This window comes from Oncorhynchus mykiss, chromosome 27 (assembly GCF_057628025.1).
Source record: "Oncorhynchus mykiss isolate SJ-2025 chromosome 27, ASM5762802v1, whole genome shotgun sequence".
NCBI classification, from domain to species: Eukaryota; Metazoa; Chordata; class Actinopteri; order Salmoniformes; family Salmonidae; genus Oncorhynchus; species Oncorhynchus mykiss.
In genome coordinates this window covers 30288489-30352500 of record NC_143048.1, presented here as the reverse complement: position 1 = coordinate 30352500, position 64012 = coordinate 30288489, and the positions used below count along the sequence as shown (strand labels likewise).

The following is a 64012-nucleotide window of genomic DNA, read 5'->3' as shown; positions in this document are numbered from 1 at the left end:
TTAGACCCAACAAAATCATGAGAAAACAAAAATATAAATAAACAAATAAACAGAGCAAACTAGAGCGCTATTTGGCCCTACACAGAGAGTACACAGTGGCAGAATACCTGACCACTGTGGCTGACCCAAACTTAAGGAAAGCTTTGACTATGTACAGACTCAGTGAGCAAAGCCTTGCTATTGAGAAAGGCCGCCGTAGGCAAACCTGACTCCCAAGAGAAGATAGACAATGTGCACACTGCCCACAAAATTAGGTGGAAACTGAGCTGCACTTCCTAACCTCCTGCCAAATGTATGACCATATTAAAGACACACATTCCCCTCAGATTACAGAGATCCACAAAGAATTCGAAAACAAACCCAATTTTGATCAACTCCCATATCTACTGGGTGAAATACCACAGTGTTCCATAACAGCAGCAAGATTTGTGACCTGTTGCCACAAGAAAAGGGCAACCAGTGAAGAAAAAACACCATTGTAAATACAACCCATATTTATGCTTATTTATTTTCCCTTTTGTACTTAAACTATTTGCACATAATATGACATTTGTAATGTCTTTATTCTTTTGGAACTTTTGTGAGTGTAATGTTTGCTGTAATTTATTGTTTATTTCACTTTTGTTTATTACCTATTTCACTTGCTTTGGCAATGCAAACATATGTTTCAGAGAGAAAGAGAGCAATGAGGAGGAAGGAAGGTGGGAGAGAGGGGTAAGACAGAGGTTAGGATGCTAATGATTGGTTGGACACATCTGCCTTGTGGCTTGTTGTAAAGTGTACTTGTCAGCCGACTTTCTGCCCATGGCCCTACGGCTCCACGGCAGATTTGTGTTTGTGTCAGACCTGTTTGCTATTAAACCTGCCGGACCTTACTGGGTTTGTGTGTTCTTACACATTTCTTTCTTTCATTCTAATCACTGGCAGCTAAGACAAAATCATCAACCAGGCCACCTGCAAATATGTTAGCGTGTAACGATGTGTTTGTTTGAGGGTGTGTGTGTCCTCACAAACTTGTATTTTTTCACCAAAACGTCTCTGAAAACACAAGACCACCTGCCAGTGAGATTGTGTGTCTGTGTGGCCTCACACTGGCTAAGTGAGCAATCAACACACACACACACACACACACACACACACACACACACACACACACACACACACACACACACACACACACACACACACACACACACACACACACACACACACACACACATATATAAACACTCAGCTGGCTAGGGCCCTGAGGGACCTCACCTCCCTCCCTTCCTCCTCTCTTCCACCTGTCATCGCTCCATCTCTATAATCCTCAATATATTCCAATAATGCATGATCAAACTGAAGGGTGTGGGTTGACATTAAGAGTGAGGTATGGTTTAGAGTGGTTGAGTTATGGCTGTGGAGGGATTGTGTTATGGCTGTGGTCCTACTCACCCGTCCGCGTATCTCTCCTCTGGTGTTGACCTTGGTGCTGACCTGGATGAAGGCTGTCCCTCTGTCCAGGTGACGCAACAACTCTACACTGATGTCCTTCAACACACCCTGGGCCTGAGAGAGAGACACCGAGAGAGACAGAAAGACAGACAGAGAGCGAGACAGATATACAGAGAGAGAGAGAGCGAGAGAGAGAGAGAGAGAGAGAGAAAGAGAGAGAGAGTGAATGGAGTAAGAGTCTGTCATAGACATTCTCTATATCATACTATTTAAGTTGTTCATGTGTGTTTGTTTGTGATTATTCATGTGTCTTCCTCTGCCTACCTGAGAACCGTAGAACCCTGTCAGCAGTCTCTTGTGATTGGTGCTGCGTTCGTCAAGTTCTCCGATTTCAGCCAATCCGTGGAGGTGGGCATTGACTGTGAGGTCATCAGCTTTGCTGAGGCCTGCCACCACGATCTCATAATGGAGGTGACAGCGCTCGTCCACAGACACCCAGGCATGGCCCCCAGCACTGGTCAGGACTGGAGGAGCCACAAACTGGCCTGCCAGAGGGACAGGAATCTCTGGCGAAGGAGAGGTTTAAATATTAAAAACAAAAGACTAGAGTTAAAGAGAATAATGTCAAATTGGGATTGATGTTTTTCACCCAAACATGGACTGGAGTGGTCTTTCAGATACTTTATAAAGAAGATTCTGTGGACACTGTGACTCTACTCTAGAGGACTGGAGTTGTCTATCAGATACTTTATAAAGAAGATTCTGTGGACACTGTGACTCTACTCTAGAGGACTGGAGTTGTCTATCAGATACTTTATAAAGAAGATTCTGTGGACACTGTGACTCTACTCTAGAGGACTGGAGTTGTCTATCAGATACTTTATAAAGAAGATTCTGTGGACACTGTGACTCTACTCTAGAGGACTGGAGTTCGCCACCACTAACCTTTGCATTTACTCAACCTAAGCGTATTTGAGTTATGCTACAGTGAAACCCAAACCAGTCCCTCACCCTTACCATCGCTCTCAGAGGGCCCTCTATTGTCACGTGTTACTGAGGAAACTCAGAGGGCCCTCCGTTGTCCCGTGTTACTGAGGAAACTCAGAGGGCCCTCTATTGTCACGTGTTACTGAGGAAACTCAGAGGGCCCTCCGTTGTCACGTGTTACTGAGGAAACTCAGAGGGCCCTCTATTGTCACATGTTACTGAGGAAACTCAGAGGGCCCTCCGTTGTCCCGTGTTACTGAGGAAACTCAGAGGGCCCTCTATTGTCACGTGTTACTGAGGAAACTCAGAGGGCCCTCCGTTGTCACGTGTTACTGAGGAAACTCAGAGGGCCCTCAGTTGTCCCGTGTTACTGAGGAAACTCAGAGGGCCCTCTATTGTCACGTGTTACTGAGGAAACTCAGAGGGCCCTCCGTTGTCACGTGTTACTGAGGAAACTCAGAGGGCCCTCTATTGTCACGTGTTACTGAGGAAACTCAGAGGGCCCTCAGTTGTCCCGTGTTACTGAGGAAACTCAGAGGGCCCTCTATTGTCACGTGTTACTGAGGAAACTCAGAGGGCCCTCTATTGTCACGTGTTACTGAGGAAACTCAGAGGGCCCTCTATTGTCACGAGTTACTGAGGAAACTCAGAGGGCCCTCTATTGTCACGTGTTACTGAGGAAACTCAGAGGGCCCTCTATTGTCACGTGTTACTGAGGAAACTCAGAGGGCCCTCTATTGTCACGTGTTACTGAGGAAACTCAGAGGGCCCTCTATTGTCACGTGTTACTGAGGAAACTCAGAGGGCCCTCTATTGTCACGTGTTACTGAGGAAACTCAGAGGGCCCTCAGTTGTCCCGTGTTACTGAGGAAACTCAGAGGGCCCTCTATTGTCACGTGTTACTGAAACCATCCATTTTGGGACACATATGACTTGAATGATGCGATTCATGTAATACATTTAAATAATAAAACAGCATGACATTCAAATGATAAAAATGTTCCTTTAGTTTTACAAGATATAAACCCCAGTAACTGTTAAACATTGATTTTGAGGCTTGACACATGTAACGTATGAAATACCTCGGAGGGCTAATTAGTACCTACACCTTCCATCATTTTGACTCCGTCAACTGTGCATATGGTGGAGGCGCGTGTGAATCCACAACTGGAGGGGCGAGGGGAAGGGGGTGCTTTAGGATTCAGCCCTAGTGCTCTGGTCTGAGGTCAGTGTCTCACCGTGTCTGGGTGCCTCCAGGCCGCTGTAGAGCAGGCCTCTGATCTGTCCACGTAGCTCCCCCTCCTGGCTGTGTGCCGTAGCCACGTTGATGAACAGTTCGTTCTGCAGCAGCATGTGGATGTGACGCGCCTCCAGACGACTCCAGCTGCCAGCCGCCCGCCCGCTGGGCCTGTCGAACTCTGGAGTTAGGTCATACAGCACGGAGCGCTTACTGCGCCGCCGAGGCTTTAGCTCAATGGTCAAACCCATCACCTCACTGGATACCCCCACTAGCTGGACCTGTGGACGGAGCAGGATATGGGTTGGTTTGGTGGTTCAGTTCAGTGTGGTTTGGTTTGGTTCAGTTATGTAAATAGTGACAGTACAATTCCATTAGATTCAGTTATTTGAAGTTCAAATCAATTCAATTCAGTTCAGATCCATACCTGGTAGTCCAGGGTGCCGTTGTCATGGAGATGAAAGAATGCTGATCCCACACCGCCTGTCGTCCCTGGTGTCAATGCATCACCACTGGACATGACACTCTGGATGGCTGGAAAGAGAAAGAGAGGGAGTAGAGGAGGGAAAGAGAAAAATGAGAGAGGGAAAATGTTTTAGTAAATATTTTCTTAAATCCTTGCTATTACATAACAGATGAACAAGCAGTGCCACACTTGGACCTTTTCATGTTTCCAATAAGTAAATTGAAGGTGAAACGAGGAAGGATGATGAGAGAGTGAGTAGGGTCTCCCTGACTCTGACCTCAAAACATTGTTCCCTTTCCATTTCACACCCAGATGACTACAATCTGAATGTGATGATGAGGCAGCTCTTGCATGCGACATGAGGCAATGCTCTCTGTCGAGTTATAATTCACCATGTTAGTCTGGAGAGCCAGACAGGGGGAGCCGAGAGAGGGCCAGAACACATTGTCTCACGTCTCCGCTGTAGAAAGAAGTGTGCACAGACACACACACACACACCATGTCATCCCTCCACCAAGTGGGGACAATCACGGGGAATGAATACAGCACAGCCTGTCCACACAGAACTTTAGGGTGAGGGTATGTGTTTGTCATCTCAAAAGAGAGAATTGTAGCTTAAATGGTGTACCCCCACCTGCTAACCCATAACCTTGGGATGAGGTAACCCTTGTTGAACACGGAGGGGTTTAGAAGACTGACAGGGAAAGTCAAATAGAGAAGGAAAATAAAAGAAAGGCAGAATGGGAGTGATACAGCGGGAAGGAGTTCAAGACAGAGAAAGAACAGAACAAGATGGAGAGACAGGCAGAGAGAGAGCTAGACAGATAAGAGATGTTGAGAAGCATGTAGAGAAAGAGAGAGAGAGAGAAAGAGAGAGAGAGAGAGAGAGAGAGATGTAAGGAGAGAGTGAAACAAGTGTGTTGGGTTGAATTCTTCACACATAACGTCAAGCTGTTAATCATGGAGCTGGAACACCCGTATGGAGAGTGAAGTCCAGCAGAATGTGACCTTGGCAGCGCCCAGGGTGTGTGTGTGTTTGTGTGTTCGTGTGTGTACACCAAGTGTGTGTGCGTATGAAAAAGACAACGTGTGTGTGAGTGTGATCTAAGTATATAAGTATGTTTGTGTTAGAGTCGCTTGAATGGAACATGTGCGTGCTGAAATGTCTCAGACCAGCGCTCCTCATCTTGGTGGACCACCAAGTCAAAACGCAGAGCTATAAACATGGTTTTACTCCAGCGATAAGACTTGAAAGAATGAAGAGATGGAAGGAAGGAGGGAGTATTTCTAGAAGGGAGAGAATCGCTAAAACAACCATGGAGGAAAAGAAGGAGAACAAAACACATTCCTCCTACAGTAGGTCTCTGACTGGCCTCGGTTCAGGTGTGACAGGATGACAGAATGATGGATAGAACTCATAAAAAGAGGAATTAAGGTTGTTGGTGTGATGTTGAGTGACTCGAGTAACTTCCAAACAAATCGATTCAACCCATCACCTGTCTGAGTGGCTGACTGTTCACTGATTGTCTGATTGTTCTACATAAAGGGCGGTGGAGCTTACTGTCACATGACTTCCTGCCAGTGATAAAGCCAGAGATGTGTCGGGGGTCCTGGACCTCAGTTTCCACGGTGATCACCAGCTGGCCCCTTGACAACCAGAAGAGCTCCCGACTGTTCAGGTCTGTCAGCACCTCAGCAAAGTCTGTGTCCTAAAGGTAGAGAGTTGGAGAAATGGTGATACAACGTCAGAACAACCAAACCCAAATCTCTTACTAGACTTATCACAAACAAACACAGAAAGGTGATAATAGATAACAGATAATAGATAAACTCACAAACACACATACAGACACTGAGAAACACTAATTATGTCACTACAACACACTCTCTTTCTCTTTCAACAACCCCCCCCACCACACATACATACACACACACAGGCTCACATAAACTCAACACACACCGACAATATGGCTTGCATTGGGGTTAATATCTCACACATTGCATCCATTTTCATATCCTTTCAACCGCCAGAGTTTGAGATAGAGAGATAGAGTTTGAGATAGATAGACAGAGTTTGAGATAGATAGACAGAGTTTGAGATAGACAGAGTTTGAGATAGATAGACAGAGTTTGAGATAGATAGACAGAGTTTGAGATAGATAGACAGAGTTTGAGATGGATAGACAGAGATTGAGATGGATAGACAGAGTTTGAGATAGATAGACAGAGTTTGAGATAGATAGACAGAGTTTGAGATAGACAGAGTTTGAGATAGACAGAGTTTGAGATAGACAGAGTTTGAGATGGATAGACAGAGTTTGAGATAGACAGTTTGAGATAGATAGACAGAGTTTGAGATGGATAGACAGTTTGAGATAGATAGACAGAGTTTTAGATAGATAGACAGTTTGAGATAGACAGTGTCTGAGATGGATAGACAGAGTTTGAGATAGATAGACAGAGTTTGAAATAGACAGAGTTTGAAATAGATAGACCGTTTGAGATAGATAGACAGTTTGAGATAGATAGACAGAGTTTGAGATAGATAGACAGAGTTTGAGATAGATAGACAGAGTTTGAGATAGATAGACAGTTTGAGATGGGTAGACAGAGTTTGAGATGGATAGACAGAGTTTGAGATAGACAGTTTGAGATAGATAGACAGTTTGAGATAGACAGACAGTTTGAGATAGACAGTTTGAGATAGATAGACAGTTTGAGATAGATAGACAGAGTTTGAGATAGATAGACAGAGTTTGAGATAGATAGACAGACAGAGTTTGAGATAGACAGAGTTTGAGATAGATAGACAGAGTTTGAGATGGATAGACAGAGTTTGAGATAGACAGACAGAGTTTGAGATAGATAGACAGAGTTTGAGATAGATAGACAGACAGAGTTTGAGATAGACAGAGTTTGAGATGGGTAGACAGAGTTTGAGATGGATAGACAGTTTGAGATAGATAGACAGAGTTTGAGATAGATAGACAGAGTTTGAGATGGATAGACAGAGTTTGAGATAGACAGAGTTTGAGATAGATAGACAGAGTTTGAGATAGACAGTGTGAGATAGATAGACAGAGTTTGAGATAGACAGTGTGAGATAGATAGACAGAGTTTGAGATGGATAGGCAGAGTTTGAAATAGACAGAGTTTGAAATAGACAGAGTTTGAAATAGATAGACAGAGTTTGAGATGGATAGACAGAGTTTGAAATAGACAGAGTTTGAGATGGATAGACAGAGTTTGAGATGGATAGACAGAGTTTGAGATGGATAGGCAGAGTTTGAAATATATAGACAGAATTTGAGATAGATAGACAGAGTTTGAGATAGATAGACAGAGTTTGAGATAGATAGACAGAGTTTGAGATGGATAGACAGAGTTTGAGATGGATAGGCAGAGTTTGAGATAGATAGACAGAGTTTGAGATGGATAGACAGAGTTTGAGATAGACAGAGTTTGAGATGGATAGACAGAGTTTGAGATAGATAGACAGAGTTTGAGATGGATAGACAGAGTTTGAGATGGATAGGCAGAGTTTGAGATAGATAGACAGAGTTTGAGATAGATAGACAGAGTTTGAGATAGATAGACAGAGTTTGAGATGGATAGACAGAGTTTGAGATGGATAGGCAGAGTTTGAAATAGACAGAGTTTGAAATAGACAGAGTTTGAAATAGATAGACAGAGTTTGAGATGGATAGACAGAGTTTGAAATAGACAGAGTTTGAGATGGATAGACAGAGTTTGAGATGGATAGGCAGAGTTTGAAATATATAGACAGAGTTTGAGATAGATAGACAGAGTTTGAGATAGATAGACAGAGTTTGAGATAGATAGACAGAGTTTGAGATAGATAGACAGAGTTTGAGATGGATAGACAGAGTTTGAGATGGATAGGCAGAGTTTGAGATAGATAGACAGAGTTTGAGATGGATAGACAGAGTTTGAGATAGACAGAGTTTGAGATGGATAGACAGAGTTTGAGATAGATAGACAGAGTTTGAGATGGATAGACAGAGTTTGAGATGGATAGGCAGAGTTTGAGATAGATAGACAGAGTTTGAGATAGATAGACAGAGTTTGAGATAGATAGACAGAGTTTGAGATGGATAGACAGAGTTTGAGATGGATAGGCAGAGTTTGAGATAGATAGACAGAGTTTGAGATAGATAGACAGAGTTTGAGATGGATAGACAGAGTTTCAGATGGATAGGCAGAGTTTGAAATAGACAGAGTTTGAAATAGACAGAGTTTAAAATAGACAGAGTTTGAGATGGATAGACAATAGTTTGAGATAGATAGACAGAGTTTGAAATATATAGACAGAGTTTGAGATAGATAGACAGAGTTTGAGATAGATAGACAGAGTTTGAGATGGATAGACAGAGTTTGAGATGGATAGGCAGAGTTTGAGATAGATAGGCAGAGTTTGAGATAGATAGACAGAGTTTGAGATGGATAGACAGAGTTTGAGATGGATAGACAGAGTTTGAGATAGATAGACAGAGTTTGAGATAGATAGACAGAGTTTGAGATAGATAGACAGAGTTTGAGATAGATAGACAGAGTTTGAGATAGATAGACAGAGTTTGAGATAGATAGACAGAGTTTGAGATGGATAGACAGAGTTTGAGATGGATAGGCAGAGTTTGAAATAGACAGAGTTTGAAACAGACAGAGTTTCAAATAGACAGAGTTTGAGATGGATAGACAATAGTTTGAGATAGATAGACAGAGTTTGAAATATATAGACAGAGTTTGAGATAGATAGACAGAGTTTGAGATGGATAGACAGAGTTTGAGATGGATAGGCAGAGTTTGAGATGGATAGACAGAGTTTGAGATGGATAGACAGAGTTTGAGATAGACAGACATAGTTTGAAATATATAGACAGAGTTTGAGATAGATAGACAGAGTTTGAGATGGATAGACAATAGTTTGAGATAGATAGACAGAGTTTGAAATATATAGACAGAGTTTGAGATAGATAGACAGAGTTTGAGATGGATAGACAGAGTTTGAGATGGATAGACAGAGTTTGAGATGGATAGACAGAGTTTGAGATAGACAGACATAGTTTGAAATATATAGACAGAGTTTGAGATAGATAGACAGAGTTTGAGATGGATAGACAATAGTTTGAGATAGATAGACAGAGTTTGAAATATATAGACAGAGTTTGAGATAGATAGACAGAGTTTGAGATGGATAGACAGAGTTTGAGATAGACAGACAGAGTTTGAGATAGATAGACAGAGTTTCAGATAGATAGACAGAGTTTGAGATAGATAGACAGAGTTTGAGATGGATAGACAGAGTTTGAGATAGATAGACAGAGTTTGAGATGGATAGACAGTTTGAGATAGATAGACAGAGTTTGAGATGGATAGACAGAGTTTGAGATAGATAGACAGAGTTTTAGATAGATAGACAGTTTGAGATAGATAGACAGAGTTTGAGATGGATAGACAGACTTTGAGATGGATAGACAGAGTTTGAGATAGATAGACAGAGTTTGAGATAGACAGTTTGAGATAGATATACAGAGTTTGAGATGGATAGACAGAGATTGAGATGGATAGACAGAGTTTGAGATAGATAGACAGAGTTTGAGATGGATAGACAGAGTTTGAGATAGATAGACAGAGTTTGAGATAGATAGACAGAGTTTGAGATGGATAGACAGAGTTTGAGATAGATAGACAGAGTTTTAGATAGATAGACAGTTTGAGATAGATATACAGAGTTTGAGATAGATAGACAGTTTGAGATAGATATACAGAGATTGAGATGGATAGACAGAGTTTGAGATAGATAGACAGAGTTTGAGATAGATAGACAGAGTTTGAGATGGATAGACAGAGCTTGAGATAGATAGACAGAGTTTGAGATGGATAGACAGAGTTTGAAATTGATAGACAGAGTTTGAGATGGATATACAGTTTGAGATAGATAGACAGAGTTTTAGATAGATAGACAGTTTGAGATAGACAGTGTCTGAGATAGATAGACAGAGTTTGAAATAGACATAGTTTGAGATTAACAGAGTTTGAAATAGACAGAGTTTGAGATAGATAGACAGTTTGAGATAGATAGACAGAGTTTGAGATAGATAGACAGTTTGAGATAGACAGTGTCTGAGAAAGATAGACAGAGTTTGAAATAGACAGAGTTTGAAATAGATAGACCGTTTGAGATAGATAGACAGTTTGAGATAGATAGACAGAGTTTGAGATGGATAGACAGAGTTTGAGATAGATAGACAGAACTTGAGATGGATAGACAGAGTTTGAAATAGAGTTTGAGATAGATAGACATAGTTTGAAATTGATAGACAGGGTTTGAGATAGATAGACAGAACTTGAGATAGATAGACAGAGTTTGAAATAGAGTTTGAGATAGATAGACAGAGTTTGAGATAGATAGACAGACAGAGTTTGAGATAGATAGACAGAGTTTGAGATGGATAGACAGACAGAGTTTGAGATAGATCGACAGAGTTTGTGATGGATAGACAGTTTGAGATGGATAGACAGAGTTTGAGATGGATAGAAAGAGTTTGAGATAGATAGACAGAGTTTGAGATAGATAGACAGAGATTGAAATAGACAGAGTTTGAGATAGACAGAGTTTGAGATGGATAGACAATAGTTTGAGATAGATAGACAGAGTTTGAGATGGATAGACAGAGTTTGAAATTGATAGACAGGGTTTGAGATAGATAGACAGAACTTGAGATGGATAGACAGAGTTTGAAATAGAGTTTGAGATAGATAGACAGAGTTTGAAATTGATAGACAGGGTTTGAGATAGATAGACAGAACTTGAGATAGATAGACAGAGTTTGAAATAGAGTTTGAGATAGATAGACAGAGTTTGAGATAGACAGATAGACAGAGTTTGAGATAGATAGACAGAGTTTGAGATGGATAGACAGAGTTTGAGATAGATAGACAGAGTTTGAAATAGACAGAGTTTGAGATAGACAGATAGACAGAGTTTGAGATAGATAGACAGGGTTTGAGATAGATAGACAGAGTTTGAAATAGAGTTTGAGATAGATAGACAGAGTTAGAGATGGATAGACAGAGTTTGAGATAGACAGATAGACAGAGTTTGAGATAGATAGACAGAGTTTGAGATGGATAGACAGAGTTTGAGATAGATAGACAGAGTTTGAAATAGACAGAGTTTGAGATAGACAGATAGACAGAGTTTGAGATAGATAGACAGGGTTTGAGATAGATAGACAGAGTTTGAGATAGACAGAGTTTGAGATAGATAGACAGAGTTTGAAATAGACAGAGTTTGAGATAGACAGAGTTTGAGATAGATAGACAGAGTTTGAGATAGATAGACAGAGTTTGAGATGGATAGACAGAGTTTGAGATAGATAGACAGAGTTTGAGATAGACAGATAGACAGAGTTTGAGATAGACAGAGTTTGAGATAGATAGACAGAGTTTGAGATAGACAGATAGACAGAGTTTGAGATAGACAGAGTTTGAGATAGATAGACAGAGTTTGAGATGGATAGACAGAGTTTGAGATGGATAGACAGTTTGAGATAGATAGACAGAGTTTGAGATAGATAGACAGAGTTTGAGATGGATAGACAGAGTTTGAGATAGATAGACAGAGTTTGAGATAGATCGACAGAGTTTGAGATGGATAGACAGAGTTTGAGATAGATAGACAGAGTTTGAAATTGATAGACAGAGTTTGAGATAGATAGACAGAGTTTGAGATAGATAGTTTGAGATAGATAGACAGAGTTTGAGATGGATAGACAGAGTTTGAGATAGATAGACAGAGTTTGAGATAGATAGACAGAGTTTGCGATAGATAGTCAGAGTTTGAGATAGATAGACAGAGTTTGAGATAGATAGACAGAGTTTGAGATAGATAGACAGAGTTTGAGATGGATAGACAGTTTGAGATAGATAGACAGAGTTTGAGATAGACAGTTTGAGATAGATAGACAGAGTTTGAGATGGATAGACAGAGTTTGAGATAGATAGACAGAGTTTGAGACGGATAGACAGTTTGAGATAGATAGACAGAGTTTGAGATTGACAGTTTGAGATAGACAGAGTTTGAGATGGATAGACAGAGTTTGAGATAGATAGACAGAGTTTGAGATGGATAGACAGTTTGAGATAGATAGACAGAGTTTGAGATAGATAGACAGAGTTTGAGATAGATAGACAGAGTTTGAGATGGATAGACAGTTTGAGATAGATAGACAGAGTTTGAGATGGATAGACAGAGTTTGAGATAGATAGACAGAGTTTGAGACGGATAGACAGAGTTTGAGATGGATAGACAGAGTTTGAGATTGACAGTTTGAGATAGATAGACAGAGTTTGAGATGGATAGACAGAGTTTGAAATTGATAGACAGAGTTTGAAATAGATAGACAGAGTTTGTGATGGATAGACAGAGTTTGAGATAGATAGACAGAGTTTGAGATAGACAGTTTGAGATAGATAGACAGAGTTTGAGATGGATAGACAGAGTTTGAGATAGATAGACAGAGTTTTAGATAGATAGACAGTTTGAGATAGATAGACAGAGTTTGAGATGGATAGACAGACTTTGAGATGGATAGACAGAGTTTGAGATAGATAGACAGAGTTTGAGATAGACAGTTTGAGATAGATATACAGAGTTTGAGATGGATAGACAGAGATTGAGATGGATAGACAGAGTTTGAGATAGATAGACAGAGTTTGAGATGGATAGACAGAGTTTGAGATAGATAGACAGAGTTTGAGATAGATAGACAGAGTTTGAGATGGATAGACAGAGTTTGAGATAGATAGACAGAGTTTTAGATAGATAGACAGTTTGAGATAGATATACAGAGTTTGAGATAGATAGACAGTTTGAGATAGATATACAGAGATTGAGATGGATAGACAGAGTTTGAGATAGATAGACAGAGTTTGAGATAGATAGACAGAGTTTGAGATGGATAGACAGAGCTTGAGATAGATAGACAGAGTTTGAGATGGATAGACAGAGTTTGAAATTGATAGACAGAGTTTGAGATGGATATACAGTTTGAGATAGATAGACAGAGTTTTAGATAGATAGACAGTTTGAGATAGACAGTGTCTGAGATAGATAGACAGAGTTTGAAATAGACATAGTTTGAGATTAACAGAGTTTGAAATAGACAGAGTTTGAGATAGATAGACAGTTTGAGATAGATAGACAGAGTTTGAGATAGATAGACAGTTTGAGATAGACAGTGTCTGAGATAGATAGACAGAGTTTGAAATAGACAGAGTTTGAAATAGATAGACCGTTTGAGATAGATAGACAGTTTGAGATAGATAGACAGAGTTTGAGATGGATAGACAGAGTTTGAGATAGATAGACAGAACTTGAGATGGATAGACAGAGTTTGAAATAGAGTTTGAGATAGATAGACATAGTTTGAAATTGATAGACAGGGTTTGAGATAGATAGACAGAACTTGAGATAGATAGACAGAGTTTGAAATAGAGTTTGAGATAGATAGACAGAGTTTGAGATAGATAGACAGACAGAGTTTGAGATAGATAGACAGAGTTTGAGATGGATAGACAGACAGAGTTTGAGATAGATCGACAGAGTTTGTGATGGATAGACAGTTTGAGATGGATAGACAGAGTTTGAGATGGATAGAAAGAGTTTGAGATAGATAGACAGAGTTTGAGATAGATAGACAGAGATTGAAATAGACAGAGTTTGAGATAGACAGAGTTTGAGATGGATAGACAATAGTTTGAGATAGATAGACAGAGTTTGAGATGGATAGACAGAGTTTGAAATTGATAGACAGGGTTTGAGATAGATAGACAGAACTTGAGATGGATAGACAGAGTTTGAAATAGAGTTTGAGATAGATAGACAGAGTTTGAAATTGATAGACAGGGTTTGAGATAGATAGACAGAACTTGAGATAGATAGACAGAGTTTGAAATAGAGTTTGAGATAGATAGACAGAGTTTGAGATAGACAGATAGACAGAGTTTGAGATAGATAGACAGAGTTTGAGATGGATAGACAGAGTTTGAGATAGATAGACAGAGTTTGAAATAGACAGAGTTTGAGATAGACAGATAGACAGAGTTTGAGATAGATAGACAGGGTTTGAGATAGATAGACAGAGTTTGAAATAGAGTTTGAGATAGATAGACAGAGTTAGAGATGGATAGACAGAGTTTGAGATAGACAGATAGACAGAGTTTGAGATAGACAGATAGACAGAGTTTGAGATGGATAGACAGAGTTTGAGATAGATAGACAGAGTTTGAAATAGACAGAGTTTGAGATAGACAGATAGACAGAGTTTGAGATAGATAGACAGGGTTTGAGATAGATAGACAGAGTTTGAGATAGACAGAGTTTGAGATAGATAGACAGAGTTTGAAATAGACAGAGTTTGAGATAGACAGAGTTTGAGATAGATAGACAGAGTTTGAGATAGATAGACAGAGTTTGAGATGGATAGACAGAGTTTGAGATAGATAGACAGAGTTTGAGATAGACAGATAGACAGAGTTTGAGATAGACAGAGTTTGAGATAGATAGACAGAGTTTGAGATAGACAGATAGACAGAGTTTGAGATAGACAGAGTTTGAGATAGATAGACAGAGTTTGAGATGGATAGACAGAGTTTGAGATGGATAGACAGTTTGAGATAGATAGACAGAGTTTGAGATAGATAGACAGAGTTTGAGATGGATAGACAGAGTTTGAGATAGATAGACAGAGTTTGAGATAGATCGACAGAGTTTGAGATGGATAGACAGAGTTTGAGATAGATAGACAGAGTTTGAAATTGATAGACAGAGTTTGAGATAGATAGACAGAGTTTGAGATAGATAGTTTGAGATAGATAGACAGAGTTTGAGATGGATAGACAGAGTTTGAGATAGATAGACAGAGTTTGAGATAGATAGACAGAGTTTGCGATAGATAGTCAGAGTTTGAGATAGATAGACAGAGTTTGAGATAGATAGACAGAGTTTGAGATAGATAGACAGAGTTTGAGATAGATAGACAGAGTTTGAGATGGATAGACAGTTTGAGATAGATAGACAGAGTTTGAGATAGACAGTTTGAGATAGATAGACAGAGTTTGAGATGGATAGACAGAGTTTGAGATAGATAGACAGAGTTTGAGATTGACAGTTTGAGATAGACAGAGTTTGAGATGGATAGACAGAGTTTGAGATAGATAGACAGAGTTTGAGATGGATAGACAGTTTGAGATAGATAGACAGAGTTTGAGATAGATAGACAGAGTTTGAGATAGATAGACAGAGTTTGAGATGGATAGACAGTTTGAGATAGATAGACAGAGTTTGAGATGGATAGACAGAGTTTGAGATAGATAGACAGAGTTTGAGACGGATAGACAGAGTTTGAGATGGATAGACAGAGTTTGAGATTGACAGTTTGAGATAGATAGACAGAGTTTGAGATGGATAGACAGAGTTTGAAATTGATAGACAGAGTTTGAAATAGATAGACAGAGTTTGTGATGGATAGACAGAGTTTGAGATAGATAGACAGAGTTTGAGATAGATAGTTTGAGATAGATAGACAGAGTTTGAGATGGATAGACAGAGTTTGAGATGGATAGACAGAGTTTGAGATAGATAGACAGAGTTTGAGATAGATAGTTTGAGATAGATAGACAGAGTTTGAGATGGATAGACAGAGTTTGAGATGGATAGACAGAGTTTGAGATAGATAGACAGAGTTTGAGATAGATAGACAGAGTTTGAAATAGACAGAGTTTGAAATAGACAGAGTTTGAGATAGACAGAGTTTGAGATGGATAGACACAGTTTGAGATGGATAGACAGAGATTGAAATAGACAGAGTTTGAAATAGACAGAGTTTGAGATAGACAGAGTTTGAGATGGATAGACACAGTTTGAGATGGATAGACAGAGATTGAAATAGACAGAGTTTGAAATAGACAGAGTTTGAGATGGATAGACACAGTTTGAGATAGATAGACAGAGATTGAAATAGACAGAGTTTGAAATAGACAGAGTTTGAGATAGACAGAGTTTGAGATGGATAGACACAGTTTGAGATGGATATACAGAGTTTGAGATGGATAGGCAGAGTTTGAAATAGACAGAGTTTGAAATAGACAGAGTTTGAGATAGACAGAGTTTGAGATGGATAGACAATAGTTTGAGATAGATAGACAGAGTTTGAGATGGATAGACAGAGTTTGAAATTGATAGACAGGGTTTGAGATAGATAGACAGAACTTGAGATGGATAGACAGAGTTTGAAATAGAGTTTGAGATAGATAGACAGAGTTTGAAATTGATAGACAGGGTTTGAGATAGATAGACAGAACTTGAGATAGATAGACAGAGTTTGAAATAGAGTTTGAGATAGATAGACAGAGTTTGAGATAGACAGATAGACAGAGTTTGAGATAGATAGACAGAGTTTGAGATGGATAGACAGAGTTTGAGATAGATAGACAGAGTTTGAAATAGACAGAGTTTGAGATAGACAGATAGACAGAGTTTGAGATAGATAGACAGGGTTTGAGATAGATAGACAGAGTTTGAGATAGACAGAGTTTGAGATAGATAGACAGAGTTTGAGATAGATAGACAGAGTTTGAAATACACAGAGTTTGAGATAGACAGATAGACAGAGTTTGAGATAGATATACAGGGTTTGAGATAGATAGACAGAACTTGAGATGGATAGACAGAGTTTGAAATAGAGTTTGAGATAGATAGACAGAGTTAGAGATGGATAGACAGAGTTTGAGATAGACAGATAGACAGAGTTTGAGATAGATAGACAGAGTTTGAGATGGATAGACAGAGTTTGAGATAGATAGACAGAGTTTGAAATAGACAGAGTTTGAGATAGACAGATAGACAGAGTTTGAGATAGATAGACAGGGTTTGAGATAGATAGACAGAGTTTGAGATAGACAGTTTGAGATAGATAGACAGAGTTTGAGATGGATAGACAGAGTTTGAGATAGATAGACAGAGTTTGAGACGGATAGACAGTTTGAGATAGATAGACAGAGTTTGAGATTGACAGTTTGAGATAGACAGAGTTTGAGATGGATAGACAGAGTTTGAGATAGATAGACAGAGTTTGAGATGGATAGACAGTTTGAGATAGATAGACAGAGTTTGAGATAGATAGACAGAGTTTGAGATAGATAGACAGAGTTTGAGATGGATAGACAGTTTGAGATAGATAGACAGAGTTTGAGATGGATAGACAGAGTTTGAGATAGATAGACAGAGTTTGAGACGGATAGACAGAGTTTGAGATGGATAGACAGAGTTTGAGATTGACAGTTTGAGATAGATAGACAGAGTTTGAGATGGATAGACAGAGTTTGAAATTGATAGACAGAGTTTGAAATAGATAGACAGAGTTTGTGATGGATAGACAGAGTTTGAGATAGATAGACAGAGTTTGAGATAGATAGTTTGAGATAGATAGACAGAGTTTGAGATGGATAGACAGAGTTTGAGATGGATAGACAGAGTTTGAGATAGATAGACAGAGTTTGAGATAGATAGTTTGAGATAGATAGACAGAGTTTGAGATGGATAGACAGAGTTTGAGATGGATAGACAGAGTTTGAGATAGATAGACAGAGTTTGAGATAGATAGACAGAGTTTGAAATAGACAGAGTTTGAAATAGACAGAGTTTGAGATAGACAGAGTTTGAGATGGATAGACACAGTTTGAGATGGATAGACAGAGATTGAAATAGACAGAGTTTGAAATAGACAGAGTTTGAGATAGACAGAGTTTGAGATGGATAGACACAGTTTGAGATGGATAGACAGAGATTGAAATAGACAGAGTTTGAAATAGACAGAGTTTGAGATGGATAGACCCAGTTTGAGATAGATAGACAGAGATTGAAATAGACAGAGTTTGAAATAGACAGAGTTTGAGATAGACAGAGTTTGAGATGGATAGACACAGTTTGAGATGGATATACAGAGTTTGAGATGGATAGGCAGAGTTTGAAATAGACAGAGTTTGAAATAGACAGAGTTTGAGATAGACAGAGTTTGAGATGGATAGACAATAGTTTGAGATAGATAGACAGAGTTTGAGATGGATAGACAGAGTTTGAAATTGATAGACAGGGTTTGAGATAGATAGACAGAACTTGAGATGGATAGACAGAGTTTGAAATAGAGTTTGAGATAGATAGACAGAGTTTGAAATTGATAGACAGGGTTTGAGATAGATAGACAGAACTTGAGATAGATAGACAGAGTTTGAAATAGAGTTTGAGATAGATAGACAGAGTTTGAGATAGACAGATAGACAGAGTTTGAGATAGATAGACAGAGTTTGAGATGGATAGACAGAGTTTGAGATAGATAGACAGAGTTTGAAATAGACAGAGTTTGAGATAGACAGATAGACAGAGTTTGAGATAGATAGACAGGGTTTGAGATAGATAGACAGAGTTTGAGATAGACAGAGTTTGAGATAGATAGACAGAGTTTGAGATAGATAGACAGAGTTTGAAATACACAGAGTTTGAGATAGACAGATAGACAGAGTTTGAGATAGATATACAGGGTTTGAGATAGATAGACAGAACTTGAGATGGATAGACAGAGTTTGAAATAGAGTTTGAGATTATAGACAGAGTTAGAGATGGATAGACAGAGTTTGAGATAGACAGATAGACAGAGTTTGAGATAGATAGACAGAGTTTGAGATGGATAGACAGAGTTTGAGATAGATAGACAGAGTTTGAAATAGACAGAGTTTGAGATAGACAGAAAGACAGAGTTTGAGATAGATAGACAGGGTTTGAGATAGATAGACAGAGTTTGAGATAGACAGAGTTTGAGATAGATAGACAGAGTTTGAGATAGATAGACAGAGTTTGAGATAGACAGATAGACAGAGTTTGAGATAGATAGACAGAGTTTGAGATGGATAGACAGAGTTTGAGATAGATAGACAGAGTTTGAAATAGACAGAGTTTGAGATAGACAGATAGACAGAGTTTGAGATAGACAGAGTTTGAGATAGATAGACAGAGTTTGAGATAGATAGACAGAGTTTGAGATGGATAGACAGAGTTTGAGATAGATAGACAGAGTTTGAGATGGATAGACAGAGTTTGAGATGGATAGACAGTTTGAGATAGATAGACAGAGTTTGAGATAGATAGACAGAGTTTGAGATGGATAGACAGAGTTTGAGATAGATAGACAGAGTTTGAGATAGATAGACAGAGTTTGAGATGGATAGACAGAGTTTGAGATAGATAGACAGAGTTTGAGATAGATAGACAGAGTTTGAGACGGATAGACAGTTTGAGATAGATAGACAGAGTTTGAGATAGATAGTTTGAGATAGATAGACAGAGTTTGAGATGGATAGACAGTTTGAGATAGATAGACAGAGTTTGAGATAGATAGACAGAGTTTGAGACGGATAGACAGTTTGAGATAGATAGACAGAGTTTGAGATAGATAGTTTGAGATAGATAGACAGAGTTTGAGATAGACAGAGTTTGAGATAGATAGTTTGAGATAGATAGACAGAGTTTGAGATAGATAGACAGAGTTTGAGATAGATAGACAGAGTTTGAGATAGATAGTTTGAGATAGATAGACAGAGTTTGAGATAGATAGTTTGAGATAGATAGACAGAGTTTGAGATAGACAGAGTTTGAGATAGATAGACAGAGTTTGAGACGGATAGACAGTTTGAGATAGATAGACAGAGTTTGAGATAGATAGTTTGAGATAGATAGACAGAGTTTGAGATAGACAGAGTTTGAGATGGATAGACAGAGTTTGAGACGGATAGACAGTTTGAGATAGATAGACAGAGTTTGAGATAGATAGTTTGAGATAGATAGACAGAGTTTGAGATAGACAGAGTTTGAGATGGATAGACAGAGTTTGAGATAGATAGACAGAGTTTGAGATAGATAGACAGAGTTTGAGATAGATAGACAGAGTTTGAGATGGATAGACAGAGTTTGAGATAGATAGACAGAGTTTGAGATGGATAGACAGAGTTTGAGATGGATAGACAGAGTTTGAGATAGATAGACAGAGTTTGAGATAGATAGACAGAGTTTGAGATGGATAGACAGAGTTTGAGATAGATAGACAGAGTTTGAGACGGATAGACAGTTTGAGATAGATAGACAGAGTTTGAGATTGACAGTTTGAGATAGATAGACAGAGTTTTAGATGGATAGACAGAGTTTGAGATAGATAGACAGTTTGAGATAGATAGACAGAGTTTGAGATAGATAGACAGAGTTTGAGATAGATAGACAGAGTTTGAGATGGATAGACAGTTTGAGATAGATAGACAGAGTTTGAGATAGATAGACAGAGTTTGAGATAGATAGACAGAGTTTGAGATGGATAGACAGTTTGAGATAGATAGACAGAGTTTGAGATAGACAGTTTGAGATAGATAGACAGAGTTTGAGATAGATAGACAGAGTGAGATAGATAGACAGAGTTTGAGATAGATAGACAGAGTTTGAGACGGCTAGACAGAGTTTGAGATGGATAGACAGTTTGAGATAGACAGAGTTTGAGATAGATAGACAGAGTTTGAGATAGACAGACAGAGTTTGAGATAGATATACAGAGTTAGAGATGGATAGACAGAGATTGAGATGGATAGACAGAGATTGAGATAGACAGATAGAGTTTGAGATAGATAGACAGAGTTAGAGATGGATAGACAGAGATTGAGATGGATAGACAGAGATTGAAATTGATAGACAGAGTTTGAGATGGATAGACAGAGTTTGAAATAGAGTTTGAGATAGATAGACAGAGTTTGAAATAGAGTTTGAGATGGATAGACAGAGTTTGAGATGGATAGACAGAGTTTGAAATAGAGTTTGAGATAGATAGACAGAGCTAGAGATGGATAGACAGAGTTTGAAATAGAGTTTGAGATAGATATACAGAGTTTGAGATAGATAGACAGAGTTTGAGATGGATAGACAGAGATTGAAATTGATAGACAGAGTTTGAGATGGATAGACAGAGTTTGAAATAGAGTTTGAGATAGATAGACAGAGTTAGAGATGGATAGACAGAGTTTGAGATAGATAGACAGAGTTTGAAATAGACAGAGTTTGAGATAGACAGATAGACAGAGTTTGAGATAGATAGACAGAGTTTGAGATGGATAGACAGAGATGAAGGGAGAGAGGGATGGAGGGATGAAGGGAGAGAGGGAAGGAGGGATCAAGGGAGAGAGGGAAGGAGGGATGAAGGGAGAGAGGGAAGGAGGGATGAAGGGAGAGAGGGATGAAGGGAGAGAGGGAGAGAGGGATGAAGGGAGAGAGGGATGAGGGATGAAGGGAGAGAGGGATGGAGGGATGAAGGGAGAGAGGGATGGAGGGATGAAGGGAGAGAGGGAAGGAGGGATGAAGGGAGAGAGGGATGGCGGGATGAAGGGAGAGAGGGATGAAGGGAGAGAGGGAAGGAGGGATGAAGGGAGAGAGGGATGGAGGGATGAAGGGAGAGAGGGAAGGAGGGATGAAGGGAGAGAGGGAGAGAGGGATGGAGGGATGAAGGGAGAGAGGGAAGGAGGGATGGAGGGATAAAGGGAGAGAGGGAAGGAGGGATGAAGGGAGAGAGGGAAGGAAAGAAAGGATAGAGGAAGGAGTAATTGAGAAATGTGTAGAGTAAAAAGCATGATTGGAAATGAAAGGAAAGTTAAAAGGACAGTAATATATTAAGAGCAGGAAAGGCAGTACATATTTTGTGTGTGTGTGTGTGTGTGTGTGTGTGTGTGTGTGTGTGTGTGTGTGTGTGTGTGTGTGTGTGTGTGTGTGTGTGTGTGTGTGTGTGTGTGTGTGTGTGTGTGTGTGTGTGTAAAACAGAAAGAAGGGAACATCAACTCTCAGATTCACATAATTCCCACCAGATTAAAAACAGACTCCTCTTTCATCCCTCCTCCTCCCTCCATCCCTTCCTCTTTTCCTCCTCCCTCCCTCCCCCTTTCTGATCCCACAGACAACTAACCACTGACATGTGTGAGGAGTGTGCATGTCTTTTCACCCTCTCTCACATTTTCCTTTCTGTCTCTCATCCCTCCATCTCTTCCTCACTACATGTCTCTTACGACCCCTCTCCACTCTCTCTCTTTCTTTTTCTCTGTCCATCCCATGTCTCTATGGAGGTTTAACAGTGATCTTCAGTACTGACAACAGCAGTAGGATGTGGGGAAGGAACCACATCCATCTCAGCGGGACAGTGTGTCACATTGTCATCTGTTTCCCCCCTTTCCTCCCGCCTCTTGGCTTGTCCCTACTGTGTGTTTCCCCCCCTTTCCTCCCCCCTCTTGGCTTGTTCCTAATGTGTGTTTCCCCCCCTTTCCTCCCCCCTCTTGGCTTGTTCCTAATGTGTGTTTCCCCCCCTTTCCTCCCCCCTCTTGGCTTATCCCTACTGTGTGTTTCCCCCCTTTCCTCCCGCCTCTTGGCTTGTCCCTACTGTGTGTTTCCCCCCCTTTCCTCCCGCCTCTTGGCTTGTCCCTACTGTGTGTTTCCCCCCCTTTCCTCCCGCCTCTTGGCTTGTCCCTACTGTGTGTTTCCCCCCCTTTCCTCCCGCCTCTTGGCTTGTCCCTAATGTGTGTTTCCCCCCTTTCCTCCCCCCTCTTGGCTTGTTCCTAATGTGTGTTTCCTTCCGCCTCTTGGCTTGTCCCTAATGTGTGTTTCCCCCCCTTTCCTCCCGCCTCTTGGCTTGTCCCTAATGTCTGTTTCCCCCCCTTTCCTCCCGCCTCTTGGCTTGTCCCTACTGTGCGTTTCCAACCGTTCTTCCAGCCTCTTGGCTTGTCCCTAATGTGTGTTTCCAACCGTTCCTCCCGCCTCTTGGCTTGTCCCTAATGTGTGTTTCCCCCCCCTTTCCTCCCGCCTCTTGGCTTGTCCCCACTGTGTGTTTCCAACCGTTCCTCCCGCCTCTTGTCTTGTCCCTACTGTGTGTTTCCAACCGTTCCTCCCTCCTCTTGGCTTGTCCCTAATGTGTTTTTCCACCCTTTCCTCTTGCCTCTTGACTTGTCCCTAATGTGTGTTTCCCCCCTAATGGTTCAGGTTAGCATCTGGTTTGGTGAGGACAAGCTGATCCTAGATCTGTCTGTCTGTCTGTCTGTCTGTCTCTCTCTGTGTGTGTGTGTGTGTGTGTGTGTGTGTGTGTGTGTGTGTGTGTGTGTGTGTGTGTGTGTGTGCGCGTGTAGTTTATATAACATACATAGACGGTGACGTTGGCATGGATCTCTCTCAGGACGTGTTGGCGGTACTGCAGTCGTACCTGGATGGGCACCAGGGGGGAGTCTACAGGGCCGAGAGAGAGAGAACACAGAACAAACTTAGAACCACGTCACACTGCCTCACAGCACTCCCTAGTCCCCAGTCCCAAAACAACCTCTAGTCTCTTCTCTTAGCCCCTAAGTTACTCCCTAGTCCCCAGTCCCAAAACAACCTCTAGTCTCTTCTCTTAGCCCCTAAATTACTCCCTAGTCCCCAGTCCCAAAACAGCCTCTAATCTCATCTCTTAGCCCCTAAATTACGCCCTAGTCCCCAGTCCCAAAACAGCCTCTAGTCTCTTCTCTTAGCCCCTAAATTACTCCCTAGTCCCCAGTTCCAAAACAGCCTCTAGTCTCTTCTCTTAGCCCCTAAATGATTTCCTAGTCCTGAGTCCCAAAACAGCCTCTAGGTGCTTATCTTAGCCCCTAAATGACTCCCTACTCCCCAGTCCCAAAACAGCCTCTAGTCTCGTCTCGTAGCCCCTAAATTACTCCCTAGACCCCAGTCCCAAAACAACCTATAGTCTCGTCTCTTAGCCCCTAAATTACTCCTTGGTCACAAGTCCCAAAACAGCCTCTAGTCTCTTATTTTAGCCCCTAAATGACTCCCTACTCCCCAGTCCCAAAACAACCTCTAGTCTCATTGCCCCTAAATTACTCCCTAGACCCCAGTCCCAAAACAATCTCTAGTCTCTTCTCTAGGCCCTAAATTACTCCTTGGTCACAAGTCCCAAAACAACCTCTAGTCTCTTCTCTTAGCCCCTAAGTTACTCCCAGCAAAGGAACAGGATAGAGGCAATATAGCAGAAGCATTAAACTGAAAGGAGGATAAAAATATATATAATTAACAAGGCAAGTCAGTTAAGAACAAATTCTTATTTACAATGACAGCCTACTGGGGAACAGTGGGTTAACTGCCTTGTTCAGGAGCAGAACGACAGATTTTTACCTTGTCAGCTCAGGGATTCAATCCAGCAACCTTTTGGTTACTGGCCTAATGCTCTATCCACTAGGCTACCTGCCGCCCTAAAAAGTTAAAGTGATGAGTTGCTCCCCTACACCTCCCTCTCTTCCTCCCTATCTATGTTGTATCTCCTCTGTCCTCTGTCCCCCCCCCTCTCTCTCTCTCTCTTTCTCTCTCTGTTGTATCAGTCCTCCCTCCCCTCTCCCTCCCTCTCTTACTTCTCTGTCTGTGTTGTATCAGTCCTCCCTCCCCCCTCGCTCAACTCTCTGTGTTGTATAAGTCCTCCCTCCTTCCATCTCCCTCTCTCACCTCTCTCTCTATGTTGTATCAGTCCTCCCTCCCTCTCTCTCCTTCTCTCTCCTTCTCTCTCCCTCTCTCACTATGTTATATCAGTCCTCCCTCCCTCTCTCCTTCGCTCTCTCCCTCTCTCACCTCTCTCTCTATGTTGTATCAGTCCCTGCAGTATGAGAACAAAGTGAAGGTTATTCTCTGTGTCACTCAGAGTCAGCATGGCGATGCCTCCCATCCCAGAATGCTCCTCTTCTGAGGTCAGAGTGGAGCTGAACGTCTCTGCGGGGTCACACATATATCACACTCGCATTATAAACACACATAATGTATATACACATGTATATACACACACCCCCACCTTCTTTTCACTGCAGTCGGTTACTGAACATTTGTCTTTGTTGAAATGTACACAAATGTATTGTACTTTGTATCCCTCCTTTACTCAAGTGGGTTAGTTTATTTTGGCAGTTACTTGTACACATATTCACATAAATCCTACCTCATGGACATATTGAGACTACTTCTACCCACATTTAAACAGATACACAGACACACTTTCATGCACCCCCCCCCCACCCCACCACACACACAAACACACATTCACTCACCTGCGAACAGTGCTCTGTGTTTGATGATCTTTCCTTCGATCACCTCCCGTCTACCGGTGGCTGTTGTCATAGTAACCCGAAGTTGTTCTGCCTGTAGCTGTCGCACGTGGGATTGGGGAAGATTCTTCCACACTCCACAGATCTGAAACACATATACACACACAGGTGACCACAGTCACATGTTCTTAGCCAAGGCTGGGGTTTGAGTGTGTGTGGTGTTCTTATCCAAGGCTGGGGTTTGAGTGTGTGTGGGGTTCTTATCCAAGGCTGGGGTTTGAGTGTGTGTGTGGTGCTCTGCCATAGTTACAGTTTACAACTGACTCAAAACAGCCTGCATGTGCTTTTTTATTTCCCTCCAACACACACACACACACACACACACACACACACACACACACAGTTCCATCTGTGGAAAAGATCAGCCCGTTGAGACTCTGGACTCTATCTCAGCCCCAGGCCACAAACAACGAACCCTCCGGAAAAAAACATTTGCCTTAGAGGGGGAAGAAATGTGTCGACGGACACACACCTCATAACTCACAGTCCAGGATAATCTCCTCTTATAATTATAAATGTGCTCTGTCTCCTTCACACGGGTGATGTCACACACTAACCCCCACCCCCTCCTCCCCCAAGATGATCTGTGCCAGCAACCCCTCCCCCTCCCCCGGCCGTCTCAGGGCGGTTTCACTTGACACTTGATAGGGGCATTTGTCCAAAAAATAATAGGTACATTTTTCTAGGACTATATTTAGGGGTCCTGAATTAAGTTGTTACAAAATGTGATGATGTCACGTGTGTAATTTGGCTTTAGGCGGGAAATGTTGCACAGTTGATGTAGGCCTCTGTCACACACACACAGACACGCACACACACTGCTCCCCTCTTAAGTAAACTGTATCCTCCTTTCTCGTTATCTTCTCTGTGTTTGCTCTGTGTAAAGTTAGGTGACTGTGGGAGTTCCTGTGTTTAGTCTGGAAAGTTAGGTGACTGTGGTAGTTCCTGTGTTTTCTCTATGTAAAGTTAGGTGACTGTGGCAGTTCCTGTGTTTACTCTGTGTAAAGTTAGGTGACTGTGGCAGTTCCTGTGTTTACTCTGTGTAAAGTTAGGTGACTGTGGTAGTTCCTTGTCCCTCTCAGTCCAACAGTTACACCATTTCATTTGACCCAATAAAATCGACTGGCTATTGCACTGAGCTAAATGTTTGTAAGTTGGCCATGCATGTGTGTGTGAGTGTGTAAGTGAGAGCAATCATGAGTGTTTTTTTCTGTGTGAAAGTTGTTTGTGAGAACGGCCCCATGCATTATTTACAGTAATTAAGACCTGATTACCCAAGCAATGTTCTGAGAACGAAAAGACAACGCTTTGACAATGCTGTGAGTGTGTGCGTGTGTGTTTATTATTGCAGGGTGAATTATGTCAGGCCAGTGAGAGTTTGACCGGAGAGTCACAGAGAGAGAGTGTTTATCGTGGAGCTACTTAATCTTTCTCTCTACACACACATACACACACTTGCACGCTGAGACCCACACTCACACACATTCACAGACAAACACTTTCTCTTTCTCTCCGTCTTTCTCACATTCACTCACCCACACTCACTCACACACACACACACACACACACACACACACACACACACACACACACACACACACACACACACACACACACACACACACACACACACACACACACACACACACACACACACACACACACACACACACATAGACATAGACACACAACAAAAACATAAATAGCGGAAATGTCTACCTAGGAACAGAGAGAGTTCCAGTCTCTTACCATGTCTGAGTCTCCTTTAGGGGTCTTGTACTCAAACGCAGTGTTTCCATCAGAATCAAGGAAGACAACCCTGCTTGGTCTCCCGATCCTAGGAGAGGAGAGAGGGAGAGTGAGGACAGGAGAGAGGGAGAGAGGGAAAGATATAATTTTAGAGACTAGTTATTACTAATGATTATTACACGCTTATCGTTTGTTTTTTTGTGTGTTACCTCTGGTAGGTGATGGAGAAGGTCAGGCTGGTTCTAGTGAGAGAGAAGCGTGCCCGGGCCACACCACTGGAGCTGGGTAACCAGGAGTCTGTCACTCCCGTCAACACTGCTACAAAGTCTGGACACACACACACACACACAGTAAAGTAAAGATGTAAATCAGAAAGACTGAATGGAGGAACAATTTTCTTGTTACGAGGGCAGTGAGAGTATATGTGTTCTTTTATATTTGTTATTTTTTTATTCTAACTTTATTTAACTAGGCAAGTCAGTTAAGAACAAATTCTTATTTTCAATGACTGCCTATGAACAGTATATCCATGTACTGTATATCTATGTACTGTATATCCATGTGCTGTATATCAATGTACTGTATATCCATGTACTGCATGTATAATATATGTGTGTGTATTTCCATTGCAGGTAGCCTAAAGCAATAGACCAGTAACCGAAAGGTTGCTGGTTTGAATCCCTGAGCCGACAAGGTGACCAAATCTGTCGATGTGCCGTTGAGCAAGGCACTTCTCTCTGCTAAATGGCTAAATGTCAATGATGGAAGTCCATTCATGAATGTACAATATTGGTGTTTGTATGCATTGGGTTGTGCGGGTGAGTGTGCATGCTCACCAGTACGGCTCTCCCCAGGGGAAATGTCCTCAGAGCTGAGGTATGAGCGGTCATTGTAGGTCTTGTGCAGGTCATCCTCTTTCTCCTTCTCCTGGAAGTACTCGAAGCCATCAAACATTGCCTCCACTTGCTTCCTGTCCACATCGCCTGGACAAGCACAACACCCAGGGACACAATGTGTGAGGCGGAGGGATATTTAAACAACACCTACAGGTTGGCATTACTTTAACATGAAGTAAAGAGAATAACAGAAAATGTTGAATGAGTGAAACAGCTAGAAAGAGTGAGAGTTACAGAGTGAAAGAGTGAGAGTTACAGAGTGAAAGAGTGAGAGATTCAGAGTGATAGAGTGAGAGTTACAGAGTGAAAGAGAGGAGAGTGAAAGGGTGAAAGAGAGGAGAGTTACAGAGTGAAAGAGTGAGAGTTACAGAGTGAGAGAGTGAGAGTTACAGAGTGAAAGAGAGGAGAGTGAAAGGGTGAAAGAGAGGAGAGTTACAGAGTGAAAGAGTGAGAGTTACAGAGTGAGAGTTACAGAGGGAAAGAGTGAGAGTGAAAGAGTGAGAGTTACAGAGTGAAAGAGAGGAGAGTGAAAGAGTGAAAGAGAGGAGAGTTACAGAGTGAAAGAGTGAGAGTTACAGAGTGAGAGTTACAGAGGGAAAGAGTGAAAGTGAAAGAGTGAAAGAGTGATAGTTACAGAGTGAAAGAGTGATAGTTACAGAGTGAAAGAGAGGAGAGTTACAGAGTGAAAGAGTGAGAGCTACAGAGTGAAAGAGTGAGAGTTACAGAGTGAAAGAGTGAGAGTGAAAGAGTGAAAGAGTGAGAGTTACAGAGTGAAAGAGTGAGAGTTACAGAGTGAAAGAGTGAGAGCTACAGAGTGAAAGACTGAGAGTTACAGTGAAAGAGTGAGAGTTACAGAGTGAAAGAGTGAGAGCTACAGAGTGAAAGAGTGAGAGTTACAGTGAGACTTACAGAGTGAAAGAGTGAGAGTTACAGAGTGAAAGAGTGAGAGTTACAGAGTAAAAGAGTGAGAGTTACAGAGTGAAAGAGTGAGAGTTACAGAGTGAAAGAGAGGAGAGGAATAATTCTAAAATGCTGATCCAAAATTTAGACAAGTGTTCTTTCAGTCATTCCTAATTCTCTCCGTCTCTCATTTATCCCTCCATCTTCTTCTCTCCAGGTGTCTACTCCAATCCCTCGTTGGAGCACTGCTGGCTCGTCTGGGTGCCACGGTAACAAGGTTTGTTTCTTAGTCCGAGGAGCGGAGGAGGGTTGGCAGTGACACTCGCGTGCAATCCCAACAAAGACTTGCTCTTCCACACCACTATATGTCCTGATGTCAAGAGCACATTTCAGCGCCTCACACACTAACACACAATCTGACAGACAACTCACACACACTGAAGTACAGACACGCTGAAAAGCATACTGAGAAACACACACACACACTACGAGACAGAGACAGGCTATTAGTCACACACACATCATCATCAAAGTGTCCAGACGTATTTCTTCAAGACCATCCACTTTACTCCTTGACTATTTCCTTTACTTCTCTTTGTCCCTCTCATATCCTCTCTTTCTTTCTCTCTTTCTGGCTCTTTCATCTCTCTTTCATGGCCTTATTTCCCCAGTCCTCTCTCTCCCTCCATAGGGCATGCTCTAAGGATTTTGTGTAGTGTCAGTCTCACCTCCCTGCATTCCACTATACTGTATCCTCAGGTGCACCAGAGAATACACACACACACACACACACAAACGTGCAGCTAGACATACCATTTTTCACCACTTAGACAAACACACTCAAATATTTTTTACATTTAGACAAACACACTCATACTTTTCCTAAAGACACAACCACAACACACTCCCACGTTTTTCCCCAAATCACCACCATGACACACACATTCATGAAAATGTTGAGAGTAGGCAAGACAACCTAGCCCAGACCTGCTACTGATCACCAATCAGCCTCTCTAGAGAACAACATAATACAACTAACTGACCTAGAAGGGGTGTCCACATACTTTTATATATATAGTGTATGTAAAGATGGAGAAAGAGAAGGAGAGAGAGAGAGAGAGAGAGAGAGAGAGAGAGAGAGAGAGTTAGTAGGCTAGTAGGGGTTACCTTTGGGGCAGGTCTTGCAGCATTGTCCAGGTAGCAGCACTGGGGCATCACAGCTAGGCTCAGGACAGTCCCGCTTGACGTTCTTACAGCTCACCTTTCCCAACACCTTACCCTTACGACCCCTTTGCTGAAAAGAATAGATAGAAAACAACAACTCTTCATCCACACTGACCTCAACTCTGTATCAAACAGGCCTGATGATATTTGTTAAATGGGGTCATTTTGGGGGCACTAAGATAAGGAGATGATTTTGGCAATTGATTTGTTTATAATTAATGAGTTAATTATTTTATGTCCTATTTCTGTCCATTGATAGTACTAGGCCCAGTTGTGGAAAAGTACCCAACTATCATACTTGAGTTAAAGTAAAGGTACCTTAATAGAAAATGACTCAACTAAAAGTAAAATTCACCCAGTACAATTCTACTAAAGTAAAAGTCTAAAAGTATTTGGTTTAAAATATACTTAATTATCAAAAGTAAATGTAACTGCTAAAAGTAAAAGTATAAATCATTTCAAATTCCTTAAAATAAGCAAACCAGACAGCACCATTTTCTTGTTTTTTAAATTCACATATAGCCAGGGATACACTCCAACATTTAGACATCATTTACAAATGAAGCGTGTGTGTTTAATGAGTCCACCAGATCAAAGGCCCCCAGTAGGGAAGACCAGGGATGTTCTGTTGGTAATTGCAAGATTTTGACCTTTTTCCTGTCCAGCTGAGCATTCAAAAAGTAATGAGTACTTTTTGGGTATCCATTTTTTTAACCTTTATTTAACTAGGCAAGTCAGTTAAGAACATATTCTTATTTTCAATGACGGCCTAGGAACAGTGGGTTAACTACCTGTTCAGGGGCCGAACGACAGATTTGTACCTTGTCAGCTCGGGGATTTGATCTTGCAACCTTCCGGTTGGTTACTAGTCCAACTCACTAACAACTAGGCTACCCTGCCGCCCCATGAAAATGTATGGAGTAAAAAGTACAATATTTTCTTAAGGAATGAAGTAAAAGTAAAACTTCTTAAGTAGTACTTTAAAGTATTTATTCTTAAGTACTTTACACCACTGCGTAGGCCTACATAATGGATCCACTATCCAAGATTGACATGTACTGTACTAGGCTTGTTGTTATGGAGGGTGTTACTTACTGTCTCACAGTAACATTTGACACAGTGCATGACCCCAAACGGCTCCCCGAGGTCAGGGTGCCAAGTGTCCTCCAGCGAATAAAATCTTCCTCCGAATGAACATCCTGCAATCAGACCAGAAGAACCCATTTAGACAACAATACACTGGCAGGTGCTACAGTCCACATCTAAATGTAAAACTGGTGAGTAATGTGGTAGCCAGGCCTATGCACCAGCCAATGGGATGTGTACTGGGCAGTTCGCTGCAACGTGAAAGACTGCATATTCCCACAATGTTGTCAGACAGAACGACAAAAATAGTATTCTGTGCAGCCAGACTGTGGATGTTTGACAGATAATTCATTTCGCTGGTTGAGTGGATTGACTGGATACCTATTGTGTTCCAGAGCTCACAGGCGCATCCTGTTTCATTTAAACGGTGCAGGGGGCCCTTAAATTAATATAAAAATACCACTCACACAACAAACACCAAGCCATTTGGATAGAGAAATACAAGGAATGCGCTTTTGGTAGCCTACCAAGGGCTATGTAATGGAAACGATGTGACGTGTTTGGGTTCGAGTATTTCAAATGATTGGAAAAGTGGTATTAATAAAAGTATTGCATTATAAAAAATGCTTGGATAAAAATAGCCCCAGGGACAAGTGTTTGGCCACAACCCTCCCCTGCCGAGCTCCATATGGGTGTATTCCTCCTCCGTTTCAAGAGTCGCTGTAGACCGCAGTCACCTTAGCCCCTCAGAGGCCCACCACCGCAGCCTGGAGGTGAAGCTCCCGGGTTCCAAGTTCACTACTGTTGATTTGATATTGTGCGGTTGCCGTAGCTGCTAACAACCTGGTTCGCATTATTCTTTCATTAAGTGACTACACTTTAAACAATCCAGTCGGGTTAGAGTTAGACAGATCACCAAGCTTTCCCGCACAACTCACTGCAATATAAATGACTGCTTGGCACAGCCAGAGTAGGACACTAAAGAACTGCAGTAATGGAATGGAATGTCGATTGATTACAGTTTCCATGATTGGATAAACGTTATTAGTGGCAGTTGTTAATACACTGCACTAACGCCTTGACTTCTCACTCCCATGGTCTCAGTAGGCCTAACAAGCAGTTTAAAGCCCTGCACGTGAACCAGATGGCATTCTCAGTGGTTATGACTAATATGTTTTCTGCAAGTTTGTTCATGAAGTAACCATAACAGTGGGCATGTTGAGGAAGATGCAAGAAAGAAACGATTGGGACGATAATAAGGAGAAGATGCAAGAAAGAAACGATTGGGACGATAATAAGGATAAGAGGTTTGATGCTGTGCAGTCAGACACTTTGATATACAAAATGATACTTTAATGACGGTCTTAAAAAGCTATAGACATATCAGGCTATACATTCAAACTTATATTTGGCAGATTAGCAAACGAGCACTAGGCAGCAGGCGTCATTATAGGCAATTCTTTGAATTCAGAAATTCAGCCTGAAAATAAATGACTTTGACTGAAGTAGAAGAGGCATCTTGGCTCACCTGACATGCCCTTGGATGTTAAAGGCTCCCTCTCCGACTGGATGGGCAGAATGGGAGACTTCAGCCGTGAGGCCAGTCCAGAGTGCAGCAACGCGCAACTCATCACGCACATCAAAGAACTCAGCGCTCCGCGAGTCTGTATACTGGAGAGGGGCAGCATCTCTTTTCCTTTTTTGTTCTTCAAGCTTTCACGTATAGGTAAGTTGTCACTCCAGTAATACACCTTCCCTAAATGAGCATGAATATGTTAGCATTCACGTCACCAGATAGCCTATTCGTTGATGGTATTGAAGTTATTCCTATTCAGAAATAAAGTCTCCCAAGTTATGCGAGAGAGAAAAGTGAGAGAGAGAAAGTGACGAAAGAGTTTGGAGGTTTTCTGAGGCAATGACTGTACCCAGCCCAGAAGCGTATGTCCCGTCCGTGCGGGTCCCTTCCCACTTTATACTTTCCCTGACACTTGGAGCAGGCACCGGCAGGGAGGGGTGAGAAATAAAGGAGTGGTTGGGGTTAGATTAACGTCCTATACCTATAGCCTATACCGCGATCCTAATGCCATGGAAAGTGTGTCAGAACACCTAGTGAAAGAAAGTGGAATCTTCAAGGCTTTAGCCTACAGTAGGCGAGGGAGGAATGTGTTTCTGTGTGTCTGTGTGCAGCATTTTCTCTATTTATACAACTGCGTCTGGAGTTCAGACATAAGTGACTTAACAGAAACAAATGAACATAGTTTGAATAGTTAATGCGACGTGTTTCAATGTATGTTGGTCCTCTATCACAGAATGGCCTTTTTTATTTAGCTATTTATTTATTTTGGGCCATATTAACTTCAGCTTCAAATACCTACCATTCCTACCTGAACAGTCATGCGTTTGTATGGCCTATTTGTAAGCCAACGGTTCGATTGGACTCCTATGTCGTTATAAAGCTACAACTCAATATAATCCTGTTTTGGATAGTGTAGGATTCACAATGAATAAGACTGTCTGAAGTCATCGACAATATTGACTCATTATTTACTATTTTGTTTATAAAAACGTTATCTTGTTGTTATCAAAGATAAAATGATATACATTTTATTTAGGTTGGTTGTAAATTGAGCAATATGCTTCACACTCCATGTTCCATTGGCGCGAGAATGTGTTGGAGAATGCTTTCAAGAGGCTTCAGTCTTGGTCCATAGGGAGGCATCACTAGCGCTCTGCTGGTCAAATGTATATTACTGTAGTGAAGTGCGCAAGGAGATTTATTTGAGGAAGTTCACAGCAAGGGTCTCGCCAATCAGTCAGTCTGTGGAACAGTAATCATCCCTCAGTGAGTGCAAATAAAGGACAACCACCACCATTAGACAGAATAGGATGATAATACAGTAATGATAATAACAATAATGGCACATAATAGCTCATTTAAATCGTTGCTTATTCATTTGCTTATTGTAGCCTAAAGTGTCACCGACTGAACACTGTGTGCGTTTCTTTCCCAAAGTCCCAAACTACCCCGACGAATAATAAAACAACCAAAATAAAGTAGCCGTAATTTAAGGGGGCTTGGGGGCCAGGCTGTGAATCAGGCGAGCTGTTTAGAGAAGAGCCATATATCTATCACTGATTGTAGCTTTGTCTGTCGCGCTCCGGAAACTGCGCAAGGCTCTCGCCTCCAACCCCTCCCCATCCATCCACATGCTAAACATGACGATATGCTCAATGGCGATAACCTAACCCATTCAACAAGAAACCAGCACGTCTCCCATTCTGCCCGAGTGACCCTAGCTCTAACAAGGGCTATAAACAAGGACTATGAAAAGGAAGGAACAACAAAACCATGTCTCGAAGCATATAGGCTTATATCCTAAATGAAGTTTTCTAAAGTCTTAGGTAGTGCTGTGACATTATGGTATTTTGGTTAACGGTTTTTGCCATTTTTGTTGATTTTTTTTTTGTTAGGCCTAATGCATCATAATGCATCTTTGAAAATGTGACATCATACCTAATGCATACAACACAGATTCTGTGACACCCCTGTCTCAAAAACAAATGGTTTTGACTGCTTGCAACTTTTGGAAATAAAGCTTTTCCTCCCAACCGTGCCATCATGTAAAAATCTAAAACTGCTATTGGGTATTCTATATCTACTTGCATATGAAGTTGAATCCCCTTCTCCTCAAATGAATATATTAAGACAATAATGTTGATATATATTTTTTTGTTCACGGTTATTGTCCATAATTGTCGGTTACATGATTATATGATAATTGTGCCAGCACTAGTCTTAGGCTGCTTTAATAAAATTGCATCCTATTTTCTGCATCAGTTTGTATTTAAAGACTAGTTCCCCATAGTCAGTGTAGGTGGAGATAGAAGTGAATGTGGGAACCCCTAAATATCTGTCAATGTATTGGAATAGAAAATAATGTATATTGTCCCCTTGTGTATAGGCTATAGAGAGACATTGTAGCCGGAATTGAAGAGTAAATAAACATTTTTGAAAAAGTACACATCTGTTCTTCAAATGACATGCCAGTTTCTGTTGAAAGTACATAAAAAGTTCACACACATATTTACACATTATACATATATATATATATATATATATATATATATATATATATATATATATATATATATATATATATATATATATATATATATACATTATACACACACACACACACATTTGTATTATTATATTTTTATTTTTTTATTATTCGGGACCCTGACATTGCATGTTCTGATATCTCTTAATTTCCTTATTTTTATTTATTTTGGGATTTGTGTGTATCATTTTGTATTGTTAGATATTACTGCACTTTTGGAGCTAGAAACATAAGCATTTCGCTGCACCTGCGATAACATCTGCAAAAGTGTATTGTATGTGTGAGGACAAGGTGAATGTCACATTATGTGGCTGTGAGAGACTTCCACTGAGGTGAATTAATTCACACCCGGGTTCCCCTCTACTCCGTGCACGGCGCGCACCCGTGAATGGATTCGATGATGGTCTATTTGCACTTCATCACTGAGTGATAACCGCCGCTTTTATTTAATGTTGACCGACCGATTCATTACATTGGGTATCAAATTGTCTATTGGGAGCTAACACAACATATTTATTTATATTATACGAGTCTCACAGAGTAATGAGGGGAGCTTTTGTGTATTGCCCTACACGCATGGCTTGCTATAGGTGCACTTTTCTGAACTCCAAAAAGGATAAATGTGGATGTAGACATTCTTTAATGTTGCTATATTATTAGGTCTACTGTAAACCTCCTATTATTTGATATCTAAAACAGAAGGATTCAGGGTTGAGGGTTGAAAAGTGTAGTTAGCCCATCTCGGTAGATTGTGTAGAGTTTGCCCTTGTTTGTAGATTTCAAAAATAGTATCTCTTGCACTCATTTAGAGAATGAAAGTAGCCTAGCCTGGAGTTTACAGTCGTTCCCCTAAACCATGACGTGTGCTTTCGTGTAAAGAAGAAGGGAAAGAGAGAGAAAATGTTAAGAGGGAGAAGGAAAGAGAGAGTGCACGCGTCTGAAATAATTTCTAGTATGTCAAAAAACATTGACTGCGCTCTAATAAAATCGATTAACCGTGACCAGAGTTTAATGAACGAGTGAAGTTACAATTCTGATCAGACAAAACCTAATATAAACCAGACACCATGTCTCTTTTTTTTATAGCTAAAGTGTTGTCCAATTTGTTTTCCCTAAAGATATGACACACTCGAGGCCTAAAATATGACCAGATCGAAGAATCATACGCCTATGTGAGAACATGTTGGTGCTTTGATTACGCAATCATGTCTCTTCTCTGTGTATTTGCTGTTGGTGTCGAATACAGACATCCGAAAGTGCATAAACGCAGCAGCGCATGTTGTTTCATTTGCGTACTACCCCAGAAACCTCGTCCCTCCCTCCTCTTTCTGTCTGACTGGCACACATTCGGGACCGCATCCTGTTTGCTGGCTGGATTATACTGGAGGTGTGAATATACAGCGAGGAGGGGGAGCAGGGGACTCATGATAGCCTAGCAGATGTGTACCAACCGGTTACAGGGCGCCCCCCGACACCACCTGTTCCCCATCACCGTTTTATGTACACCGATCACATGGCAGAGGTTGACAACGAGGTCACTACAATTTCTGTCCTACTTTAATGCACGCACATTTAACCCCCTGTGGCACCTGAGAGATTGAGCTTTTTCGTGATGTATCTCATTTCAACCTACATTTCTGACTCAAGTGTAAATCTCTTGAAACAAACAAGAACAAATGCGCTGAATGTAGTATGGAAATCCTGTCTCCCTCGCGCTCTCATTGGACCACTGCTCGCGTTATCAAGTCCAGACATAGAGACGGATTTTTTTCCCTCAAGAATAGATCAGAGAAATATATAGTTGCTCACTGATTAGTCAGTTTGCTTTTATGGAGCGTCGTCAGAAAAAAATTATGACTCATTTTATTTTACCCTTGACAAAACCTTTAATATGACTCTTGGAGGTGGTGGATATTATTTAGCCTAATGATGGAAAAAAATAACATGCTAGTGATTAAATAACCATGCCAGTGTTTATAAATTAAACGTTGTATAAATTATAACATATAAAGTAAGTCAGAACTAATCGGTCAGAACTAATCATCTACATTGATTCATTATGAGGTCAATTAAAACCAGGATGTGTCTCGAGAAAGAACCTTTTACTGCCTCCAATTTGGTTCTTAATAATGGCAACTGACAGAACAACAAAAAGATAAGGGATGATGTCTTTATAGCTACTGTTATGCTGATGTAGATAATGATGGTAATAAGACCAACCAGGCCTACAGGACCTGGTGTTGTCAGGCTAATTCTTGTGTTACTCCTAGCAATGGAAAGTAGAGAACACCCACTCAAAATGTAAATGCCGGTCTGGTTAGAATTCATCTTTATTCATGTAATGAACGCTCGGAATCAATTTGCAGACACAGACGAAACGGCGAAATGAAAGCGGACAGGGGATGTGCGAATTGAATTGTTGCTCTTGTTGTATTCTTCTCACAATCCATTTCCGAGGGTTCCTTAGATAGAGATTGTGTGAGTCTAATTATCGCCCTCCATGCAATTAACGACCAGAAGCCATCTCCAAACACAGTAGGCCTGGAAACGTGGTAAGGTGAGGAGGGGGCAACAACAAAGCTTGTCTTTGACTCCTCGGATCCACCTGGGATTTCTCTCACTGCATGCTTGTAGAATTGCCTGACTCCAAATCACCACTGTAGCAGCCTTCTGTAGCAGCCTTCTGTAGCAGTCACCACTGTAGCAGCCTTCTGTAGCAGCCTTCTGTAGCAGCCACCACTGTAGCAGCCTTCTGTAGCAGCCACCACTGTAGCAGCCTTCTGTAGCAGCCTTCTGTAGCAGCCACCACTATAGCAGCCTTCTGTAGCAGCCACCACTGTAGCAGCCTTCTGTAGCAGCCTTCTGTAGCAGCCACCACTGTAGCAGCCTTCTGTAGCAGCCTTCTGTAGCAGCCTTCTGTAGCAGCCACCACTGTAGCAGCCTTCTGTAGCAGCCTTCTGTAGCAGCCACCACTGTAGCAGCATTCTGTAGCAGCCTTCTGTAGCAGCCACCACTGTAGCAGCCTTCTGTAGCAGCCTTCTGTAGCAGCCTTCTGTAGCAGCCACCACTGTAGCAGCCTTCTGTAGCAGCCAACACTGTAGCAGCCTTCTGTAGCAGCCTTCTGTAGCAGCCACCACTGTAGCAGCCTTCTGTAGCAGCCTTCTGTAGCAGCCACCACTATAGCAGCCTTCTGTAGCAGCCACCACTGTAGCAGCCTTCTGTAGCAGCCTTCTGTAGCAGCCACCACTGTAGCAGCCTTCTGTAGCAGCCTTCTGTAGCAGCCTTCTGTAGCAGCCACCACTGTAGCAGCCTTCTGTAGCAGCCACCACTGTAGCAGCCTTCTGTAGCAGCCTTCTATAGCAGCCACCACTGTAGCAGCCTTCTGTAGCAGCCTTCAATAGCAGTCACCACTGTAGCAGCCTTCTGTAGCAGCCTTCTGTAGCAGTCGCCACTGTAGCAGCATTCTGTAGCAGCCTTCTGTAGCAGTCGCCACTGTAGCAGCCTTTTGTAGCAGTCTTCTGTAGCAGCCTTCTGTAGCAGCCTTCTGTAGCAGTCACCACTGTAGCAGCCACCACTGTAGCAGCCTTCTGTAGCAGCCTTCTGTAGTAGTCGCCACTGTTGCAGTCGCCACTGTAGCAGCCTTCTGTAGCAGCCTTCTGTAGCAGCCTTCTGTAGCAGTCACCACTGTAGCAGCCTTCTGTAGCAGGCTTCTGTAGCAGCCACCACTGTAGCAGCCTTCTGTAGCAGCCTTCTGTAGCAGCCTTCTGTAGCAGTCGCCACAGTAGCAGCCACCACTGTAGCAGTCGCCACTGTAGCAGCCTTCTGTAGCAGCCTTCTGTAGCAGCCTTCTGTAGCAGCCTTCTGTAGCAGTCTTCTGTAGCAGCCACCACTGTAGCAGCCTTCTGTAGCAGCCTTCTGTAGCAGTTGCCACTGTAGCAGCCTTCTGTAGCAGCCACCACTGTAGCAGCCACCACTGTAGCAGCCTTCTGTAGCAGCCTTCTGTAGCAGCCTTCTGTAGCAGTTGCCACTGTAGCAGTCACCACTGTAGCAGCCTTCTGTAGCAGCCACAACTGTAGCAGCCACCACTGTAGCAGCCTTCTGTAGCAGCCTTCTGTAGCAGCCACCACTGCAGAAGCCTTCTGTAGCAGCCTTCTGTAGCAGTCACCACTGTAGCAGCCTTCTGTAGCAGCCTTCTGTAGCAGGCTTCTGTAGCACGCTTCTGTAGCAGCCTTCTGTAGCAGCCACCACTGTAGCAGCCACCACTGTAGCAGTCGCCACTGTAGCAGCCTTCTGTAGCAGCCACCACTGTAGCAGCCTTCTGTAGCAGCCTTCTGTAGCAGCCTTCTGTAGCAGCCACCACTGTAGCAGCCTTCTGTAGCAGCCTTCTATAGCAGCCACCACTGTAGCAGCCTTCTGTAGCAGCCTTCAATAGCAGTCACCACTGTAGCAGCCTTCTGTAGCAGCCTTCTGTAGCAGTCGCCACTGTAGCAGCATTCTGTAGCAGCCTTCTGTAGCAGTTGCCACTGTAGCAGCCTTTTGTAGCAGTCTTCTGTAGCAGCCTTCTGTAGCAGCCTTCTGTAGTAGTCGCCCCTGTAGCTGCCTTCTGTAGCAGCCTTCTGTAGCAGTCTTCTGTAGCAGCCTTCTGTAGCAGCCTTCTGTAGCAGCCTTCTGTAGCAGCCTTCTGTAGCAGTCACCACTGTAGCAGCCACCACTGTAGCAGCCTTCTGTAGCAGCTTTCTGTAGTAGTCGCCACTGTTGCAGTCGCCACTGTAGCAGCCTTCTGTAGCAGCCTTCTGTAGCAGCCTTCTGTAGCAGGCTTCTGTAGCAGTCACCACTGTAGCAGCCTTCTGTAGCAGGCTTCTGTAGCAGCCACCACTGTAGCAGCCTTCTGTAGCAGCCTTCTGTAGCAGCCTTCTGTAGCAGTCGCCACAGTAGCAGCCACCACTGTAGCAGTCGCCACTGTAGCAGCCTTCTGTAGCAGCCTTCTGTAGCAGCCTTCTGTAGCAGCCTTCTGTAGCAGCCTTCTGTAGCAGCCACCACTGTAGAAGCCTTTTGTAGCAGCCTTCTGTAGCAGTCGCCACTGTAGCAGCCTTCTGTAGCAGCCTTCTGTAGCAGCCTTCTGTAGCAGTCACCACTGTAGCAGCCTTCTGTAGCAGGCTTCTGTAGCAGCCTTCTATAGCAGTCGCCACTGTAGCAGCCTTCTGTAGCAGCCTTCTGTAGCAGTCACCACTGTAGCAGCCTTCTGTAGCAGCCTTCTGTAGCAGTCACCACTGTAGCAGCCTTCTGTAGCAGCCTTCTGTAGCAGTCTTCTGTAGCAGCCTTCTGTAGCAGCCTTCTGTAGTAGTCGCCACTGTAGCAGCCTTGTGTAGCAGCCTTCTGTAGCAGTCTTCTGTAGCAGCCTTCTGTAGCAGCCTTCTGTAGCAGCCACCACTATAGCAGCCTTCTGTAGCAGCCTTCTGTAGCAGCCTTCTGTAGGAGTCACCACTGTAGCAGTCGCCACTGTAGCAGCCTTCTGTAGCAGCCTTCTGTAGCAGCCTTCTGTAGCAGTCACCACTGTAGCAGCCTTCTGTAGCAGCCTTCTGTAGCAGCCTTCTGTAGCAGTCACCACTGTAGCAGCCTTCTGTAGCAGCCTTCTGTAGCAGCCTTCTGTAGCAGCCTTCTGTAGCAGTCACCACTGTAGCAGCCTTCTGTAGCAGGCTTCTGTAGCAGTCTTCTGTAGCAGCCACCACTGTAGCAGCCTTCTGTAGCAGCCTGTAGCAGCCTTCTGTAGCAGCCTTCTGTAGCAGTCGCGACGGTAGCAGCCACCTCTGTAGCAGTCGCCACTTTAGCAGCCTTCTTTAGCAGCCTCCACTGTAGCATTCTTCTGTAGCAGCCTTCTGTAGCAGTCGCCACTGTACCAGCCTTCTGTAGCAGCCTTCTTTAGCAGTCACCAATGTAGCAGCCTTCTGTAGCAGCCTTCTGTAGCAGTCACCACTGTAGCAGCCTTCTGTAGCAGCCTTCTGTAGCAGTCGCCACTGTAGCAGCCTTCTGTAGCAGCCTTCTGTAGCAGTCTTCTGTAGCAGCCTTCTGTAGCAGCCTTCTGTAGTAGTCGCCACTGTAGCAGCCTTGTGTAGCAGCCTTCTGTAGCAGTCTTCTGTAGCAGCCTTCTGTAGCAGCCTTCTGTAGCAGCCACCACTATAGCAGCCTTCTGTAGCAGCCTTCTGTAGCAGCCTTCTGTAGGAGTCACCACTGTAGCAGTCGCCACTGTAGCAGCCTTCTGTAGCAGCCTTCTGTAGCAGCCTTCTGTAGCAGTCACCACTGTAGCAGCCTTCTGTAGCAGCCTTCTGTAGCAGCCTTCTGTAGCAGTCACCACTCTAGCAGCCACCACTGTAGCAGTCGCCACTGTAGCAGCCTTCTGTAGCAGCCTTCTGTAGCAGTCACCACTGTAGCAGCCTTCTGTAGCAGCCTTCTGTAGCAGTCGCCACTGTAGCAGCCTTCTGTAGCAGCCTTCTGTAGCAGTCTTCTGTAGCAGCCTTCTCTAGCAGCCTTCTGTAGCAGCCACCACTATAGCAGCCTTCTGTAGCAGCCTTCTCTAGCAGCCTTCTGTAGGAGTCACCACTGTAGCAGTCGCCACTGTAGCAGCCTTCTGTAGCAGCCTTCTGTAGCAGCCTTCTGTAGCAGTCACCACTGTAGCAGCCTTCTGTAGCAGCCTTCTGTAGCAGCCTTCTGTAGCAGTCACCACTGTAGCAGCCTTCTGTAGCAGCCTTCTGTAGCAGCCTTCTGTAGCAGCCTTCTGTAGCAGTCACCACTGTAGCAGCCTTCTGTAGCAGGCTTCTGTAGCAGTCTTCTGTAGCAGCCACCACTGTAGCAGCCTGCTGTAGCAGCCTGTAGCAGCCTTCTGTAGCAGCCTTCTGTAGCAGCCTTCTGTAGCAGTCGTGACTGTAGCAGCCACCTCTGTAGCAGTCGCCACTGTAGCAGCCTTCTGTAGCAGCCTCCACTGTAGCATTCTTCTGTAGCAGCCTTCTGTAGCAGCCTTCTGTAGCAGCCTTCTGTAGCAGTCACCACTGTAGCAGCCTTCTGTAGCAGGCTTCTGTAGCAGTCTTCTGTAGCAGCCACCACTGTAGCAGCCTTCTGTAGCAGCCTGTAGCAGCCTTCTGTAGCAGCCTTCTGTAGCAGTCGCGACTGTAGCAGCCACCTCTGTAGCAGTCGCCACTGTAGCAGCCTTCTGTAGCAGCCTCCACTGTAGCATTCTTCTGTAGCAGCCTTCTGTAGCAGTCGCCACTGTACCAGCCTTCTGTAGCAGCCTTCTTTAGCAGTCACCAATGTAGCAGCCTTCTGTAGCAGCCTTCTGTAGCAGTCTTCTGTAGCAGTCTTCTGTAGCAGCCTTCTGTAGCAGCCTTCTGTAGCAGCCTTCTGTAGCAGTCGCCACTGTAGCAGCCTTCTGTAGCAGCCTTCTGTAGCAGTCTCCACTGTAGCAGCCTTCTGTAGCAGCCTTCTGTAGCAGTCGCCACTCTAGCAGCCTTCTGTAGCAGCCTTCTGTAGCAGCCACCACTGTAGCAGTCGCCACTGTAGCAGCCTTCTGTAGCAGCCTTCTGTAGCAGCCTTCTGTAGCAGCCGCCACTGTAGCAGCCTTCTGTAGTAGTCGCCACTGTAGCAGCCTTCTGTAGCAGCCACCACTGTAGCAGGCTTCATTATTTAATTAATGTTACCAGACCGGTGTGCCTGTTATACCACTATAACTCGGCCTACACTTTGGCGCCAAAAGGGTAGAATAAAAGTCTATGTGGTTGTTCTTTTCTACAGCTGTTCCCGTGTTGCTTACAGATCTGTTCCCCCCTCGATAAGCAAACACCAGGCTTGAATCACCCCCACCCCCCCAATCCAGCAGAAACACCATTACTGAGCGCCTTTGAATTCTGCATCATCCGCATCTAATTTTGTTTATAAGAGTGAAATTACTTTCGCACTTTATTTTAAGCGGCTTTAGAAAGTTGATAGTTCTCAAGAGTCGAGGACCCAGTGATAACTGGGTATACACATTTTGTTGGTTGCACATTTTTATTCCTGCGGTAAAAACTTTTTTTTTTTTTTACAATGTGGTTTACAGCTGATTTACAATCTGGGTGGTCTGACCAAATGATACCAGTGTCTGTTCCACAACATGCAAACAGCAGAAAAAAAGAAAAGAGAGATCATGGAGAGACAGGATGGGACAGAAGGAAATCCCTCTTTAATACTACTTCCTGGTTCAGATGACCAGACAAATAATGTTGCAGTAGGATTTAATATCACAATCAATTGGACAAACAATCTAACATTTCTGACTTATTCCTGCTCCAACCATCTCTCCACCTGCTACATTTCTATAAAGGCCTACTCCTTCCCTTTATCTTTGTCATTCCCTCTTTCCCTGCCTGTCTTTTGAAGTCGTAGGGTCCTGTGGTCATCAGAGGTCTTCTGGGCCCAGCCCATTCATGCACGCCACACATACACACACACACACACACACACACACACACACACACACACACACACACACACACACACACACACACACACACACACACACACACACACACACACACACAAACGTCCTGCGGGATAAACGTACGTTATCACCTGTCTTTGTGACCCTGAGTCAACACTGGTAGTGTTACCGCCACTGACTCCCACGCCTCACAATCTCACACACACACATCACCACCATCCGTATCAACCCTACTGTCCTACAATCAACCCCCACACCAGAGTATGGGACCCCCAGTGAGACATCCTCCTAACACTCCCACAGACAGCGCTGGCCCAGCCCCAAACCTCCAGGGGTTGTGTAGCTGAGAGGAAGTCCAGCATCCTGGGGAGAAGTCACAGAGAGTTCTTCAGAGATGGGAAATTAGACATGGAAATGGTCATCCAAAGATCAAACTCATCCCAAAGAGTTGGTGTGTTATTCACTTTTCTCCCATCATACAGCAGAAGAATGGTCCTTCCATCTCACAAGTTTATACCAAATTTGTCACATTGTCATGACCAACCTTGTGACAACCTATTTTCAATGTGACGATGTGCTAGCGTGATGTGGTAGCAGTTTGCTCCTATCACCAGCAGGGTAGAGGCCCTTCATTGTACAAGGTACTATACTCTGTCCTCCATATGTCACTCTGCCCCCGCCTCCTTTCCCTCTTTCCCAGAATGGAGAGCTGCTCCTGGGCTGAGGCTGAAGCTGAGGCCTGGGCCTGGTTCGGCCAGAGTGGAGCAGGATGACCCAAAACTGGACACCAGCCCTGAGTCAGAATCTGACACCGCCAGCTCCTCAAACTTCTGGATGACCATCCGTACAGACCGGAAGGGCATGTCTCTGCGCCAGCGACCCCCACCAGCTCCAGTGGGCCCTCTATAGTCAGATGCTCGGCTGAGAAAGACGTGGGGTGGAGGGGGTAGGCCACAGTGGAGCCTCAGCCTGCCCTGGCCCAGCCCCAGAGCGGGACGTACCCCAGCATGGCTGAAGCGAGTGGGTAGGGTGGCCAGGTGCTCCTGGGTCAGAGGGTTGTGGAAGCTCAACGTCCCTCCACCCATGTTGAGGAACAGCCCTAGGGTCTTGATCTGGGGTGGCACGGCACGTAAGGGCTCCCGACGGCTATCATACACAGTGGAGAAGGACAAGCCCCGCCTTTCCAGCCACCAGCCGCAAGCATCGTCCAATGAGCTCACTCCTGTATGGAAAATAGGAAAGATGGTTGCTTTCTGAGTCACAAAAAAGACATAATGGGAAATGATGTCTTCAAATATTGTGCCAATAAACTTTTCAATGTCACCATGAAATAGGATAGTCTGTATGCCTGACTGTTTATGCACTCAACAACAATTTGTTGCCTCATTTGGCCTGAATTAAAACCTGATATTGGAGTAGAAACAGACTGGCACCCACACACCCACAGTGTTTCCGCCATATGTATTTATCAGCGGCGGTGCGTGGCCGCCACAATTTTTTAAATTTTTCATATCGTTATACCCTTCAAAAGTTTGGGGTTCTTAGAAATGTCCTTGTTTTTGAAAGAAAAACACCTTTTTTGACAATTTTTTCTCTCTTTTATTTCAAAAACAAGGACATTTCTAAGTGACCCCAAACTTTTGAACGGTAGTGTATGTATGTTTTATTATTCTGTTTTTATTATAATGTATACAGGGCTCTCTAGTAAAATAGATTTTTCATCTCAATGTGACTCTCTGTTTAAATAAAGGTTAAATAAAAAACATGTAAAAAATATTGTAGTGTTTTTGTGGACTGTATTGTAATAAAACTCAGTTTTTGGTTTATTATCTTTGACACAGTGGGGGCTTTGTCCTTGAGGAAATCTAAAGGACAAAATACTCAAAGAGCACATTTTCCATAACCTGTAGGTAGGACTAAGGTCTGAACAGACAGTTCAGGGCTTCTGTAAGGAACACAATACATGGTCTATAGTTGGCATGTAGGTTTCTCACTTATGGGTGGAACATATTAGGATATGGGGGAGGGTAATGGACAGGGTATATGCAAATGAAATATTGTAGTATATACACTATAGTAATTACCGTAATGTTTTTGCAGACAGTAGTGTTTTTGTGGATGTGACTAGTATTTACTGTAGTGTTTGTGGTCTGTAGCATACTGTAGTATTTACTATAGTATTTTACAGTATACTACACCATTCTATAGTAAGTACTACACATAATAGAGATATACTACAGTGTGTCGTATAGTATTCTACAGTATAGTACAGTTTACTACTGAATTCTATAGAAAGTATCGTAGTATTCTATAGTAAACTGTAGTATTTTTTCATGTGAGATAGGCATGAGTGAGCAATAATATGTGAAATATCAATGCGGTTCCCATCCCATATTACCTCGCTAAGTATCCCTATTCCCTAAGTACAGCTCTGTCGACAGTGCCAGTCATCATGGTCAACAACCACTAATAGGTATTTGGCCTGACTCCCTACAGTTAATGATGAAGCTGCACATTTCTGTCATATTTAATGCAAATCAACAGATTGTTTATGGTTTGTTGCTGGGCTAAAATTTTTAGAGTTTTCTGTTGTTTACAGAGAGCAGATGTCAATATGCCTTGTAAGCCAAAATGTAATTGTTCAATAAAAAATGCAATTGTTTAGTGGTTCAGCCAAGCGCTGGGATATCCCTGCTGACATCCTGTTCACCACTAGGTGGCACCACAGAGCAGAGTTGAAGGATGTGAATGAACTTTATGTAGGACAGACAGCCTGTGTCCTGTGTGCGGGAGCATTTGCACAAGACTGTCTGTATGTATTTGTAGGCTACAACATGATTGTGTAAGAAATGTAGCCCATGGGAATTCATATTTATCTCCATCAGTAGGAATTTATCAGCATGCCAGAAGCTAAGACTATTATTATCAAAGCAGGGATTTGTACTTGTTCTGCCACTACCAGTAAATCATGGCCAGGTGGATTAGGGTGCACTTCCTCACCTATCCTGTAGAGGGTGCTGTTGCATACGTCCACCTCCCAGTAGAACTGACCCCTGATGATGACCACGTCCCCACACACCTGAGGGAGGGGATGGGGGGCAGACTCCTGGGATTCAGTGCTTGTTACTGACCCTGTGACCCTGTTTCCATGATGGCGAGAGGGTAGTGGCGGAGGGCTTGGTCCGTGGAACGTCACAGTGAGAGAAGAGGTGGAGAGATGGAGGGATGGAGCAGCAGCAGAGGGGTCCAGGGTGAACGTCAGACCTGGGAAGGGAGAGATGAAGACGAAAGAGCAGGTGAAACCTGATTTCCTCTAACCAGGGGCATTGTAATTAATAACATTTGTATTTTTACTCTTCTTCTACACAGTATATCAAGACATCCTTGGATAAAGAGTCTTGCATTGGACTCACTGACCTGAGACAGACTGTTCCATCTCCTCCTCTCGTAGATCTATAGTTCCCTCCAGTGATGAGCCTGCATCCATGGATACGCAGAGAGAAAAGAGACCGTTAAAACAGACACAACACAGTTGGCGCCATTTAAAGCCTTACTCAGTAAAGCATGTAGGGAAGTAAGCCTGCCAGATTCTCCTTAACCCACTTCATTCTCCCTTTCCCATGAGGCCTGACGGTATTCAGAGGAACTAGAGGCCCAACACCGTGATGAGTAACAGCAACAACAATAACAACTGCCTGGCATGTCTCCCAGTTTTAACCTTGAGCTCACAAAATGTGTCTAACCTAGACTAACTGCCAAGGTGCCATTTCACTCACCACATGCAGCAGTGATCTGGTCCGTGACATCCTCTTTGTCTCTGCCGAATGGATTCCTCTGCATGTGGGATTAGTGGAGGTGGGGTGGGAAGGAATGGGAAGATGTGTTAGGGAGGCTTATGTCACTGGGTCACTTGGAAGGGGTGACCTGTATCCATCCAAAGATTGAATAGGGCAATGGGAGAAGATTGTGCATCCATAAGGCTAGTGTGCCTCTCACTTGTCTAAAACAAAGATGAAATAAGCCTACCTATCCAACATGAAAAGAAAAGAACAAGCTTAGTTACCTGTGAGAAGGCCTTCATCCCTTCTTCCGCCTGGTCCCCAGCACTACTGGCTGTCCACCCAGGGGTCAGGGTGGGGTCGGGGGGCAGGCAACAGGTGGCAGAAGCCCACTCCCAGCATGGCAGCTCCACAGGGTGGCGACAGCAAGGGCACAGCACGGCACACACAGGCGTACTGGTAGAGCGGTGGTGGGCAGAATAGGTGCCACCACGGGAAGCATGGGACACACCGTCCCCTTCCTCATCCAGTACACATTGCCCTGCCCCCTCTCCACATCGCCCTGCCCCCTCTCCACCTCCTACACAGCGCCCACACAGGGTATGGGAGCATGGTAGGAGAAGGGCAACGTCAAAACCACGCCTACAGGACGGGCATAGAGAAGATTTAGCCAAATCATGATGACCCTCCTCTTCTCCCTTCTCTTCCTCTTCTTGTTCCGCCTCTTTTCCCTCCTCTTCTTCCTCACCCTGCTGATTGTCAATCTTTTGTTGTGTTCCGTCAAGACGGGGTGGTGTCCTACGCATTATTGGCAGATGAAAAGTTGAGTTGAATGCATTTATAGCTCAATATCATATCACATTTGTCAAATTTATTTTGCCTTCACCAAAGCAAAGGTCAGCATAGTAAACCTGTCTCTACAGTCGACATGTACTGTCGACAATTCAGTAGTAAGGGGGCCATCCCTGAATTAAGTCTTTAACCATTACAGTATTCCGAGAGCCTTTCCTTGGTCAACACAAAGGACACATGCTCTCCTATCTTCCTTAGAAATACACAATGATGAGAGATCCCCCACTGTACAAAGATATCCTTTTCTAGGAGATTTCAAAAGAGATTTTTCCTCAACAGGTCACAAAGATATCCAACTCTGGTAAATCAAAGATCCTCTTCTTTGACAGATCAAAGATGTCCCCCACACAGATGGATGATGGATGACACAGTAGGCTGCATTCACACGGAGTGAGATGTTAGAGCTAGACCTATTTCTGTCCTTTTCTTCTGCCTCACTTTTGCTGTTCTATCTATCTCCCTATGCTGATGTTGAGCATGCTGTGCTACGTAGGTTGGCAAGACAGACAGAGGAAAATAAAATAAATGAAACAGAGAAAGAGAAAGGCAAATAGGAGAAAGAGAGAGAGAGAGCAACAGCCAGAGAAGAGAGCAGCCTTTTATTAGACACTCATTGCTTGCCGTTGCCATGGTGATGGCCTTCCATAAAGACGTCAGTAAAGCCGGCCCACTGAATGAAGACACACACACGCACACACGCACACACGCACACACGCACACACACACACTAGTGATTAATGTAATGGTCACACGCAGACACTCATAGACACTAATTTGTCATGCAAACCTTTTCCTTTCTGTATCCCTCTCTCCGTGTCTCCTCCTGTACTACGTAGATTATCTGAAAGGGTTTTCGCTACATGATGTGAATTTAAAGATCTGCCCCAGCTCTATCACCGTGGTTACACTTTCTGTCTGTCTCCATATGGGCTGGTGGGGCCATTGTTCCCCGGGCCACTCTACAACACCAGGGCCAGGTTGTGGTCAGCTAAAAATGGGCTTCTGGGGTGAAAGGGTGCAGGACGGAGGAGGGGTAGGAAGTAGGAGGAGGAAAGAGGGGAAGCAGGAGGATAAAGAGGGAGCTCAGTTGGTATAGCATGGCGCTTGCAACACCAGCATAGTGGATTTGATTTCCGGGACCACCTGTAAGTAAAAATATATGCCCCTATTTGGATAAAAGTGTTTGCAAAATGGTATATATTATTATATATACTGTATATTATAGGAGGACTACTGCGGCTGGGCAGAGAGGTAGGGGACTTATCTCTCCACTGAACTATTTCTAGTGTCTTTCACTCTAAACACCAAGCACGGCTTTTAATCCAATCTTGATATCAGCATAATTCACAGTGTGTGTGGTAGGAGTTGGAGTGGATAATGTAAACGGCATGAGAGTGCTCAGTGCTGACCAAACCTGCACGCAGTATGCATGTCCAAAGGTCATTTCTTAGCAAGCAAAATCCAGTGTGGTAGATTAGGCAATAGCTTCTATACATCCAGATACATTATCAATATCCCAGGGATTAGATTATCTATTAACCCATGAAAGGAAATTGAGTTTGCCTAGGCCTACTCACAGGCACAATGACAATGTAGAAAATAAGAGATGATCAAACGATACTCATATTATAGTATCTTCTTTGAGCTAAAAGACAACCGGTTTGTCTTGTTCTATTCAGATGTGTTTTCCTGTATCCCGTTTCATACCACTTTTGGGAGAGTTCTCAGGGGGACAATTGTTTCTCTTATGTTCCCACTGTAGACAGTGTCGCAAACGCCTATGATTCCCCTCCTGGATTAAATGGAACATGGGGACGAGCACCATGGAAGAAAATGCTGCTATTGAGGGGCGTCATGCGCACAAGAGTGAGTTATGGCTTTAAGCAGTGGGTATCCAACTGCGCTTTGCAATAGGCCTATATAAGATACTAATACACATGCAATGTGAATTATTTATGTTTTTGTTATCAGTGTGGTTTATTAGACCCCTCAAGTGATGATATATTAGTAAAATAAGTATATGCATGGTGAAAATATGTATGCTTTACTGAAAATGTGACACACTAACATAACATGTGACATACAAAGGGGAATTGTGTGCATTATTCATTGATATGCATTTCTTTAAGATGTTATTGGAATACACTACATTAGCAAAAGTATGTGGACACTTGCTGGTCGAACGTCTCATTCCAAAATCATGGGCATTAATATGGAGTTGGTCCCCCCCCTCTGCTGCTATAACAGCCTCCATTCTTCTGGGAAGGATTTCCACTAGATGTTGGAACATTGCTGCGGGGACTGGCTTCCATTCAGCCAAAAGAGCATTAGTGAGGTCGGCACTAATGTTGGCCGATTAGGCCTGGCTTGCAGTCGGTGTTCCAATTCATCCCAAAGGTGTTCGATGGGGTTATCAGGGCTCTGTGCAGGCCAGTCAAGTTCTTCCACACCGATCTCGGTGAACCATTTCTGTATGGACCTTGCTTTGTGCACGTGGGTATTGTCATGCTGAAACAGGAAAGGGCCTTCCCCCAACTGTTGCCACAGAATCGTCTTGAATGTCATTGTATGCTGTAGCGTTAAGATTTCCATTCACTGGAACTAAGGGGTCTAGCCCGAACCATGAACAACAGCCCCAGACCATTATTCTTCCTCCACCAATCTTTACAGTTGGCACTATGCATTCGGGCAGATAGCGTTCTCCTGGCATCCGCCAAACCCAGATTCGTCCTTCGGACTGCCAGATGGTGAAGCGTGATTCATCACTCCAGAGAATGCGTTTCCACTGCTCCAGAGTCCAATGGCGGAAAGCTTTACACCTCTCCAGCTGACGCTTGGCATTGCGAATGGTGATCTTAGGCTTGTGTGCGGCTGTTCGGCCATGGAAACCCATTTAATAAAGCTCCTGATGAACAGTTCTTGTGTTGATGTTGCTTCCAGGGGCAGTTTGGAACTCGGTAGCCAGTGTTGCAACCGAAGACAGACGATTTTACGCGCTACTCGTTCAGTTCTGTGGGCTTGGATGGCCTATCACTTAACAGCTGAACAGGTTGCTCCTGGACATTTCCACTTAACAATAACAGCACTTACAGTTGACCAGGGCAGCTCTAGCGAGGCAGAAATTTGACAAACTGATTTGTGGGAAAGGTGGCATCCTATGACTGTGCCATGTAGAAAGCCACTGAGCTATTCAGTAAGGCCTATCTACTGACAATGTTTGTCTATGGAGATTGCATGGCTGCGTGCTTGATTTTATACACCTGTCAGAAACGAGTGTGGCTGAAATAGCCGAATCTACTAATTTGAAGGGGCGTCCACATACTTTTGTATCTATATTGTGTGTCTTTTAAAATGTACCCCAATACATCTTTTAGGCATCTGAATGATGATCTTTCGTTTGTGCAAAACAATAAACATTTTTAAGGAGAAATATACACATCAGTTTAATAGTAAATATTCTATTGGGCCTATCCTTTTTAGATCATACATAGAAATATCATGTTTAGACTTGCCCAATAGAATTTTGAACTTTGATTTTATATATGGAAGATAAGATATCTGTTATGGTCTTTTGTTGGACCAGAGGGAAATCAGAGAATGGAACTTGGCATTCTTTTTGTTATTGAGCAGAACTTGTTGAAGCAGCTCAGTTCACCTGTTGGGTAATCTATGGACAGTAATAAAACAATGGCTTTTCTCAAGAAGATAACACTTGGCTTGGCTCCTGTGTTAAAAGAGTTTCAAAAAAGTCCCAAAGAAACACCCTGTGTAAGAGACATTAGGCGGAAACATATTGTGTGAATGTGGTCAAATCTACCTCTTTTAGAGCCACTGAACTGGTGGAGAAACAGAGGCCATCTTGGTTTTAGTCTGGGACACATTCACCATTGTAATCCTAAACCTAAATAATCTCTGCTCTTCACTCCTTTAGGACTTTTACTCCTGTTGTTGCTCGTGGTTTCTTCTAAGGTACCCAACGTCCAGACGAGATCAATCGACTTTGTGTGAGACACACACGACTGGAGAAACATGAACAACATGAAGGACCTGGAAGTTGCCATGGTGAGAAACAGACTTACACATTCTGTGTATCTTATCTGTATTATACAGTGCCTTGCGAAAGTATTCGGCCCCCTTGAACTTTGCGACCTTTTGCAACATTTCAGGCTTCAAACATAAAGATATAAAACTGTATTTTTTTGTGAAGAATCAACAACAAGTGGGACACAAACATGAAGTGGAACAACATTTATTGGATATTTCAAACTTTTTTAACAAATCAAAAACTGAAAAATTGGGCGTGCAAAAATATTCAGCCCTTTTACTTTCAGTGCAGCAAACTCTCTCCAGAAGTTCAGTGAGGATCTCTGAATGATCCAATGTTGACCTAAATGACTAATGATGATAAATACAATCCACCTGTGTGTATGTAACAGTATAAGTTTAGACCGTCCCCTCGCCCATACCCGGGCGCGAACTAGGGACCTTCTGCACACATCAACAACTGACACCCACGAAGCATCGTTACCCATCGCTCCACAAAAGCCGCGGCCCTTGCAGAGCAAGGGGAACTACTACTTCAAGGTCTCAGAGCAAGTGACGTCACTGATTGAAACGCTATTTAGCGCCCACGCTAACTAAGCTAGCCGTTTCACATCCGTTACATGTAATCAAGTCTCCGTATCAATGCACCTGCACTGTGATAGTCTCAGAGGTCCGTCAAGAGCGCAGAGAGCATCATGAAGAACAAGGAACACACCAGGCAGGTCCGAGATACTGTTGTCAAGAAGTTTAAAGCCGGATTTGGATACAAAAAGATTTCCCAAGCTTTAAACATCCCAAGGAGCACTGTGCAAGCGATAATATTGAAATGGAAGGAGTATCAGACCACTGCAAATCTACCAAGACCTGGCCGTCCCTCTAAACTTTCAGCTCATACAAGGAGAAGACTGATCAGAGATGCAGCCAAGAGGCCCATGATCACTCTGATGAACTGCAGAGATCTACAGCTGAGGTGGGAGACTCTGTCCATAGGACAACAATCAGTCGTATATTGCACAAATCTGGCCTTTATGGAAGAGTGGCAAGAAGAAAGCCATTTCTTAAAGATATCCATAAAAAGTGTTGTTTAAAGTTTGCCACAAGCCACCTGGGAGACACACCAAACATGTGGAAGAAGGTGCTCTGGTCAGATGAAACCAAAATTGAACTTTTTGGCAACAATGCAAAACGTTATGTTTGGCGTAAAAGCAACACAGCTGAACACACCATCCCCACTGTCAAACATGGTGGTGGCAGCATCATGGTTTGGGCCTGCTTTTCTTCAGCAGGGACAGGGAAGATGGTTAAAATTGATGGGAAGATGGATGGAGCCAAATACAGGACCATTCTGGAAGAAAACCTGATGGAGTCTGCAAAAGACCTGAGACTGGGACGGAGATTTGTCTTCCAACAAGACAATGATCCAAAACATAAAGCAAAATCTACAATGGAATGGTTCAAAAATAAACATATCCAGGTGTTAGAATGGCCAAATCAAAGTCCAGACCTGAATCCAATCGTGAATCTGTGGAAAGAACTGAAAACTGCTGTTCACAAATGCTCTCCATCCAACCTCACTGAGCTCAAGCTGTTTTGCAAGGAGGAATGGGAAAAAATGTCAGTCTCTCGATGTGCAAAACTGATAGAGACATACCCCAAGCAACTTACAGCTGTAATCGCAGCAAAAGGTGGCGCTACAAAGTATTAACTTAAGGGGGCTGAATAATTTTGCACGCCCAATTTTTCAGTTTTTGATTTGTTAAAAAAGTTTGAAATATCCAATAAATGTCGTTCCACTTCATGATTGTGTCCCACTTGTTGTTGATTCTTCACAAAAAAATACAGTTTTATATCTTTATGTTTGAAGCCTGAAATGTGGCAAAAGGTCGCAAAGTTCAAGGGGGCCGAATACTTTCGCAAGGCACTGTATACTGAACACAAATATAAATGCAACATGCAACAATTTCAAAGATTTTTCAGAGATGTGGTTCATATGGAAAAAATCAGTCAATTGAATTAAATTCATTAGGCCCTAATCTATAGATTTCACTTGACTGGGAATACAGATATGCATCTGTTGGTCACAGATACTGTGACTTAAAAATATAGGCCTCACAATTGGCCTCAGGATCTCGTCACAGTATTTTTGTGCATTCAAATTGCCATCAATAAAATGCAACTGTGTTCGTTGTCGTAGCTTATGCCTGCCCATACCATAACCCCACTGCCACCATGGGGCTACTCTGTTCACAATGTTGACATCAGCAAACCGCTCGCCCACAGGCCATACACATGGTTTGCGGTTGTGAGGCCGGTTGGACGTACTGCCAAACGATGTTGTAGGCGGCTTATGGTAGAGAAATTAACATTAAATTATCTGGTAATAGCTCTGGTGGACATTCTTGCAGTCAGCATGCCAATTGCACGCTCCCTCAAAACATGAGACATTTGTGGCATTGTGTTTTGTGACAAAACTGCACATTTTTAGAGTGGCCTTTTATTGTCCCTTATATTGTCCCCATGTGTAATGATCATGCTCTTTAATCAGCTTATTGATATGCCACACCTGTCAGGTGGATGGATTATCTTGACAAAGGAGAAATGCTCACTCAAATTTGTGCACAAAATTTGAGAGAAATAAGCTTGTTGTGCATATGGAACTTTTCTGGGATCTTTTATTTCAGTTTATGAAACATGTTGCATTTATATTTTGGTTCAGTGTATCTTTACCATTTCTTTGATCCATCCAGATTACCTGTAGTGGTTCAGACCAACTCCACTCCTCCCTTCAGCTACCCTGTGTCAGAATTCTAAAGGCCTCCTGGGATCAGAAATCCCAAAATCTAATTGATAAATTCAAAGTTTTAAATTGATTGCGCGTTTGTCTCAGTCTTTGTGTGTGTGTGTGTGTGTGTGTGTGTGTGTGTGTGTGCATCCCTAGCTACAACAGAAGCATGCTGAGGTGAGAGGGGCTCTGGGGGTATTGTTGGACAGTGTGGGGAGAATGAGGACACACACCAAACTCAGCTGTCAGTTATCTTTGCTGGAGAGACTAGAGCATGGAATCACAAACTACCTGCACATAGTCACCAACCTGGACATCACGGTGAGATGGAGCACGCACGCACACACACACACACATTAATTCTTGCCAGCCCTCTCTCTCTTGTCCTCTCTCCTATTCTCCCCTCACAAATACTTGACTGTGTGTCTGTTGGTCCACAGGATGACTTGACAGACTCAGATCCAGACCCAGGCTGTCCCAGCCAGCAGAGCCAGAGTCTGAACCAAGTGCCGCAGCTGTATGGCAGGGTGCTCCGGGGGAAGCTAGAGTGGCTCTCAATGGACCTCAGAGACAGCTGCTTGGGACAGAGATGATAACCTGGGATTTCTTCTCTCTCCCTTATCAATGCTGAACTGGATGAAGAATCTAGGGTGACCAGAAGACTGCACTAGCACTTCCTGGTGGAAGCTGTCTGTACAACATGGCAGTGTTTTGCTGCCACCTGGATTTATTGATGGAGTTACAGAGCCCTCTTCTGGTGATATACAGCATGGCATGGTGTGGCACTCGTTGAGGAAATAGGTGGGATCTGAGTAGGCTACAAATGGCTGCTATCAGAAGCAGGCACTGCCAGAGTCCAATACCCAGACCAAAGAGACTGGACCTATGCTCTTATTAGATATGACAATTCTAAAGACTGTTGGCCCCACTTTAAAGTGCTACTGTGCCAACACTTGCTACATTATTTTCTCAAATGGGAATATCCACAGAGTAAAGGTAGCCATACTATGCATGGATTTCCACAGCCATGTCAGGAGGGAAAGAAACATCCATGGTGGAAATATAGTTGGTTAAAATCGATTACTGCACTGGTTGGAAGAGGAATATTCATCAAAGCCATGCTTTTGAAGAATGACTGGTTTGGAAAAAGTTGAGCCAAAAAACAATGAAAATGTCAAGAGGGAGAAAGTGTATTCTATATGTAGCCTCTCTCTTTGGGAATATGATGTATATGATTGATATTAAAGTGCCCATGTCAACAAACACTGATATTTTATATTGGAACAATATTTGCTCATATTTCTGTATTTGCTTAAAATTTTAAATGTGCACAATATGGTCTATATTATGAAGTTTTCTAACAAAATGAAATCATTGATAAAGTGCATTCCATTAAAGGCCCAGTGCAGTAATCATTCAGTTTTTATTGTGTTTTGTGTCATTTTGTACAACAGATGACGAAACTAACACTGTAAAAGTGTGAAAAAACATGATCAGTATTATTTCCTGATAGTTGCTGGTTGAAAATACAATCCACACAGTACCTTCTAATCAGTAGGTTTGAGAAGGGTGCAATTGTGGCCAGCAATTCGGGGCGTTGCTGCATGTGGGCATTCTTGCATCTGCAGGAACCCCTCTTCATACTTCTATTGGTACATTTTTAAGCTAAGACTCCGCTACACAGTCAGGAGGTGGGGGCACTCCAGTACAGTAGCTGGCGGTAATCAGTGGTGTAGTGGAGGGTATATACCCACTTTTTTGGTGGGAATTGCATATATTAACTTCTTAATCCTCACGATGCGTATCAAAGTAGTGTAGTGGAGGTATGCACTGTATCAACTAAGGCTGATGCAACTGATAAGAAGGTTTAGTTTAAACTATTATTTCTTCACATTTTCACTGCAGCACTGTGCACACGGCGGTAGGCCTATGCGCAAATGTTCCAATTTGTGGGAAAACACCATTCTAAAATGTGCACCACACGTGAGTGGTTTCATGGACAGAGATGGAAATATCTGTTTGAAATTTAGAAAGAGGGGAGATCTAAAGATGCAACAACTCATGGGTTGCAGATTTGATTTAAACTTTACTTTAACAGGTAAGACATATTGAGACCTAGGTCTCTTTTCAAATGTGCCCAGTATGATAGAGCATAAATATACACAATATTATATTATATATATAAATACAATATATATATATATATATATATATATATATATATATATATATATATATATATATATATATATATATATATATATATAAAATCAGCAAAAAAAGAAACCCCTTTTTCAGGACACTGTCTTTCAAAGATAATTCATAAAAATCTAAATAGCTTCACAGATCTTCATTGTAAAGGGTTTAAACACTGTTTCAAATGCTTGTTCAATGAACCATGAACAAATAAAGAACATGCACCTGTGGAACGGTCATTAAGAGACTAACAGCTTATAGACGGTAGGTAATTAAGGTCACAGTTATGAAAACATAGGACACAAAAGAGGCCTTTCTACTGACTCTGAAAAACACCAAAACAAAGATGCCCAGGGTCCCTGTTCATCTGCGTGAACGTGCATTAGGCATGCTGCAAGGAGGCACGAGGACTGCAGATGTGGCCAGGGAAATAAATTGCAATGTCCGTACAGTGAGACGTCTAAAACAGCACTACAGGGAGACAGGATGGACAGCTGATCGTTCTCGCAGTGGCAGACCACGTGTAACAAGTACAGGATGACAACAACAACTGCCTGAGTTACTCCAGGAACACACAATCCCTCCATCAGTGCTCAGACTGTCCGCAATAGGTTGAGAGAGGCTGGACTGAGGGCTTGTAGGCCTGTTGTAAGGCAGGTCCTCACCAGGCATCACTGGCAACAACGACGCCTATGAGCACAAACTCATCGTCGCTGGACCAGTCAGGACAGGCAAAAAGTGTTCACTGACGGGTCACGGTTTTGTCTCACCAGGGGTGATGGTCTGATGCGCGTTTATCGTCGAAGGAATGATCGTTACGCCTGTACTCTGGAGCGGGATCGTTTTGGAGGTGGAGGGTCCGTCATGGTCTGGGGCGGTGTGTCACAGCATCATCGGCCTGAGCTTGTTGTCATTGCAGGCAATCTCAACGCTGTGCATTACAGGGAAGACATCCTCCTTCCTCATGTGGTGCCCTTCCTGCAGGCTCATCCTGACATGACCCTCCAGCATGACAATGCCACCAGCCATACTGCTCATTCTGTGTGTGAATTCCTGCAAGTCAGGAATGTCAATGTTCTGCCATGGCCAGCAAATAGCCCAGATCTCAATCCCATTGAGCACGTCTGGGACCTGTTGGATCAGAGGATGAGGACTAGGGCCATTCCCCCCAGAAATGTCTGGGAACTTGCAGGTGCCTTGGTGGAAGAGTGGGGTAACATCTCAGAACTTGAAAATCTGGTGCAGTCCATGAGGAGGAGATGCACTGCAGTACTTAATGCAGCTGGTGGCCACAGCAGATACTGACTGTTACTTCTGATTTTGACCCCCCTTTGTTCAGGGACACATTATTCAATTTCGTTAGTCACATGTCTGTGGAACTTGTTCAGTTCATGTCTCAGTTGTTGAATCTTGTTATGTTCATACAAATATTTACACATGAAAATAAAAGCAGTTGACAATGAGAGGACATTTCCTTTTTTGCTGAGGTTATATATATATATATACAGTGCCTTGCGAAAGTATTCGGCCCCCTTGAACTTTGCGACCTTTTGCCACATTTCAGGCTTCAAACATAAAGATATAAAACTGTATTTTTTTTGTGAAGAATCAACAACAAGTGGGACACAATCATGAAGTGGAACGACATTTATTGGATATTTCAAACTTTTTTAACAAATCAAAAACTGAAAAATTGGGCGTGCAAAATGATTCAGCCCCTTTACTTTCAGTGCAGCAAACTCTCTCCAGAAGTTCAGTGAGGATCTCTGAATGATCCAATGTTGACCTAAATGACTAATGATGATAAATACAATCCACCTGTGTGTAATCAAGTCTCCGTATAAATGCACCTGCACTGTGATAGTCTCAGAGGTCCGTCAAAAGCGCAGAGAGGATCATGAAGAACAAGGAACACACCAGGCAGGTTCGAGATACTGTTGTCAAGAAGTTTAAAGCCGGATTTGGATACAAAAAGATTTCCCAAGCTTTAAACATCCCAAGGAGCACTGTGCAAGCGATAATATTGAAATGGAAGGAGTATCAGACCACTGCAAATCTACCAAGACCTGGCCGTCCCTCTAAACTTTCAGCTCATACAAGGAGAAGACTGATCAGAGATGCAGCCAAGAGGCCCATGATCACTCTGGATGAACTGCAGAGATCTACAGCTGAGGTGGGAGACTCTGTCCATAGGACAACAATCAGTCGTATATTGCACAAATCTGGCCTTTATGGAAGAGTGGCAAGAAGAAAGCCATTTCTTAAAGATATCCATAAAAAGTGTTGTTTAAAGTTTGCCACAAGCCACCTGGGAGACACACCAAACATGTGGAAGAAGGTGCTCTGGTCAGATGAAACCAAAATTGAACTTTTTGGTAACAATGCAAAACGTTATGTTTGGCGTAAAAGCAACACAGCTGAACACACCATCCCCACTGTCAAACATGGTGGTGGCAGCATCATGGTTTGGGAGTGCTTTTCTTCAGCAGGGACAGGGAAGATGGTTAAAATTGATGGGAAGATGGATGGAGCCAAATACAGGACCATTCTGGAAGAAAACCTGATGGAGTCTGCAAAAGACCTGAGACTGGGACGGAGATTTGTCTTCCAACAAGACAATGATCCAAAACATAAAGCAAAATCTACAATGGAATGGTTCAAAAATAAACATATCCAGGTGTTAGAATGGCCAAGTCAAAGTCCAGACCTGAATCCAATCGAGAATCTGTGGAAAGAACTGAAAACTGCTGTTCACAAATGCTCTCCATCCAACCTCACTGAGCTCGAGCTGTTTTGCAAGGAGGAATGGGAAAAAATGTCAGTCTCTCGATGTGAAAAACTGATAGAGACATACCCCAAGCGACTTACAGCTGTAATCGCAGCAAAAGGTGGCGCTACAAAGTATTAACTTAAGGGGGCTGAATAATTTTGCACGCCCAATTTTTCAGTTTTTGATTTGTTAAAAAAGTTTGAAATATCCAATAAATGTCGTTCCACTTCATGATTGTGTCCCACTTGTTGTTGATTCTTCACAAAAAAATACAGTTTTATATCTTTATGTTTGAAGCCTGAAATGTGGCAAAAGGTCGCAAAGTTCAAGGGGGCCGAATACTTTCGCAAGGCACTGTATATATATATATATACAGTACCGTTCAAAAGTTTGGGGTCACGTAGAAATGTCCTTGTTTTTGAAAGAAAAGCAAACATTTTTTGCGCATTAAAATAACATCAAATTGATCAGAAATACAGTGTTGACATTGTTCATTTTGTAAACAACTATTGTAGCTGGAAACAGCTGATTTTTAATGGAATATCTACATAGGTGTACAGAGGCCCATTATCAGCAACCATCACTCCTGTATTCCAATGGCATGTTGAGTTAGCTAATCCAAGTTTATCATTTTAAAAGGCAAATTGATAATTAGAAAACCCTTTTACAATTATGTGGGCACAGCTGAAAACTGTTGTTCTGATTATTATTATTATATATATTTTTTGATGTCACCTTTATTTAACCAGGAGAGCCAGTTGAGAACAAGTTATCATTTACAATTGCGACCTGACCAAGATAAAGCAAAGCAGTGGGACACAAAACAACACAGAGTTACACATATACAAACGTACAGTCAATAACACAAAATAAAATGAAAATAGAAACATCTATATACAGTGTGTGTGAATGTAGAAGAGTAAGGAGGTAGGCAATAAATAGGATAATAAGAAAATAATTACAATTCAGGATTAATACTGGAGTGGTAGATGTGCAGATGATGATGTGCAAGTAGAGATACTGGGGTGCAAAAGAGCAAGAGGGTAAGTGAGGTAGTCGGTGTGCTATTTACAGATAGGCTGTGTACAGGTACAGTAAGCTGCTCTGACAGTTGATGCTTAAAGTTAGAGAGGGAGATATTTTTTGAAAAGCTCTGTTTACATATGAATCTTAATGTTAATATATTATAACATGAATGAAAATGACATATATATGGATGTCGCCAAAAAAAAAAGATTGGTAAATGTTGAATTAATATGGAAATGACTAAAAGTAACTCCACTTCATGTAACTGTTATTTAGAGATTTTTGCAATTTGTTCCAGTCATTGACAGCAAAGGACTGGAAGGAAAGGTGGCCAAAGGAAGTGTTGGCTTTGGGGATGACCAGTGCAATATACCTGCTGGAGCGCATGCTATGGGTGGGTGTTGCTATGGTGACCAGTGAGCTGAGATAAGGCGGGGCTTTACCTTGCAAAGAATTATAGATGACCTGGTGCCAGTGGGTTTGGCGACGGATATGTAGTGAGGGACAGTATACAGGTCGCAGTGGTGGGAAGTATATGGGGCTTTGGTGATAAAACGGATGGTCATTTTTTTTATTTGTAATTTTTACCCCCTTTCTCTCCCCAATTTCGTGGTATCCAATTGTTAGTAGCTACTATCTACCATCGCTACAACTCCCGTACGGGCTCGGGAGAGACGAAGGTTGAAAGTCATACGTCCTCCGATACACAACCCAACCAAGCCACACTGCAACTTAACACAGCGCGCATCCAACCCGGAAGCCAGCCGCACCAATGTGTCGAAGGAAACACCATGCACCTGGCAACCTTGGCTAGCGTGCACTGCACCCGGCCTGCCACAGGAGTCGCTGGTGCTCGATGAGACAAGGATATCCCTACCGGCCAAACCCTCCCTAACCCGGACGACGCTATGCCAATTGTGCGTCGCCCCACGGACCTCCCGGTCGCGGCCAGTTACGACAGAGCCTGGTTTCCAAGTCACCCGGGAGGCTACATCCAGTTTTCTGAGTGTTGGGGGTTGGGGGCTATTTTGTAAATGACATCGCCAAAGTCAAGGATCGGTAGGATAGTTATACAAGGGTATGTTTGGCGGCATGAGTGAAGACGGCTTTGTTGCGAAGTAGGAAGCCAATTCTAGATTTCATTTTGGATTGGAGATGCTTAATGTGAGTCTGGAAGGAGAGTTTACAGTCTAACCAGACACCTAGAAGCAATAAGAAGCAATACAACTGGCCTTCTTTAGACTAGTTGAGTATTTGGAGCATCAGCATTTGTGTGTTCGAGTACAGGCTCAAAATTGCCTGAAACAAAGATCTTTCTTCTGAAACTCGTCAGTCTATTCTTTTCTGAGAAATGAAGGCTATTCCATGTGAGAAATTGCCAAGAATCTAACAAGAATAGAAAGAGGAGTGGGAGGCCCTGGTGCACAACTGAGCAAGAGGACAAGTACATTAGAGTGTCTAGTTGGAGAAACAGACGCCTCACAAGTCCTAAACTGGCAGCTTCATTAAATAGTACCCGCAAAACACCAGTCTCAATGTCAACAGTGAAGAAGTGACTCCGGGATGCTGGCCTTCTAGGCAGAGTTGCAAAGAAAAAGTAATCTCAGACTGGCCAATAAAAATAAACGATTAAGATGGGCTAAAGAATACAGACGCTGGACAGAGGAACTCTGCCTAAAAGGCTAGCATCCCGGAGTCGCCTCTTCTCTGTTGACAAAGAGACTGGTGTAATGTTGTGTTAAAATGGTGCCGGAAGAAATGGCAGCAGTTTTATGGTCGCCCAACCAATTGTGCTATTATGTGTTTTTTTTCACGTTATTTGTAACTTATTTTGTACATAATGTTTCTGCAACCGTATCTTTCGGCAGAAAAGAGCTTCTGGATATCAGGACAGCGATCATTCACCTCGGATTAGACAAAGATTTTTCTACAACAAGCAAGAATCACATGATATTCTCCAAACACCCGGCAGGGTCGACATCCCCGTTATTTGCAAGAGGAAGCGACGGGTACAGAGGACAAAGACCCAGATGCCTCGTCAGGGACCTGCAGAAGACGAGTGCACGAAATCTAAGGAAGTCTCTAGATTTTGCTCGCCTGAAGTAATGAATATTGTGATAAATTGCAGGCCACACTACTTGCCTAGAGAGTTTTCAGCTATACTTTTCGTAGCTGTTTATTTACCACCACAGACAGATGCTGGCACTAAGACCGCACTCAGTCAGCTGTATAAGGAAATAAGCAAACAGGAAACCACTCACCCAGAGGCGGCTCTCCTAGTGGCCAGAGATTTTAATGCAGGGAAACTTAAATCAGTTCTACCAAATTTCTATCAACATGTTAAATGTGCAGCCAGAGGGAAAAAAAATAGCACCTGTACTCCACACACACAGAGACACGTACAAAGCTCTCCCTCGCCTTCCATTTGGTAGATCTGACCACAACTCTATCCTCCTGATTCCTGCTTACAAGCAAAAATTCAAGCAGGAAGCACCAGTGACTCAGTCTATAAAAAAAGTGGTCAGATGAAGCGGATGATAAACTACAGGACTTTTTTACTATCACAGACTGGAACATGTTCTGGGATTCTTTCGATGGTATTGAGGAGTACACCACATCAGTCACTGGCTTTATCAATAAGTGCATCGAGGACGTCGTCCCCACAGTGACTATACGTACATACCCCAACCAGAAGCCAGGAGCTAAAGGGTAGAGCTGCCGGTTTCAAG

The 64012-nt window shown here is 42.9% G+C and overlaps 3 protein-coding genes across 3 annotated transcripts in view; 1 reads left to right on the top strand and 2 right to left on the bottom strand.

Annotated features, from left to right (window-relative positions):
• Positions 1-33421, bottom strand: part of LOC110507926 (chordin) — a 38948-nt gene extending 5527 nt beyond the window's left edge. Inside the window, exons 1-14 of the mRNA XM_036965554.2 lie at positions 32775-33421; positions 31256-31359; positions 30104-30230; positions 27977-28123; positions 27350-27467; positions 27141-27228; positions 25335-25476; positions 24868-25005; positions 23417-23499; positions 5689-5836; positions 4089-4195; positions 3663-3942; positions 1762-2003; positions 1438-1551 (exon numbers count right to left, since the gene is read on the bottom strand). Coding sequence (XP_036821449.2) covers positions 1438-1551; positions 1762-2003; positions 3663-3942; positions 4089-4195; positions 5689-5836; positions 23417-23499; positions 24868-25005; positions 25335-25476; positions 27141-27228; positions 27350-27467; positions 27977-28123; positions 30104-30230; positions 31256-31359; positions 32775-32934 — 1998 coding nt within the window. The 5' untranslated portion in view covers positions 32935-33421. The remainder of the gene's footprint in view (positions 1-1437; positions 1552-1761; positions 2004-3662; positions 3943-4088; positions 4196-5688; positions 5837-23416; positions 23500-24867; positions 25006-25334; positions 25477-27140; positions 27229-27349; positions 27468-27976; positions 28124-30103; positions 30231-31255; positions 31360-32774) is intronic.
• A 9964-nt stretch (positions 33422-43385) lies between these two features.
• Positions 43386-49052, bottom strand: LOC110507927 (uncharacterized). Its single transcript, XM_021588348.3, has 5 exons — positions 47898-49052; positions 47611-47668; positions 47252-47311; positions 46835-47098; positions 43386-45056 (listed from the first exon to the last, which is right to left on the bottom strand). Exons 1-5 carry the CDS (start codon positions 48417-48419, stop codon positions 44500-44502), a joined length of 1461 nt encoding a protein of 486 aa, XP_021444023.2. The 5' UTR covers positions 48420-49052; the 3' UTR covers positions 43386-44499.
• A 968-nt stretch (positions 49053-50020) lies between these two features.
• LOC110507265 (uncharacterized) lies at positions 50021-56713 on the top strand. The gene is made up of 4 exons (XM_090223854.1): positions 50021-50331; positions 52397-52527; positions 55448-55612; positions 55732-56713. The coding sequence occupies exons 2-4, from the start codon at positions 52495-52497 to the stop codon at positions 55882-55884; spliced, it is 351 nt and encodes a 116-aa protein (XP_090079980.1). The 5' UTR covers positions 50021-50331; positions 52397-52494; the 3' UTR covers positions 55885-56713.
• The last annotated feature ends 7299 nt before the right edge of the window (positions 56714-64012 follow it).

Excerpts from the sequence above, each read along its gene's own strand:
- LOC110507927 (XM_021588348.3), bottom strand. The coding sequence starts at position 48,419 with ATGCGTAGGACACCACCCCGTCTTGACGGAACACAACAAAAGATTGAC. Across the intron at positions 47,669-47,897 it reads GGATGAAGGCCTTCTCACAG|AGGAATCCATTCGGCAGAGA; the intron begins GTAACTAAGCTT and ends TCCCACATGCAG. Across the intron at positions 47,312-47,610 it reads CCAGATCACTGCTGCATGTG|GCTCATCACTGGAGGGAACT; the intron begins GTGAGTGAAATG and ends CCATGGATGCAG.
- LOC110507265 (XM_090223854.1), top strand. The coding sequence starts at position 52,495 with ATGAACAACATGAAGGACCTGGAAGTTGCCATG. Across the intron at positions 52,528-55,447 it reads AGGACCTGGAAGTTGCCATG|CTACAACAGAAGCATGCTGA; the intron begins GTGAGAAACAGA and ends GTGCATCCCTAG. Across the intron at positions 55,613-55,731 it reads TCACCAACCTGGACATCACG|GATGACTTGACAGACTCAGA; the intron begins GTGAGATGGAGC and ends GTTGGTCCACAG.